General features: G+C 41.1%; 4 protein-coding genes across 8 annotated transcripts; 2 read left to right on the top strand and 2 right to left on the bottom strand.

The window, feature by feature from the left end:
• Positions 1–12497: 12497 nt before the first annotated feature.
• cdk13 (cyclin dependent kinase 13) lies at positions 12498–22392 on the bottom strand. The gene is made up of 14 exons (XM_028569382.1): positions 20241–22392; positions 19229–19795; positions 18963–19121; positions 18727–18866; positions 18337–18507; positions 18002–18191; positions 17854–17910; positions 17450–17551; positions 17251–17328; positions 16485–16601; positions 16263–16394; positions 15984–16180; positions 14827–15327; positions 12498–14012 (listed from the first exon to the last, which is right to left on the bottom strand). The coding sequence occupies exons 1-14, from the start codon at positions 21386–21388 to the stop codon at positions 13312–13314; spliced, it is 4260 nt and encodes a 1419-aa protein (XP_028425183.1). The 5' UTR covers positions 21389–22392; the 3' UTR covers positions 12498–13311.
• A 1686-nt stretch (positions 22393–24078) lies between these two features.
• ralaa (v-ral simian leukemia viral oncogene homolog Aa (ras related)) lies at positions 24079–30834 on the bottom strand. Of its 4 annotated transcripts, none has more exons than XM_028568977.1 (5): positions 30572–30834; positions 28529–28762; positions 27748–27956; positions 27322–27496; positions 24079–27238 (listed from the first exon to the last, which is right to left on the bottom strand). In XM_028568977.1, exons 2-5 carry the CDS (start codon positions 28640–28642, stop codon positions 27116–27118), a joined length of 621 nt encoding a protein of 206 aa, XP_028424778.1. In that variant the 5' UTR covers positions 28643–28762; positions 30572–30834; the 3' UTR covers positions 24079–27115. The 4 variants fall into 4 exon arrangements, with proteins under 4 accessions (XP_028424778.1, XP_028424779.1, XP_028424781.1 ...); XM_028568978.1 differs by having other exon boundaries at positions 30594–30834; XM_028568980.1 differs by lacking the exon at positions 30572–30834 and adding an exon at positions 30381–30514.
• Positions 30042–37910, top strand: med1l (mediator complex subunit 1-like). Of its 2 annotated transcripts, none has more exons than XM_028568976.1 (17): positions 30042–30331; positions 31224–31309; positions 32341–32416; positions 32509–32563; positions 32712–32838; positions 32910–32938; positions 33068–33139; positions 33229–33303; positions 34257–34333; positions 34410–34472; positions 34564–34684; positions 35235–35359; positions 35480–35598; positions 36556–36754; positions 36883–36978; positions 37139–37241; positions 37469–37910. In XM_028568976.1, the coding sequence occupies exons 2-17, from the start codon at positions 31226–31228 to the stop codon at positions 37818–37820; spliced, it is 1773 nt and encodes a 590-aa protein (XP_028424777.1). In that variant the 5' UTR covers positions 30042–30331; positions 31224–31225; the 3' UTR covers positions 37821–37910. The 2 variants fall into 2 exon arrangements, with proteins under 2 accessions (XP_028424777.1, XP_028424775.1); XM_028568974.1 differs by lacking the exon at positions 30042–30331 and adding an exon at positions 30357–31028.
• Positions 37911–40170: 2260 nt separating this feature from the next.
• On the top strand, positions 40171–70147 carry LOC114549257 (F-box/LRR-repeat protein 7). Its single transcript, XM_028569500.1, has 4 exons — positions 40171–40624; positions 45479–45568; positions 66305–66922; positions 68743–70147. Exons 1-4 carry the CDS (start codon positions 40588–40590, stop codon positions 69477–69479), a joined length of 1482 nt encoding a protein of 493 aa, XP_028425301.1. The 5' UTR covers positions 40171–40587; the 3' UTR covers positions 69480–70147.
• Positions 70148–71046: the final 899 nt, after the last annotated feature.

Genomic DNA, 71046 nt, shown 5'->3' with positions numbered 1-71046 from the left:
AGAGGCTTTCAAACTCATCTCAGGGTCTTCATTGGTGGTTTGTGACAACAACATCTGCCAATGCGGTTTAAAGCACTAGAAAAAATCTAGTGGACAATTTAGGTTCTTTTTTTGGGTCACACTACTATTTCCAAGCTCAACACTGTATGAAGAGGTGCCACCACTGTAAGTTACTGGAATGTAGGAAATTAAATAACCTTACAATCATGTTAGAATTGCCCTGTAAGAGAACAGTTTAGCACATTATGGCTTATTCTTCTAAACTAGATTGGAATGTTGTTTTTATGAGGGTCATGGTGGGGGTTCTCCTTTACAGAAACCGTTAAATTCCCTGTAGATTGCAGGCTGTTGGAGCCATTAGTAAGGAGGCTGTCTTCACACCCTATGTCTTGCTCCCTCTATCACTCCTTGTCCTTGTGGGTGATTAGAATGCACCCTGGTTGTCTGTCTGCTTGCTCATTAATCACACAGCCAGAGACTGGGCCGAACGCTAAATATACAGTTTGTCCTCATCTCAGCACTCCACATAAAGTGCTATAACAGCAGAAAACAACACGGTCATACATGACTCAGAAGCAGTGCTACAGGTAACCTAGCTCTCATTATAGTAACCCTACCAATACTTACGGCATAGAGAGACTTCCCAGGAATTATGTAAAATCTTACTCCCATTAAAAACTAAACATTGGATAGCATTTATAGCTGCTCCTGCATATGTATTCTGTGTACATTACCGTTACATTACAAACTTTTAATGAACTTACTGCATGTTCCTTGTTTTCAATAAATATGTACTGTATCTGGATGCTATCAATCTTCATCTCTGCCTAAAGCCAGTGTATCTTGCAGCAACAGGCAGCAACTCTCCTGACAGTGTTGTAAATAAGAATCAAGAGAGTGCTTGAGCTGATGCCCAAGACCCACCACAAAAGTCTCACCATCAATACACGACAACTTATCCGTATATTTAAAGTATTTCCAAAAGCTATAAGCTTTAATTGATGCTACTGATATTGTTGTGTAGCCCCACTCACTTCAGTTAGCCTACTGCTGCTGCACCTGTCAAGCTTTCCATTCTAGTGGTGCCCATGCAATTTACAATGCTAACGGAAATATTCTTCCCCTGGCTCGATTTGCGCGGCTGGTGTGATCCCATCGCAAGATGGTCTCTAGTTATTGCTTAATTGTGTATGTATGCATTTATTTTTATTACATTTGGTTGTGGTTTTTATGCAAGCCATTGCAGGTATCCTTAGAAAAGACTGAATCAAAGTATTAACCCAATGTTAAACCTTGAGTACCATAAATGAACCCACAGGAGACAAGGTAACGTTCATCCCTCTAGGCTCACTGGTACCAACATTGTTCAAAGGTTTTGAAGACAGAGGAGGATATTTGGGATTCAGACGAGAACATTCATCAGTCAACAGACGCAGATGCCAACATGCACCACAACTTCAAATAAATTGCCAATATGCCTGAGGTAGTTAAACACTCAAAAAGCAAGTCAAATCAGGTCAGAAGTTGCACAAAAAAGAAACTTCACCAAGTGAAACGGAACATCCTGTGACTTCTAGGATATGATTACGAAGAACAAGGACACTGGGGACTTCATTTTCTTCTTTCTCTAATTATTCTGCCTCCACAATTAAAGACCTACCTAAGGGCACTCATTTACCTGCATCTAAACTCATAAGCCATTATTGCTGCATGATTCAAAGGCTAACATAATGAGGTTGGAGCTCCCCTAATGGAATCCAAACACTTTTTAGATATATTTTTTGTCTAAGGAATAATCAGCTGTGTGGATTGGATGCATTTTTAACTCAAATGTCTGCTCTTTGACAGATCTGAAGAAAATGCAATCTGTCCACCCAACACCAATTATCTAAATAAATATATCAACTACAAAAACGGCAGGTGTGAGCCCTAATTGGATAAGTCTTTATTCATCCTTGTCTCTCAGGAAAAGGGATGAGACTCATTTCCATTGGGATGTCTGGGAATTGTGTCACTCAAAGGAGCGCTTCACTGATTTTACATGTCAAACTCAATGCACGAGTCATGAGGAATACTACACAGTGTGTTCAAACAGTTGTACAATATCTTCTGTCCATATTTATTTTTTTATTCTTTTTAAAAATCTGTCTCTTGTGTGTCACCCAAGTGCAATACTAAATCATTGGAGTACCAACCTCAAACATGTTGTATAAAAACACATATTTGTGTAGGGAATTTATACCCCTAAAAATAGCTCAACTGTACATGCAGTTCAGAGAAGGAAATCTCTAAGGTAGCCATCCACAGATGCAGTTTATCCTGAGGATTTACTGTGCTATATTTTTAACATTAAAACATGATTTATGAAATCATGCCAACAATTATTGTTTTAATAGCTTAGTATTCTATGTACTAAAAAGGAATGTGTAAAGGCTTTAGGTTGCCCTACACGATATTGTAGGCCCAGTTTTATATGCAACATAACATGTAGTAGGGGTTCCCTGCTCCGTCTCTCTCTCTCAGTTAAGGGGGCTTTGGCTTAAAAAACATTGAAGACCCCTGGTTTAAAGAAAAGCCAATAAACCAGAGCACATTTTTCTCCCATCCCGAAATGCTGTGTGGACTTAGCCAGACCCTCTTCCGCAGCGCTGTGGAGGAAGGTGTGGTAATGCAAAACTATTGCAGTACCAACCTTTTTCAAAGAAATGCTTCTAAAATTAAAAAAAAATTAAAAAATACTTTTTGGCTGAAACTGGGACGTGAGTTTCAGTGTGGCACAAGTGCAGAAAAGGGGCCGGCAAACAGGATTTCCTGGTTAGGTGATGTCATCAAATATATGAAAGTTCAAAATACCCATTTACACAATTAAACAGAAAACAATGCATTTATTGTTTATTGTGGGAAAAAATTAGTTTGTTGCCATATGGCAACACCATGCAATAGAGGGTTAACACACATATTTAGTTGTGAAGTTACAGTTGTATTTTCTACCAGTTGTATTTTTTTTTTCTGTTGAATGTATAAAAAGTATATTATTATCAAAAAACATCAGTCAGTATTTAGATTCCTCTTTACAGCATGATGTAATATTCCCCAAATAGTATCAATCGTCATCATTGTTGTATTTCATTATTTCCTAAACAACCAGCTGTAAACTGTTTTATTTCTTCATCGTGATGAGTTCAAGAGTCTGTGGGGGTGAGTTTTCCCTCCAGGTAAATATGCCTCCTGAGTGTGAGGTGGTATGATTTCCTCTGACAGGATGTTTGCTCGGAAAAATGTCAGCGGTTCATGTGCAGCATATTCACTTTGAAATAACACTTAAAACATAGAAACGGTATGTTTCTGCAGAAGCCTGTGGAGAAACAAGCTGCAGAACAAGATGTACTGTACACTTACTGAACTGCATAAGTATCTGCTACGCCTTCCAGTGCAGTGTCAAGGTTTTGACAGTACTGCAAACAGAACTGCTGAGCACAGTGTGCAGTATTTGGGCGAGACTTAATCTACAGAGCGAGCAATGAATCATAAACAAGATGTCTTATTGGCTTATCGACCTTTACACACGTCAAAGTGGTTGCCTGTTTTGTATCCTTCCCCCCCCACACGCCATTTCAATTTGAGCCACAATAGTTCTCTGGATTGCAACTCTCACATTTCACGCTTGATTTCATGTTTCTCTCCACATTTATGGAAAAGCAGTTGTGTTTGCTTACGCAATTTACCTTAATGGATCTGGAGATTGTTTTTGCTTCGGCTTGGGCAGCCATAATGTGTGGGAAGTTGCTTTATAAAAACAGTTGTACCCTTTGTCACAGATCATCTAGCTTTGTTTCACCTTGAAGATGTGAGATTAAAGCAAGGGTTTTACCGACAAAACAGCACTACACTGTCCACTCTGCAAACATTACTGTATTTACCACAATCCTTTTTAAAAACACGTCGTTACACAGTGATTAATGAATACACATACTTTCCAGCCACTGCTGCTGCCAATGCTTCTTTCCATTCTAAGCAGAATAGTATTGATCCGTAGCACCATACAGTAAATACAGTAGCAGATCACCGATACTACAACCAATCGCTGCTGCAGTCAGAGCCACAGCTCCGTGACAACTACTATAACAAACATAATTCAATATTTTGTTAGGAAGAGGATGAGGCGATGATAGATAGATAGATAGATAGATAGATAGATAGATGTATATGTGTAAAAGAGAAATAAATTCCACACAGAAAAGGTAAAAGTATAAACTGCAACATTGTTAAACTTGTCAAGGAAGACCGTCTCGGAATTGTGTAAACATTAATCAAATAAAAGAAATAGCGGCTCTTTCCTTGAGCTAATAACTTGCAGCAGGGCTGTTACTTTATTCAAAATTTGAACTACTGTTCAAACACAGAAATAATTAAAGCTGGAATATGTAACTTGTGAAGGGGAGTAAACAGCACAATTTTCTCTTTCAAATGAGAAGTTACATTCATAAGCAACTAGAATGGCACTCGGAGAGCAGACCAAGGCCACATACTGTGAGGTTTAAGGCTTCCTTGATCTGGTATGACCAATACTGTGGCTAATGTTAACGAATGCTAGCTTACTTTAAATATTACTGTTGTGTAAATGACCATGGTCAAGTGTCCTCACTGTGCCACTGTTACATAGCCTAGAAATCTAGACACACCATAGTGGCAGCAAATTTATTTTGCAGCCAGGGGGGTCTAGGCACTCTCCGTTGGCTTGCGAGCTTGAAAAACCAAACTCTAGTCAGGCCAATCACATCGTGTATAGAGTCGGTGGGCGGGGCTTATGGCTGCTGCTGCTGGGAACAGCGGTCTTCTGGAAGACTTGGAGTTAAGCTTTTCTTTGAGAAAAGAACAAAGAACGGCACTGAAATCATTCTTAAAAAAGGAAGATGTGTTCAGAGTTTTGCTGACCGGATACGGCAAAAGTTTAATCTATCAACTAGCTCTGCTACCTTCTTCGTTGCTATGCCTGTTTGTAGCGCGATCCTATTGCGTGAATTTGAAAGACAACTGTTTATCCCGCCCCTTGGATTGAGCCCTGTCAATGGTGAGTTCCCAGACCTAACATCTTGATGCGGGTCTGGCTTGTCAGGCTAACTGTTACACTATGTTTTATTTAATTCAGATAACCTACTGATGATGGCTTTAAAGGAACAGACACAAGAGAATCTTGGGAAAATTCAATGTGCTATTATCCTGTAATTGGGACCGCTGTTCAGTAAAAGTTACATATTACATACACTCGCTTTAAATATTTGGTCTGGCAAATAAAACTCAACACAGCATACGTGAACAGAACGTTAATTCTACAACAAAGATTAGGATTCAGGGATTCAGTATTTTTTAATAGCTAATTTTCATAGCTCAACAAGACCATCCTCCGTGTCCATTAATATTCTTTACAGTTGTCAGTGCAAACAAACAACTGTGTCCAAGCTGCATAAATGTTTGTCTGTTTAAGCTTCACACAGCCAAAGTTTTAGAATGAATGCTCTCTAACAACTTCCGCCCTGATGTGCCCTTCTAAAACAAGTCTGGGGGTGAAGACTGTTGGTGCAGATTGGCAGGGCCAGATTCACTTTTTATGTCTTCCTCCAGCCTGACCTTACATGTCAAAGGTAAGGTGTGAAGTGAAGCTGAGCATGACATTTATGGGTCATATCTGCTGTAAATGATTGGAGTGCCCTTTGTCTACATGGTTGAAGTAAATGGGGATGTCAGGGAGAAGGGGAGGCCACGTCTCACAGTGGAGGAGAGGAAACAGAGATGTGCATATGGCAAGTAAAACATATGCGTGTGAAATTTAGATAGGAAATCAGCAGCACACGTGGATTTTGACAGCCATTTTGAAAGTCGTGGAGATCAAATACTTTTTTCCCCTTTCCTTTATTGTGTTCTATATCTTTTTTGTGCATGTTACAGGTTTCCAAAGTGAAAAATCCCAAAGTCCACCCCAAAGGGACTTACCATCTCCAACAGAAAACACTGTTCACAAACTGCTCTATTGTATTCCAGCCTTAGCGTGGCACTCCCTCATACTCCGCTTCTGACTGGCTAGTAGTCCTTACCTAGGCACTGCACATTAGAGGGTGACAATTTTTCAGGACTCCTGCGGGTCACGTGATACAGGAGTCAATTTCACTGTCGGTAACATGTTCGGGACGGATAAAGCATAGAAATGGGCGGGAGAGGGACAGAACTTAAATAAAGAAATTATGCTGAGTGCGCCAAAAGATTGCGAGGCATCTCGTTTTAGAAAAGAGAACCACTTACAACTCACAAAACGTTTGTTGATTAGGAATACCGTGCCCCACAGGATTCTCGAACAATTGTCACTACCTAACCGTAACCCACCCAGCAGTGAGAGACAAGCGGCTCTGCAGCGCTGCATTCACACAACATCAGCGCAGCAGAGCAGAGGAGCTGCTCTCGCTCCCTCGGGCCATCGCTGCAGCTGTGCAAAAAACCAAACACACACACACACACACACACACACACACACACACACACACACACACACACACAAACAGAGTCTGATAACTTTAGACAACATAGGGAATGAAACGGGAGCGGGATGGGATTTGGGAGTCTTTCTCTCTGGATTTTGCAGGACAGGATTGTTTTGGGGGAGCAGTCATCAGCAGTGATCGGGATGTGACGGGAGTATTTTCGTGGGATCAGGATGGGATGGGAGCGACAATTGATTCCCGTGTCACCCTCTACTGCACATGTGCAACTCCCAAGAAAGATGGAACAGAAGTGCGATGCCTCACTCGGTAGCTAAAACAGAGAGCTCGACACACAGGGTGAAAAGAGGAGCTGCAGCAATGTGCAGTACAACAAAAATATGGTGTTTTCTTGAAAATGAAACCATGTAAACCTATTCTGATATAACCTCTAAATACAATTATGAACCTGAAAATGAGCATAATATGAGCACTTTAAGTAAAAGTACGAACACCACACTGTCAAAATACTGTTACAAGTAAAAGTACTGCATTGAAAATGTGAGTAAGAATTTTCATTAGGAAAATGCACTTAAAGTTTTAAAAGTAAAAGTACTCAATGCAGAAAAATCCTCACGTTTTAGAAACTTGAAACAATCAAAACCGTTCTGTCAATCAACTGTTCAAAGTGTTTAACCGGTTAATCATTTCAGCTGGATATGTAGGCATATTGTTAGGTAGTTTAATTTCTAATTAAACCTAGTTTTTTTATAAACTACATGTTTTTTTTTTTTGTGCAAAAATCTGAATTTGTAAAGTAACTAGTAACAAAAGCTGTCAGATTAATGTAGTGGAATAAAAAGTACAATATTTCTCTCTGAAATGTAACGGAATAAAAATAGAAAGGAACAGACTAAAGTACCAATATGTACTTAAGTACTGTGTGCTTGAGTTAATTTACTTGCATTCCACCACTGAATACTTGACATTTCTGTAATGCGATTGGTCATCTCTGTCACCATGTGTGAGAATAGCACAATAAATGTTAGCGCAGCGTAACTTTTGGACAGAGTGTCTCCTTGCTGCTGAACACTAAGAACCGACACAGAGCAGCAGGATGTAAAAGCTGCCCTTTAACACTCCATCGTGATTGATCGGGTCTGAAGGCTTTACTCTCCTCATTCAGAGAATATTAGGTAAATCCCTATCTTTGAAATTACACAGTGCAGAGTCTTTAAAAAAGAAACCGCTCATTATGACAGATTAACACCCTGTAATGTAGTCACACTGGTATGGTTTAAGCTTAAATAATAATAATAATAATGCAGGCGTAATTACTGACACGGTGGAAGTTTTTGCTGTGCATGCGTGTGGAAGACTGCACAACTGTTGTTTCACTGCCACTACTTTTAGATTTCACATTTTAATTAAAAACTACTTTGAACGCAGCCCCAGGAGGAAATCACTCAGATAGAAAAAAAAAAGGCAAAAATTGTAAACCAAACATTATCTAAAAATGTCAGCTGCGTGCAATTTCTCTCTCTTCCTGTTTCACTCTCTTTAAACACCACACAAAGAAAACAAGTTTTGACCAGTGGCCGTTAAACAGCCATTAGTTCAGCTGACTCACCTCTTCAAGGACAGTGATGCACTGTGGGTCACATTATGGTTCAGTGACCGCAAAATCTCAAAGGTTAATTCAAAGTCAGCACATTAGTTCTTCAATAAATCAACCTCATTAGTTTTCCTTCCCCGATTCCACTGTCAACAGCTAGCACAGGTAGCGCCTCTTCCTGTCCTCAAGCCACCTTGGAACAGTAATGAGTTAATAAGCTTGAGTCCAGGTTAGTCTCTGATTAGCCAAATATGATAAGCTTGTGGATCTTGATGGCTGGAGTCTGTTTTCAACAAAAAAGCTAAAGGAGTTAAAGAAAGTCTTCAGCCCTCTTTCGGCTCCCTCTTGCATTGAAGGCATTGAATTCACTTTGTCAGCGCTACTTGTCAGACATTATTTTTCATTTTTCCATATTTATTATGGGCTAAGGATCAAGGATGAAAAGTGTATCTTGGTCATAACTTTGAAGTTTTTGCAAGTTTTATGAAATCTAGTTGATAAATTGAGATGCTTTTCATTTTCTTTTTAGTCTTTTAGCACCACACTGTGCCTCAACTGGGCAGTACAGTTGTTATAGTGTGTGTGTGTGTGTGTGTGTGTGTGTGTGTGTGTGTGTGTGTGTGTGTGTGTGTGTGTGTGTGTGTGTGTGTGTGTGTGTGTTTTATTCATGGGGTCCAAAAACCGGGAGTCCAGTATACTTGTGGGGTCCCGACAGCTTTGTGGGGCCAAAATACTGGACCCCACAACTTTAAAGGGCTGTTTGAGAGTTAAGACGCAGGGTTAAGCCAACCTGATCACAGAGGATCCCTCTCACCCCCTCCATCACTCCTTCCAGCTATTACCATCAGGCAGGCGTGTTAAGGTACCACTGGCCCTAAAAAAAACATCTACAAGAAATCCTTCATCCCCTCTGCAATAGCCATATTGAACAGCACAAAATGAACACCACAGTCAGCTGATACCTTAACACCCCCATGTCTTGTTTTTATATGTCTGTGTGAATGTCTCTTTGTGACTGGAGCTTTGTCAAAGACAATTTTCTGTAACCCATGTGTAACAGACAATAAAGTATTAGCTTATCTTTTAGGATTAGGGGTAGAATTAGGTTATGGTTAGGGTTACAATTGAGAGCACCCTGACATACTGCTGCACCGTGTGGCACTCCAGCTGCACAGCAGCAGAAAGAAAGGACCTGCAGCGGGTTGTCAAGACGGCTGAGAGAATAGTTGGCTCCCCCCTCTACCAAACCTGAGTGAACTATACTCAAGCCGTCTTTTCATACGGGCCACAAACACCAGGCAGGACACCTCACGTCCCGGACAATCCCTGTTCACCACCCTCCCAAAAATCATACACACATCCACGCATACAAACATAAAAAATAAAACAAATAAATAAAAATACACACATCTCTTACCCCCTCAGTGCAATCGGACTCTGTGCAATAACTGCTGTGTTCACTGTTTTAGCTGTTTTATCTATTTATTGAGAATGTGTTAGTGTATGTGCATATGTGTATGCGTGTGTATGTATGTATCTATGTATGTATATATATATATATATATATATATATATATATATGTATATGTGTGTATGTGTATATATTTTTATATTACTCTATATATGTATGTACGTGCGTACGTATGTATGTATGTATGTATGTATATGGATGTGTATATCTTTATCTTTTTACTCTATCCTGCTATTTGGAGAGGATTGCTCCAACAGAATTTTGTTTTATCGCATACAATGACAATAAAGATAGATAGATCTATCTATCTATCTATCTATATATCTATCTATCTATCTATCTATCTATCTATCTATCTAGGATAAGGGTTAAGGTTAGGCATTTAGTTGTGATGGTTAAGTTTAGGGTAAGGGGGAATGCATTATGTCAATGACGGGTCCCCACAAAGATAGTGCCACAAATCTTTATATGTGTGTGTGTGTGTGTGTGTGTGTGTGTGTGTGTGTGTGTGTGTGTGTGTGGGTTTCTTGTCAGCGTGTTGCCCCACATTTACCATCCACCTCAAACATATATTCATCGTATCTGCCTTTCTTATTTTAATCCTGTCTGTCATTTCTTAAGTAACCTATTTTTCAGAAGCAAAAAAAACCAAGAACAGAGCAGAAACATTCCTACCAACTTTATTCCCATACCAGTTAGTTTCCTTCCATCTAAAGGCGAGTTAACCTATTAAGCCCTGGCGGGTACAGCCAAGCATTACTCAAACCAACAGACGTTTGTTTTAAACATTCCCATGCTGAGCAGTATTTGGGTAAAAATGTGCCTCTCTTAGAAAATGCAAAAACAGCATAGTATCATTGTTGAATGCAGCCATAAAACAACATCAAATGGCTTCAGTTATAGGAATTGTTTTGGGAAATACGCTGATTTGCTTTCTTGCTGAGAGTTAGAGATAGCCTGGTTGACACCAGACCCTTCTCAGTTGTAACAGAGCAAATCTCAGATTTGCCGGAAGTCCGTCAGGGTTTTCCCAGGCTAAGTTAGAGAAGAAGGTTGATATTTTTTTTTTTACTTAAAAGCTACTTAAGAAGGGTTTAAGAGTTAAAACTGTTTAAGTCCTTGGATTTTGAAGGAAAAATCTCACCTGACAGGAAGTCATTTGACTGGGTACTTGACGGACACCTGATGGAATTGAGCCATGGTTAAGGTTATCAATTTCAGCTGATCTTTTCCTACTATGACAAGTCAAAATGTCTGCTGTGAAAAAGGTCCATGTCTATGGGCAGGTGAAACATTGTAGTAACATAGATGCACTGAGATAGGAGGCCCAGTGTCACATGTGTGACACTGGGCTGAATTATGTTGACATAATTAAAAAGTAGATTTTTGTCATTAAAAAATATGGATTATAACCAAATTTAGGAGTGGTGCTGTGGTCAAAAGCTATTATCTGACATACCTTTCCCACCCCTTCATCTCATCTTCTCTCTAAAATGTACACTGTTTTTTTCTATCACTCACACAAAAAACATGGTGCTGCTAGTCTCTACTGTTTTGAAATGTTCAGCAATCCATCATCCACGCCGTATTAATCACAGACTAGCTGCCATCCACGTTCCGAATTAGCTTTGCAGCACGGAACCCCTCTGAGATAATCACTTTCTCATCACCAGCAATGTGACGTGTGGCAAATTCAGATGTGGATATAATGGGTAAAACAAAGTAGATGTATGAATGCATGTAGAATATCATGCGTCTGCCATTTGTCCCTCCAGTGTGGTTTGTGAATCAAATTTGTTTTTATAAAGCTACTGCCCTATGTAGTGTGTTATAGCATTTAAGGTCAGTCAGGCAGCCTTTAATGTCTATTTAAATGACAATATTGCCATTATGTGAATATGTTCTAGGAGAAGTCCTTACACTTGGATCCACCTGAGTGTAACGTAATGGAGTGGCTTAATGTTGTGGAGCTTTTAAATAGTGATTTAACTGAACCTTAAAGGAAATGACTTCAATTTTCATTTTTAAATATTTTTAGTTTATTCTTAAATTTACTCTTAATTTGGTGCATCATAAACACGAGTTGTATCTCTAATATTCTTTATAGCGAGACATTGGAAAAATCATTTCATTTGAACGTGATGTGCAAGGAAACTGTTTTTTTTTTTTTAAAAAGCTGATTTTATTTGAAAGAAACACCTTATTTGATAAAGGTGAAAATGGCAATAAAAGGTCTACTGAAATCCAGAAAAAAAAATCATATCAAAGTTAAGAGGGAGCATTCAGAACTGGTTTGTGATCTGAGGAATTGATTTCCATTAAGTTCAAAGAATGAGTTTACGTGCTTGAAGATGAAGTCCCCTGGGAGCTGTCAGCTATTGGAACATTTTCTTTATTCCTGACAGAGGCACTTCTCTGTATCTGTATTCGAGGTTGTGTATTAGCTGTCTGAAACGTGATGTGTGATGCGTGCTGCTATCTCCTCAGCCATGTCTCCCTTGATAAAAGTCTCAGCAGTGCTAACCTGGCAGTTTCTTTATGAAAAGGTTAATGCTACAAATACAGACAAAATGTGTCTATTTGCATTATACTAACTTACTCAAGGAGCTTGTCATTTTATAAATGGTTTATGACATGTTAAGATTTGACTGCAGTGAAATCATGGCTGCCAGCTAAGGTCTATTGGTTTTGAGTGAGACTTACAAGTAAGTACATTGGCCTATTATCGCAGCACTGGATGTCTATCAGCAACACAGAAACCATGTTCATTTGTTGCAATGAGTGCACACTGCAGGTGCAGTGTGCGTGTAGTGTTATTTGACAGGACACTGCCATCCAGTGGTGTGAACTATGAAGTCCCCATATCTACCAGTTGTCATTTATAATATATGTTACTGAGAATTTCAATAACAATCCTTGTAGTAATTAAACAGACAATACATTCTTGGCATTTCTTTAATAAACATTTGCCAAAGGAGCAGGGAGGGGGACAAAATCATTTTAGTAAAAAAAACAAAAAAAAAATACGTTCAAACTTGGGTTATGTGTTTTTGTTTTGCTCATGATTATGAACACCTATTGGCAAAAAGGCATGTGGAATTTAAAGTCAAAACTGCCTTTTCTCCATGAAATCGGATCTGATTTGTCATCCAAGTGCTATCAGTCTGTCTGGAACTGAACGGTCCTTTTTCCTCAAATAGCTCCCTGTGCTGATACCTACACCATCAACCCAATCAACTGAACCATTTACATAATCATGGCCATAATAAAAAGAGGACACTACATTACTGGTCATATTCCTAATTGTGCAGATAAAGCACACCATCCATTTCCTTTCATCACTAAAAATAGTTACCGCCTACTTCAGTCAGTAGTGCAAAACATTAATACTAGTCTGCCCTGGAGCAATTACAGAAAGGCTAAGGTAGAGATTTAAAATTTACCCAGCCTGATAAATGTACACTCAATAAAAGGTAAAAGTTTAATTTAAAAGACAGCAGAATAGATTACAAAAAAATAGGAAAATGGTATGAGCAAGAAAAGCTCCTCCAAGTGTTATCGGGGCTGTCCTTATGCAACGTACTCCACATTCCAGACTGAGGAGGAATACAACGCCTTCCACAGATTTAAGTTATTACAAACTGAGTGTGCATCTCCAGATCTCTCTGATCTGGCCTGAGAGGCTTCAGGCTCAAAACCGAGTCCTCTCGCATTTCGTCCATTGTCACAAACCGCCATTTCCTATTTCCAGTCGTTCAGAAAGGCAGGCCTCGTCCTCTGAGTGTTGCTGTTGAGTTCACATGTGGGACAAAGCCGAGGGGTAGTGGTGGAGCCCCGACTTGGGAAGGGGAACCCCAGGGTTGTCCTGGCGCTGGGATGGGTGGGGGAGGAGGTCCACCGTCCTTTCTAGCCATAGCGTGGTTGTACAGGTGGATAGCACTGGGGTTGGGCTGGCCCTCCACGGGTAAGGGGCTGTGATTGTACTTAAAACGGTGGTCCTTGTCCCCAGTGAACACCATGCTGCTGGGTCCAGTGGCTCCAGCGCCTGGAGGATAGGGGTCTGAGTGGGCCGGGGCCAAAGCGCCCGCAGCAGACGACGAGCTGGCAGCCTGGCCAGGTCCGCCAAACACTTCTCTCAGAGCGTGAGGTGGCAGGCCTCCGCCTAACATGTGACCCATGTAACCGTCCCCAAACCCTGCAGGAGTGAAGGGTGGAGGAGGTGGGTGGATGTAGTCACCGCCGTATCCAGGCCCCTCTGCGGTAGGGAGAGGTGGGTAGTCTGGCTCTGGCGGTCTCCCTCCATCACTGCCACCTGCAGACGCAAGAGGTGGAGCGTGGCCAGTCTTGGGTTCAAGTGGAGGCTGCCGGTAGTCCAGGTCGGCATGTGGGGGTGGCTCTGGAGGCTCAGGCGGCCTCTGGTCTGGGGGCAGGATGGACACGCCACCGACTTCAGACACTGAAAGACAGACATTACAACATTATATACTACTATATTACTGTAAGTAAGGCTGGGCGATTGGGAGAAAATCAGATATCACGATTTTATATGTATGTATGTATGTAATGTATGTAATGTATGTATGTATGTACACCTCGATAACGATATTGCTGCTTTAACAAAATATCTTCACACTTGGATTTTAGATAAATAATCACCAGTAATGTGGACATAATGTCTACGTGGGGAAAAGGCAAATAATAGAACAGCTAGTACAGTCTGGTAAGTTCAGAAAAGTACATCACTTTACTGAAATGCAGCCTTTAAAACCAGGAAAAGACAACACTTATGTCATATCACAATACTACAATATCCGAAATCTATGAAGATATCTAGTCTCATAGCATGATATCGATATAATATGGATATATTGTCCACCACTAACTACAAGTACTATGTATTTCTTATCGTTTCATTTATTAATTAAGACTTTATCTTGTGCTGCTGTAATGTGAATTTCCTTACTTCTTATCCAAGTCTTAATATAAGGTTTGGGGAAAGGTGTTAATTTCTTATTTGGCACAGGACTTTGATCCTAATGTACCTCACTGGTACTCCACCTGTTGAGCACTTTCCCCAGGGATGCTCTCTTGGCCTAATCTGTATTCTTTGTACATTATTCCATCTGATAAACCAGTGTTCTTTACGGTCATTAACAATTCTATTATCAACACGTGGTTAAAAACAAAAATGACTTGCAGGGTCGCAAGTAGAAATATTCCACTCCATGTCCAGCTGTTTCACTGAAAAGATTAACCAGAAGAAGGGTTACCTGGAGAGACTGGGCTGGGCGCTGGAGGCTGTTTGACCTCGGGAGGTAGAGGCTGCCCCCCTGGTGCCCCTCCTGCAGGGTTGGTGCTCTCCGGCCCTTCCCCACCATCACTCGGCTCCTGCCTCTGGGCCTGCTGAGCCTGGAGGAGCTGGGCCAGCAGCATCGTCATGGCTGTCTGCGTGGCAGCTGCGGCCTCCCCTTCTGGAATACCCGACGCTGCAGACATGGGGGGTGAAGGAGGCTTGGGCATCGGGGGCGTACGGGGCACTCCTGCAGGAGCAGCAGGCTGGGGAGGCTTGGCAGGCGTGGGCTGAGGAGGAGGCTCAGCTGGGTCAGTGGGAGCCAGGGCTTTGGAGAGCTGCTGTAAGGTTTCCTGATTGACCTTCGTGCCCATGGACTGGACCAACTGGGCCGTGCTGACCGAACTCTTGGGCTGGCCGAGGAAGTTCAGGAGGACCGCTAGCTGCTCCTGGGTTAACTGGGAGTTTGGACCCTTTGGGTCTGTAAGGAGACAGAAGATACATTCAGGAGATGCATTCCCGGGATGAAATCTTCTGAAGTCAAGGTTTATTTTACTAACTTTTTGTTCTGGAGCATTCGACTGAAAGCCGTGCTGCATATCACAATGACTCGCAATAGCTTTAAAGAGCTTTTAATGCCAATTAAAATGACGCACTCTTAAAAATCGCACAATAACTCTCCCAATGGGACGTGAATGTATACATGAAAACAAGTTAGACCAGTCAGACTACTGGTCCAGCTGACCAAGCCGGGTCATCACTAGAACAAGGACCAACAGAGTCATAGGTCTGGAGAATACTACACAGTTCAGTATTGTAGAAAGCGGGTACTGCCTTAATGAGCTTGGTTCAGTGTGTCATCTGTGCACATATTCCCCAAAGACGCATGTCCTTCAGAAGATATGGGAAAGACAGATTAACTAAGTGAGTAAAGGAATTAATGAGTATTATGGACTAATTATTACTGTCAAGCTTGTATGACCTTTACGACTGACCTATTCGGTATTAAGAAGTGTCGTACTTGTTTTGGATGCATTGCATGATGCATCATACTAATACCAGTAAGTGCAATTCAAAATTGACCAGTGACTGACAAGCTAACAATAAGACACAAATACAAACCGAAGTGAAACTCACCCAGCAGCGCGGAAGCAGCCACACTCTGAGCTTTAATGCCTCCAGGAGCAGGGAAGCCCTGGGGAGTGTTACTGCGGCTGTCGTCAAGGCCCAGCTCTTTACGCGGCGCCTTCGGGGCTGCCACTTCCTCCGGCATCTGCTTCTGTCGCCGGCGTTTCTTACTCCACAGCTCGTGACAGTCCTGCCACAGTGGAAGACTGGGGAGACGGAAACAGTTGACATTTTAAATGCCGGCAAACCAGACCAAACACTGTTGATGCGACAGGACGCAAAACGTACTCTGGCGGGGGCATCTTGTCTGGGTCCACGTCCTTGAGGAACTCGCTGCCCAGCGCTTGTTCAGCTGTGCAGCGTTTGCTGGGGTCCAAGTTTAACATGTGGTCAAACAAGTCCAGGGCGGACGGAGGGATGCTGGACAACAACAGAAGCGCGAGATTTCAGTACAATGCACTGTCCCCAATCTTCACATATTCAATTTGACACCATTATACTTGAACTTACAAAGCATACTCCTCTCGTAGCCGTCTCCTGTACTGTTTCTTTGGCTTCATGGTGTTGAAGAAGGGAAGTTTTATTACATCTGGCCAGACAGCAGGGCAGGGGCTGCCACATATTCGGCTAAAAAAAACAAAACAAATGATGTGTTTAAGCAGAACTCAGCAACGTGTGGACATAATAGGCAATGGTGACTTCCTACATATCTCCAAATGACTTCATGGCAACACCCAGAGAACTGGCCTGACTTGTTGCTTTAAATCACATTTGCCTTCAATGGAGTGAGTCTCACTGGAGACTAATTTTCACTTCTCCCTCACTAACACCAATGCGGTACCTTGCAAAGTGATAAACAAAGTGATTAAAGTAAATGACATGAAAAAATGTTTCTTCCACGTTATGCCGCGCAGATCTCAGAAAAAAAAATAAAAAAAAGATCTTTGCAAACTTTCAGGATTTCCCCCAGTAGAGGCGGGCTGCCTCCACTAGATTAATCACTACCTTCACCTTTCCTCCAACAAGGGCAGTCATAACAAAACCAGTGAGGCCCTTTAATCAAAACATCATGTGGTTGCACAGCTTTATGGTCGATTGAGACGATCAGTGGAAAAAATGAGTACAGCTTTCTCTTCCTGTTTTAGATAGCTGAAACCCACTCCCAGTTTGCGTCAGGCTCAAGTGGGTGCAGCACTATGTGGGAACCAACTTTAGAGCTCACAACTAAATCTAAATGTCAGACATTAACATGTAACAGGATATAGCCTAAACCTACCTGATAAGCTCTAACTGGGCAAGCTCCTGATTAGCTTGAAAAATTGGTTTCTTTGTGAACAGTTCTCCAAGAATGCATCTGTGAGAGACAAAACAAAATACAATTCATCATTATAAGTAACAGAAAACAATACCGACAGGGCAGATAGTCAAGTGACATACAGTAATTACACTTGAGTCAATATACGTCCTGCTCTTACCCGCAGCTCCACACATCTATAGCCGGCGTGTACCTCTCCTCTCCCAGAAGTAACTCTGGAGGACGGTACCATAGTGTAATCACTTTATTGGTGTATGGACGACTGAAAATAAGAAAAGACAAGAGATGTTAGTATTATCACACACACGAGTGAAAATACTAGTAGTGGTTTATTCAGCCTCCATAAAAACAATAATTATATACATAGCACAGTGTAAACTCAAACAGTAAATAGCGACGGATAGGATTAGGATGAGTCAAAAGCTTATATATGCTTATCCTACGTTCTTATCGATTAAATCTAACCACCTCAAAAAGGAAATCAAAATTTAAAAAAGAATAATCGCAAGGGCGAGACAGTTTAACAGGCGTGGTGTATATTTACCAAAAACATAAGAGACTCACCTCTCTTCAGAGTTATACAGCCGCGCAAGACCAAAGTCTGCCAGCTTTATTTGACCTCTGAATAGGAGGGGGAAAATCTTAATTAAAATGTAGTCGGGAAAACATGTGCGACCACGTAATGAAACATAAGATGTAGAGGAGGACTCACTTGTTATTGAGCAGAATATTGGAGCACTTGATGTCTCTGTGCAGAAAGTTCTTCTTGTGGCAGTAATCAAGGCCCTCCAGCAACTGTCGCATGAAAGACTTGATGTGGCTCTCGTTGAAATGGACCAGGCCAGACTCGAGCAAACCCATCAGGTCGTGGTCCATATATTCAAATACGAGATAGAAAGCACCTGATATGAGAGAAGAAGAAGAAGAAAAAAAAAAGTAGTCATAAAAAGTACTAAAAAAGTAGTCATAAAAAAAGACTATGTATTAAACAGATCAGTGTTGTGTGGCAGGATCATAGCGCCACTGCAGAGTGAAAACATAACGTACCTTTATCATTCTTGAAGTCTAGAGCATCTTCCTTGTCTGTGACGATCTCCTTCATGTTTATGATGCTCTTGTGGTTGAGTTGTCGCAAAATCTTAATCTCTCGGATGGCTGTGATTGGGAAACCCTCCTTTTCATTGTCCAGCCGAACTTTCTTCAAAGCCACCATTTCAGCTATGACACAGCAAGAAGAACTGTGTCAAGACAACATCACAAGCTGGTCTCACCCTAAACAGATTCCTATCTACGACCACTTAATTTCACACAGAACATTCAAAATAAAAGATTATCATCATCAACCTTTACTTCACCTCAACAGAACACTGAGAATGGATCTATGTTCACAATGTTGATGAAGGGTTACAAATTAACCTATATCTTCAAAACACTCACCGGTGTCTTTGTCTTTAGCTTTGTACACCTGACCGTAGGTGCCTTCTCCTGTGATTCCAATGATTTCAAACTTGTCCACACAGCGTTTGCCCCAATCTATCTCCGTTTCCTTAATCTCGCCATATCTTGGGCCACAAATTCTGGAAATTTAAAAGAAAATATTTCAGTGGAAGCAAAGTGAATATGCAGCAAACAATAGCAAGAGCTGATATAGCACTAAATGACAGTTAACATACTTAGGTCTTCTGCGAACTGTTTGGGACTTTTTGTCATCGGGTGGGCTGTGCGGGGAAGATGTGCCACCAGGAAGTTCCGGGGGAAGAGGCAAGTCGGTAAGAAGCTGACGGGCCTTTCTCTCTGATTTTTTCTTCCCTGAGAGCAAGCTGTCCTTCAAGCTGATAGTAGAAAAAGGCAGGAGAAACAGAGTGAGTAAGTCTTAACAATCAAGAATAAAAAAGTGGATGAGAATTCTAGGTCAATTGGCACAACAACGCACCCATACCTTTCTCCTTTGTTCATGTGCTCAAGAACTGTTTGGGGCAACGGTAAGGATGGCAGAGTAGAAATGAGTGGACCAGTGGCTCGTTCCTTGTCTTTGCTCGGTCCAGATGCTGGTGCTTTCCTTTTGTCCCGGTGTAAAGAGTCATCTTTCCTTTTTCCATCTCTGTCCTTGCTGGTCTGTTGCTCAGTGGGCCTCTTGGACAACCTGTCAGAGGGGGACTGGGGTTGGCTCGATGTGGGAGTTCTGGGACCTTTCTCTGGTTGTGGTGGAGAGGGAGGGCGGCCCTTTCGGGATGTCTGATTGGACTTCGGGCTGGGCTGATGAGCGGATAAGGAACCCTTGGTTGGAGTAGATGGGTTGCTGGAGTTCTTGGCCTTGGCAGCTGCTTCTGCAGCTTTAACCTTTTTCTGCTTACTGAGTTCAGCAGCAAGACTGGTTTTGAAGGTGAGCGTGCTTGGTGAGAAGCTAGAAGGGCGACTGCGGGAGCGAGAGTGGCGGTGACGGCTGCGAGAACGTGAATGCCTTGTGGATGAATATGGACTTCTGCTGCGTGACCGAGCAGATCGCCTGAAAAACAAACAAGAACAACTTTTTAGATTTTTTTTCCAACATTACAAACTTCATGGGACCGTTATTTTACTTGCATGAGATAGAAACGTAGTAGATATCTAAATTTGGAGACATATAAAATTAGTTATAACACTACTGTTACATGCAGGACTTGCAAGGTTTTTGGAAATGCATAGGTAATCCAGCAAATATTGACAGAAAACAATGCCTCAATAATAAAAGTTACAACTTTGTCCTTGCTTGGGTTGCACTATTATTGGTCTGTCAAAATCTACAACCCCTTTTATGGAGAGCCAATGTCCAACAAATCAAACAAACAAAATTTCACATAAGCCTAATCAATCAAGTCTGAAGAAAACACATCATAAAAATACACCACAAAATTACACTACAGCCAACAAATGAAATACAATATACTATTAACTGCTTTATAAAAGCTCACCTGACATCTGGACTTGGGCTCAAGGACTTTCTGTATGGACTTCGTGATCTCTTGCGGTTTCCATAAGGACTTGAACTGACCTCTCCTTGTTCATACGGACTGTGTCGGCCATAACTTGGGGACCTGCGCCAGGTTGCTGGGCTCACTGGGGATCGCTTCCTTTTGTTGCTGGAGTATGAACTGGGTGACTTTGGCATACCGTATGCCCCATACCCATCTACATCCCGGCTGTAATATGTGGAACTGGGGGAGAGTCTTTTGCTCCCATAAGTTGGACTTCTTCTAGATACTAAATGGTTATAACCACCAGGAGATTGGTAGTTATATGAATATGATGTCCCATAGGGACTTTCTGCTTTGAAACAAGGACTTCTCCTGTATGTCCTGAGGTCTTCACGGTCATCTCTGTAAGATTGTGGAGCATCTCTATAGGCAGATGGCGGCTCTTTATCAGATCTTGTTTTACTTGGCCTTTTTGAATCCCTTTTATCTGCCGATTGTAAGGACTGAGATGTAGATGTCCTTTTACCGTTTCGGTCATTGCTCCGTGTAGTGTCTCTGTGATTTTTAGAGCCACTAAGGCTGCTTCCACTCCTTGCTTTGGAGGAGTCTCTCTCACGGCTCTGGCGGTCCTTTTTCCTGCCTGGCTCCTTCTCTTGCTTGCTTCTCTCAGACGGCCCTGTTGTTTGTTCATCCTTGCTGATGCACACTGCCTCCCGGTCTCTCGGGTGACTTCTGTCTGGGGATGCTGGTCCATTATAGTCACCCAAGTCAACATCGCTTAGTCGGTCCACCGACAGCCTGTCACCATGGGGGTCAAGTTTAGGAGAGGGGCTCCCAGAAAATCGCTCTGACTGGGAGCTCACGTCATCATACTCCACCAATGTCCGAAGTTCTGCGTCTTTATCAAAAGTGCCTTTTCGGTCATTGTCAGGGTCTCCTGTTGTACCGGTATGCCACAAGTCTCTTCCCTTGGCCTGTCTGCGTTTCTTTCTCCTAGAAGCCGAAGAGCGCCTCTTCTCACGGTGTCTGTCTCGCTGAGTAGCGGCACCGCTCCCTGGTTTACTACGCCTGTCCTGTCGGTTAGCATTTCTCTGAGCAGAGGGGCTCCGTCCCCGACCCTCGCGAAGCACCTCTGAATTAGGCATCTATCTACTGGATAAACCCTATACCTACGTTGAGAATAATCCTTATATACTTTACTTATGTTCCTTGTTGTGTCGTGGAACAAAACATTGGGCTAGCTGTGTGACAGGCTAGTTAGCAACAGCAAATCCACAATTAAGACAGCCAGCGAAATAGCTAAATCACAAGCTTAACATTAGCATTACAAAGCTAGCTCGTTTCAGATTCAGCCAAGTTATCGCCGACAGTAGTTATTTTTAATGAGACGTTGTACCTGTAGATCCCGTCGCACAAAATCCACAATATTGTGTTTAGTTATAGAGTCAGTCGTTACTCAACCATTGTACTCCAGGACGGAAATCTCCCAGATGTGGTATCTAGCTAGCTAGCTAGCTAATGGTAGACAGTTTAGCCAGCTAACGTTAGCCTCTAATAGCTAGCTAGCTAACTGTTTCCAGCTACAGTCGCATTCATGGTCAAAGCACAGGCCCAAAGCCCCTATACATTTGAAATCCAGTTCTTCTGTAAGGTTGCCGTTCGTGCAATCATGTAAATCCATTAACAAGATTGTGTTAAAGTGGAAGTAAAAAAAGTCCGTCTTCTTCTCACAAACTTCTTCTCGCTTTCCATCACACTCCAGTATGCAACAAGGAAGTGAATCGCACGTTGGGTTGGATAGCCGCCGCCAGCTAGCCAGCTAGCCGCTATCACATTAGCCAGCTAGCTTTCTTTTCTCCTTTGCGTGGAGTTCAATGAAACTCAGTCAAGATGCAATATAACAATGCTGTTCAAAAACACGTCCACTTTCACGTATCCCTCCGGGTTGTTGCTCCCTCTTACCACCGCATGGTCCAAAGGTAGCAAACGTGTTTCCGGCTAAAATGGCTCCACAAGTCCTTGAATTTATTTCAAAATATTGTAACTTTGTTCGCAATGTGGCTAAAATGGTACAACTCGCCAGGGCCCAGACAGCTTTCAAACTACAGGCCTTGTGCGTTGGTGTCAACCAATGATACCCGTTTGCGTAATCAAGATCAGCAGTTACGTCACGCCAAGGGATACCCCTACATTTTCTTCTTCTTTGTCATTTGTTTTATCCACGTATAGATGTATACCAGAATATTTCGGAGTGATGTTCAACATTTGATAAGAAGGAAACTGGGCAAACAATTCAATTTCAGGATAAAGACATTCTTTGAAAAATATGCCATTTTTGTGTACAGTTAATTTTTTATTGTGAAAATTCTACATTCACAAGAAGAAATGGACGGACTCCAAATCAAACTTTGGACATTTTTATCAAGAACTGCATCAATATGGCAACATTATAAGATGTATTAAAAATAAAAAGGCAATTAAGACTATTCATTTTGTGTATATATATTTTTTTCTTTGTATATGCACTTCTGGTATGGACAGTTTTATTAAATACTATTTAAGTATTTGTGTTATATATATATATATATATATATATATATATATATAAACAATTAAATAAAAAATTATACTGTACAGTAAAAAAATACTTCTTTGGGTTTTAACGGCAGCTTGCATCCTTAATATTGCACTACTGCCATCTTCCACTCCTGTTATCCAAAATCGTTTCTCCCAACATGTCCTTTCTCTTTGATACATATTTCCTGCAACTAACATATTGTATGCTCTACAGTTTCCAGTACACACAAAAAAGTGCTGGGTTGTTTCTGTAAACACATTGTTGGGTTGATTATGTTGGGTCATAATTCTGGGTTGTTTGGGGTACTGTAAACACAATAATGCAATAATCACAAAAAACAGTTGGATCATTCCCTATAATGTAATTTGTGCTGTTAAAGTTACTGTGTCAGCCTGCTTATTGTTACTTGTCTTTCCATTTGGTTCCCCTATACTTCTTAACATACCTCTTCCTTTTTAGATTGAGTTTAAATGTCTCCCTTTTATTAAATTTACAATTTATATGAAAGGTAGCGTCTTATTGACCATGAACCACATATGCTAGATAAAATACTATTATACTGCAGGTAAAATACTAAAATTATACTAAAACTGTAATCGATTCCCACATTACCTGGAAAATGTTATAAATCTGTGTTCATGTTACCAGGTATTTTACGCTAATGAAAAAAAAAGTCATCAGTAGTCTGAATTGTGCACTAAATGCTATTTTTTTTAACACTCAAGTTCCACTGTTATAAAACAGCATACACCAACTGCAACATATCCATTTCTGTTCTATGGTAAATCAATATTCCCCTTGTCTTCCTCCATGACACTGGCATAACCGAGCATTAGGAGAGACATATTTGCAGCACAAAGAATCAGTGTGATTGTGCAAACACACAGATATATGGCCAGCTTGCGCATGTATTATAATGTGCAACAACAATTTGATGCGGTCAAATTTTGCCTTAAAACCTGCCTACAAACATGATAAGTTTGAGGTGAAGTCATAAGAAAATTACATAATAAAGTAAAAAGATATATCTGAGAATTCACTGCTTGGATAGTGTTAGCAGTGCTACGCACTTCTTTCTTTCTTCATCGGATCAATAAAAAAGGTCAGGGTCCGCAGGTGGTGGGATTCAGTGTGTTCACAGAAATATGAGCAGCAACGTGTCCAAAGTCCCAGAGGAACCTCCTGCCTGCTCATTGTAATAACTCAAACGCAAGACATACATCTCCACACGAAGAATATCTGAATACATTTGGAAAATGCTATTAGTAATATCCACTTTATTTGCCATTTCCAAATAACTCACACAAAAAAAAATTAATTGAAATGTAAGCGTCACCTCTGGCATTCACTAACAGATAGGCTACATTAGTGGCTATGTACATGTTCAAAGTAAGTAAACATGAAGGAAACATTTAATTGATGGCATACATACAACCATCCAATCAAAGACATAGATGTCTGTTCTTTATTCCAAGGGTATTTATATAAAAGGCAAAACAAGTTATTTGAGGACAGTTAGCTTTTCCACAAATAATCTGTTTTAGTATCTCCTCTTAAATCCCGCTGAACATATTTGGGTCATCAAGTCTATTAACATGAAGACAAAGAATAGAATTATGAATATTTTTTTCTTCTGAAAAAAAGCACTGAAACAATATTAGCCTGTTACAGCAAGGTTAAGAGTATAGCAAGCACTGTGGTGGTCACTTTAAGCATAGTGGCTTCGGCAATCCTCAACGATGAAGACACACAGCAGTTAATGTAATGGCCGTAAGCTGAGGAAGGTATGCCATAACAAGATTTAAGTGCCTGCCACTTTAACTTTCAGGTGTGTTTCATGGTACGGTGTACTGGAGGTTAGCCCTTAAAAAATATTCACCCAAAACTACTTTCTAAACATTCTGATGCCATGAGTTCCAAACATTTTGGGTCTGCCTCACGTATCTTTAAACTCTAACTCTCTCTACTGTGTGCTTTTCAGTTAGCAAGAAATACCAAACAGACATGTTTTGCATTACTGTGTTTTTTTGTTTTTTTTGTACAATTAACACACTGAAATATGTGACAAAACAAAGCCGGGGATTATTTAGTGTTCGTATATTCACTCGATGTTAAGTAAAACCGTTCACAATGTTTAAATGATGCTGGGTTTTCTGAGCTGGGTTCAGATCTCGGAACTCAAACGTTCAATGCACTCACTGACACTGTTTTGATTTGTTCCCAAGTTTCATATTCTCTTCCTCTTTGCGTTTACAACAATCATTTTATTTTGCATAGACTCCAGCGTCAGGCATCCTATGGGTTGAGGAAATCCTTTTATGTGATATTGAGCTGTTGCTGTACATTTACTCTTTAAACTGGAGCAGAGTGAACAACCTCTGGAAGGTGGTCTGACTTTAAAAAATAAAATAAGTTATTTAAAATAAGTTAAAAAAAAAAAAAAAAAAAAGTGGCTCAGTCATAAAGGGAACTAAGAGAATGGGGGAGGGGGGGGAGAGATGGGGTCAGATTTCACAGTGTGTTTTGGTCTATGCAAATTAGCTGTTAATCATTTATAGCTGGGTCATTTTGCCAATTTGTTTACAATGCTTCACTCCTCACCTGCCTGTAAAACGACTGCACGAGGAGCAAATGGAAATTCATTAATCAGGTAGTTCATTAAGATCTTACTTCAGCTTTATAACATCGGGTTTAGCCTTGCACAAAATGGAACAAAGATAAACAAAGTAGAATGTCAATGACCTCTAGTCTCTGCACATCATTTGCAGGCTAAGATTACAGGCAAATAGGATGGGTATGGCAGGAGGGTTCACATTCACAATGCAAAGAGAGGCAACAGTAACGCACTGCACATGAATTACTAAATACCTCGTAACTTAATATTTCCCCAGGCCATTCACAATTAAATTCTTTAAAGTTCCCCAACTTTTTCTTCCATTAGTTTTACAAAAGGTAGATTTGAAATGAACACTGCAGTGCTTCCTTTTGATGCTCACTATAACAAGTTACCATTTACTTCCATTAATGAATGGGCACTTGTTTGTACTAGCTGGCTATTTTCTTTGGTGACTGAGAGCAACTTCATTGGACAGGTACCACCGTACTTCTATGAAGTCTGCATTCATTTTAGATTTTTAAATGACTTAAAATTGATCTAGCGGTTATTTTATTTCCAGTTGAGTCACTTTTAAAATATACAATTGAGTAAAACAAAAAACTAGGGGACTACAAGGTTGGTGATTAAAAGGCTGAGTTAGGAAAAGTAAAATTGGCTAAATAAATCTTTACATGATTGGAAGCAATTTATTCTATCAACCATAAGAGGTGTTTAAAAACAGCATGGAAAGGATGTAGGGTCATGGAATCGCCTTTTATCGGAGCACCAGGGATTCCTTTATCGCAACAACAACAACAACAACAAAAAGGGCAATGAAAGTCATTGGCCGAGTGAGGTAAAACTTCTGAAATGTTATAATTGAAAAAGGTTCAAGTGTTGTAAAATCCCTCACAGATTTTAAGGGTAGTGATTAATGCTGTGCATGCATTTGAGAGGACTCAACAAAGTGACGCAAAGAGGAAAGAAAATGGAAACATTAGTGCTCTTAAATTACATTAAACGGATAGGATAGAGGACAAGGAAAGAAAGAAAAAGTTTGACTTCACAGATAAATACTAAGTGTTCATAACCTTACCAAGTGGCAAAATTGAGGTGTAAAATAACAAATAGAAATGGCATAAAATCCCGGCTCTTAATAACAATTCTTCAATTAAAATGCTTCATAGATTCACCAGTGCAACGTACATTTTCTTGGTGGCACTTGATGAATGGGTTGACACTACACTGCTGAGTCTGTTCACTTACATTTCCTACCCAAGCTCCCGTTACAATTTCCCCAATTTTAAAACCTTGGCTCTGACACTTAAGCTTTTCTTTTAAACTGCACAGTTGTCTGAATATATTATACACATCAAACTTTACAATGACAGGTTTTGTAACATTTCAGGGCTTAGCCTCTTGTCAAGCTTAGGCCTATATTTAACACCATCCATCTATTAAACTCTGTAATGTGGTCAGAGTAAGAGAGAGAGAGTACATAAATTATTTGGAGTGTCAGCACATAAAAAGTTAGAGCTATAAATGGTGTATGGAGTGCCACCTTACTACTCCTTGACACACGGTCAGATGTCCTGTTAGCCAGGAACAGAAAGTCATGGTCAGGTATGGGCACAAAATAAATGCAAAAGTCTGAGAAATGTATATGTACATAAGCAGCCATCCTGCCTGCTGTTTCCACTATAAAATACAGCATCTCTCTCTAATTCTCTTGGCCAAACTTTTGCTTTTCTTCTTGCCATTCTTCTCTTTGCTGTCCTCCATTTTCCTCGCCCGGATCTCTCTCATCAGGTCAAAGAACACCTGTTGAAACAAACAGTTAAGGGGTTCACGTTTTTTTCGGTTTGCTCAATGTCGACGATGTAAAGTTAGCCAGTGCGGCGTACCTTGTCAACATTGGCACGGGTTTTGGCAGAGGTCTCCACATAGCACACGCCCCACTGCTCAGCACGTGCCTTCGCCTCGTCTGCGCTGACCTGCCGTCGGTCGTCCAAATCAGACTTGTTACCAACCAAGAGAAAGGGCACGTTCTCATCCTCCTTTACTCGCAGAATCTGCTCTCTGAAAGAAAAGAAAAAAAGTTCAGCCATGAATCATGTAAATAAACGGACTACTTGCTAAAGTAAATGAGGTAAACTTGTAGTAAAATACAGTTGTCTTTAATGGTGTTCCAAAATGTCAAAACAGCATACATGTCTATGTCTGTCTATGTATTTTAGCAGGGGAAAGATACCTAATAGCCACTGTCATTAAATTCTAATGGATGAAAAACTGTCCCGATAAAACGATAAAATATCGTTATGCCGCCGGACCTGAAGTCTACTGTTGCTGCAAAGGATTCCAGCTCAGTGATGGAGAACACACAGAGAAAACCCTCGCCGCTGCGGAAGTAGTTATCCCGGATGGCTGCATAGTCCTCCTGTCCAGCTGTGTCGAGGATGTCAATCTGTACCTCCTCTCCGTCCAGCACCACTTTCTTCCTGTAGCTGTCTGCTTTGGTGGGCTCGTAGTCTTCAACAAACTATGGAGGGGGGGAAAAAAAACAAACACATTTTAACAACTGTGGTCAACTTAGTCATCCAATATGTAGTCTCGCTTTGCCAGACCTTCTTTCACAGCGCTGCGTAGGAGGGACTTGCGAGTCCACACAGCATTCGGGGATGGGAGAAAAACGTGCTCTGGTTTATTGCCATTTCTTTAAACCCATCACAATCGTCTTGGGTGGCGCTAAGCGCCCGACGGCGCCACGGTGCCGCTGCAAAATAGCATCGGGAAGGAACTTGGTGGAACGTGTGTACGTTCAGAGGATGGACAGATAGTCTAGCTAGCTGTCTGGATTTACCCTGCAGAGATCTGAGGAGCAGTTAACCATGGTCCTCACAGATCCACCGGAGTTTAAAATTCCACCACAAAGAAAGCGGAAGGTAACGGACATCGGGGAGAAAAGAGCGCAATCCGCCGGAATTTCCGGCAGCACCGGAGCAATGCCGGAAGTGGAACGCCATGGATATAAATGATCCATTATGCAAACAAGAGAAACTTTCCTCAACAACTTGGGAATTTGACTTGACTGTTGTGATGCAAGTTGCTCACCTCGTCATACATGAACTGGAGCGTCAGGGCTGATTTCCCCACTCCTCCACTGCCCACCATTATCACTTTGTGAAGGGCTAGAGAGTTCTGCCCTTTTGGCTTTGCAGCTGCCATGGCTCTGTTTACCAGGAGATCCGAGTGTCAAAGGTAGAAAGTTCAAGGTGGAGCTGGAGGGAAGGATTGTGAAATGAAGACGGTAAAATCCAGCTGCAACAGGGGGCCGAATGATAATTCCTGGGGAGAAAAAAAAAAAAAGAAAAAGAGAGAAGAAATCTTAAGATGTTTCATCATCATTTCCGAGGCTCTAGATTCCATTTCTGCAGTTAGACTGCAAAGCCATCCCTGTGTCTCCTAGCAATCAAATAAAACCAGGAGAAACTGCCTTTCCACTATAAATGTAGTGTGGAGGATTATTCTCTGTCCTGGTTAAGACTACAGCATGATAAAATGTGCTAATCACCCCTGGCACTAGATTGATACATTAGAAACTGCTTTATAATCAGTATTTTTCATTATCACTCCTCCCTGCAGCTATGTGTCTGCAGAAAGATTATACAGTATGTCCCTTAATGTAGCTAGTGAATACTTTCACTTTTTCTTTGCAAGGACAAAAAAGCATAATAGAAATAGATTTCATTACTGGAAAAATAATATTTATGGCAGTATTTCCCTGTACAATATGAAGAAATTATTTGGGTGATCCAAACAAAAACAGACATCTGCACAAACAAGAAAGTTTATAAGAAAAAAAAAAGGTTGGCCCGAAAGGTGAATTTACAGTCAATTTTATAAATCAGCAACATGCCAAAAATCAAGAGCTTAATGCAATGCTATTTTGCAGACAAGTTTCACATGCTGGATATCAGACCACCACAAATAAATTTGCAAAAGACTGCTTGTGGCATGCTTTGAGAAAACACTAAAAGACATATGGATAAGCAAACAGTAGGCAAAGCCCAGTAGCTTAACAGGAACCTGTAAAAGCCATTTAGCAAAGAAATACAACTTTTTTTAGAGCCTCTGGGTAACATCAGGCAGTATTTTTATTTTATTTTGACAGGACTGGATAAAATCTGACATATGCGCAAGTCATTTAGTGGTCAGTTTCCTATAGTGGACAGTCCAAGAGGACTATGGGAATACCATGGCGTGTGTGTTAATGCCCTTTCCCTATCACAGCCCCACACAGCCCTCTGGGGATCAGGGATAAAGATGGGAGTGCAGCCAATAGGTCATTATACAAATTAACAAAAGGGGTGTATGTACTTAAAGTCAATATTACGATTTAGTACAGGAGGCAATGTTCTTTTACCTCAAACCCCCTTAAGTAAGGAAATAGTTATCTTCTTACCAAATAGTTTGTAGTCTGTTAATCCATGTCGATACATACAGTATGTAACATTTTAAGTAACGTTAGGGAAGTTAAGGTCTTAAAGACATGTTTACAATGACAACACCAAGTATAGGTTTCAATGCTGACCTCATAATTGAGTGTAGCTCTAATTAGGCGTGTCATCATAACCGTTTATTGGCACGTCAATACAAAAAGGTCTATGCTGTTAGTTCAGCAAGCGACACCTTTACCTTAATTATTACAACAACTGACTGAAATCACAAATAACAACGCAACATGCTCTCATGATCATATTAACTTATTAGCAAGTTAGCTGGTGACATGTCAACAGCAGGTAAACAAGGAGGTTGACTACAGTGGAGCGATGCGGCTAACAAGCTAACTAACCAACCCAAGCAAGCTCACGTCACCTGGACGTTAATTAACATTTGAGGAAGTTCAACATGAAGGTAAGGGCTCAGATAACGCATTAAAAGACAAATCTTTAAACTCGGATACCCAGCAACAGATGTTCGGTCGATCCTCGCTAGCCATAGCTAGGCTGGCCACACAGGCAAAAAGGCTAGCAAGCGATAACAAGCAGCTAATCACAACTAACGTTACATTATGCAGCGTAAAAAAGAAGAAGAGAGCAAACACGCAAGCGTTAACGTTACAACAGCAGCATTTGAATGAAAAGTATCAACTACCTGTAAATTAAATGGTGTTCACCTTGGCACGACGTCTGACAAAGGTTGAATTATGGTGGCAAGATGAGAAGACTCAGCTAGCTACTTGTTAGCTCATGGCTAGCTCCCTACAAGCTACCTCCAGAGACTTAGCAGCAGACTGACTGCACGTCCTGTGGGCTTGGCTCCGTCTGACAACGCCCGCCCGCATGGGAGAACCAGACACACTCAGTTTTACTTTTTGTGTGAACGTAACATTAATTTCTCACTTATAAAAACATCGTTTAAAGTATAAATAATAATAAATTTATTTATTTATAAATATGTTATTTCGCTACGTGGGTGAACATTAAATGCAGATTAAGGGCAGTGGATTAAACATGCAAGATAATTGATTGGATAATCCGCATAAATGTTGGCACGTTTGTTCAAGTGGAAACCCTTTGTCAAATCAGCAAGAGTGATTGTCAGGAGCCAGGTAACGTTAATGTTGGTTTAAAGTTGTTGTTTTTGTTGTTTTAAATAAATATATATATTTTTTTATCATTAACTCCAAACACAAATTTGTAACCCAAAAATATAGCCTATTGGAAGAAAGGACTATTTCAAAATTAAGCTTCTGGATATACTGACGTTTTAGTAATGTAACTGTTCTTCTTTCTGTATGCTTTAGTCATGAAATCCATAATCTCTGGGCTGCACTTGAAATTTGCAGAGAAGACCTGGAATGAAACCTTTCAGCTTGTCCGAAGATGCATGGTAAGACAAATTGCAGTGAATGCTACCTCTGTTGTATCAGCATGTTGGCTGTAACCCTTTTTATTTTTTTAAATACCACAGTGCAAATCATGGAGATCACACAAAATTCCCATTGGCAGGATTATTTGAATGTATGCCCCTTTTTATTAGTTCAATGCAAAAAAATAATGAAGATTGCTTAAATATAAGTTATTAAACTTGTTACTTGGTGGCTTTCTCTAATATGATGATGTGCTGCAAATCAGTAACTGGTGTGGTCAAGCACTGAGAATGAGATCATCTATCCTGGAACACACAAGTCTTTGTTGTTGGATCAGTTTGTGCATTGACAGTTAGGCCTAGTTGTTGGGGTTTTTTAAGGTTCTGTTGTTTCTATATGTTTAAACTGCCCTGCTTTGCAAGGCAATTACTTTATGTTCATTAGGAGATGCACTTTCAGATGTATATCATTTGGCTACAGGTTTAGGGCCAAACATGCAAAGCTTTATAGATTCCAATGTCTTTTACACTCAACAAAAAAAGGCTGCAAAATTGCTCTTAAAGTGTTTTAGCACTTCTATACTAACGTGTATGCTGAGGCAATGAGAGGGCGTGTTGGTTTTCTTTTAGATGTGCCATGGTTGGAGCAGCAGGATAGATAATACTTGTGGATTAATACAAAGTGGAGCTTGGCAGTGGTCAGTCTCTGGAGTCTGGTTGATTGCTTGGTGGTCTGAAGTGATGTGTGGTCCAAGGGGATAAGGCAGCTGGGGCTAATCATATGCTTTGCTGCCAGCAGTGATACTGAAGAAGATTTATTTTTAGATCCAGGCTTCTCAAGAACAAAGCACTGAGTGCAATGCACAATATTTTCACACACCCATGTGTGGCAGCCTCCCTGTCTTTTAAAAACCTACCCATCCCAAAGTGCAAAACGTCCACATGTCAACATTACCCTTTGCCATGGTGTCATGGGATGGACTGGGAGGACCAAACACTGTTTACACAACAGGTCCATTGTTTGTTTGTTTCTTCCCTTTGTCCCCCAATAGGACAAACCCAAAGATGAATCCAAACCCTGTCAGCTGCTGGCTAGATCTCTGGAAAGGCTCCAGGAAGTGGTAACTGGTAAACAAACCATATTCCAATGATTCTTTTATATACATTTGGTAGATTTGGGTCACTTTACCTGCAAGTAAGTCGGCCTCTGTATGTTTCAGTGTCCTCTATGAATACCATGAGGTCTCACCTGGAAATGATTGCCAAACAACAAGGGTAGATGGTTGACTTGTGATATTTGAATCCAAAGCCCTACAAGATCTCTTTTATTGGTCTAATGTTATTTTATTTAACCAAGCTTAATTTCTCTTTTAATACAATGTGGCACAAATTTCCTCCCACATTCACGTTCTGTCCTCCCTAGAATGGGCTTTCACGTTACTGAGGCCACATGCTACCTGACAGCCGATCTGTTCTACCTGGAGGTGGTGTTGCTGCCGTGTGGCGGGGCGAAGGAGGTGAAAGTGGCTCCACATGGAGGATTCCCTGTTGTAAGTGGATTACACTGCCATTCTCATTACTCCCCTTTACTCCTGATAATAAAAATGAAATTGTCTTGCAGCCCAGTGAGTCCCTTCTTCAGCCGCTGAGGTAAGCATTAGAGTGATGCTAAATTTTAAATGTTGACATTTCGCTTGCGAGATGAAGATGACTGTGGTATTTAAATGATTACTTAAAGATAAATTGCATTAGGTGCTGATTGTACCGTTTTCCCCACAGGTCAAAACATTTTGCCGAGTTCTCTGGGAAGTTGGCAGGCCTCTACACCCAGTACAACATCCCTGGAGACAAGTACCTACTCTTAAAATGTTATTAAACTGTTAAAATGATGGGCCTCTTGCAGTCATTTAGCTTTCATGTCTTTTTTGTTTTTGTTTTAGTGAAAGCAAATTAAAATTGTTTGCATCTCTGCAATACCTCGGGAAAGACTTGCAGCAAATATCACATTTACCAAGGTGAGTGACGTATGATATAACTTTATTCATCCGAGTGCAAATAAACTGAATGTAAAGTTAAAAGATCATCAAGGAGCTCCAAAAAACAAAGGTACACAATGCCAGAAATCTTAACAGGTTAACGGTAAGATGCAAAAGAATTGCCAAAAACTTGTGCAATAAGACCTGCGATGATTAATTGATTTGTCAATTGTAACAATTTATCGGCATCTATTCTAGATCATTGATTAATTGCTTCAAGCAATATGCCAAATATTTACTGGCTCCAGCTTCTCAAATTTGAGGACTTGCTGCATTTTTGTTTTCCATCATATGATAGTCAATTCAAAAGCGCTTTTGCACACCTCTCTTCCGGGACAGATGCATCGGAAAAGGCAAAGGTTACCAGTAAAACGTTTTAAGTTTTTTTTATTTTTATTTTTTTATTTTTTTCTCTCTTTGTATTTAAACTTTTTTAACATTTGAAGGCAGGGGACTACAGATGAAAAATAGCCTTTTGTGCTAATTCTGGCATTCTTAACCCATGGGGAAATCATGTGTTTTATTAATTTGCGCTGTCACCTTTCATAAATAAACTAAACTTAAACTCAAGTCCCGCACACTGTCCATTACACATGCAAATACTCTATTTCACAACATTTTGTTTTAAATTCACCTGAGGAAGGACTGTGTGACCAAAACGTTGTGAAATAAAGTATTTGCATGCGTAATGGACAGTGTGCAGGGCTTCTTCAACACATCATATGATAGTAAATTAGATATATTAGATTTTGGCTGATATTCGGATAAAATGGCAATGACATCACTTAGTCTGGGAAGTTGTGATGGGCTTTTTATACTACTTTTGTTTGGGTTTTTTCGTTTTTTTACATGTCAAACAAAACAATTGAGAAATTACTCGTTTGTTACAGCAATAATACAAATTGGAATCAGTGCAGTTGTTCTGCTTTCAGGTTGCCAAAGGACTCTGACTCCCAAGTCGACATGATTAACAATGGCAGGATTGGGTGTCTGATAGCTGGAAAAGAAGGTACATAACGCCAAGAAGTAAAAACATGTTATGCATACATCTTTCTCTTCCATTAATATTTAATTCATCACTTTAGATAGCCCAATGAAGATCCAGTTCTTTATCCCCCCGACTGATGGAATGAAGACCTCAGATTTACGTAAGACATGTCAAGTCTTTAAAGGGCCTTCAACAATTGTAGTATTTCCTCAAAAGATGCCTATTTTTTTTTTTTTTTGTTGCTGTTGAAGAAATGACAGATACAGAGACGGTCGTCCAGGCAGCCCAGGTGACGGTTGGTGCCACTGATGTGACCCACATGCTTCAGATGGCATCTGTGATCCCACAGCCTCCACAGCTGGATGCCCACGGGTGACATGTTTCTGTTTAATCTCTCTCTCAACAGGATGCTTTCATTTGACATCCCACAGTGAATGTGAATGACACTGCTGGCGGTGTTTTTAGGGATCGACCGATACTGGTTTTTCAAGGCCGACGCAGATTATTATTATCATTTAATGTAACCGATATTTGGAACCGATACGCATTTACAGTGAAAATAAATATCTGTAAATCAAAATTAAGATTTTGGAATGTTACAAACTCCAACACAAAACTTTGTTTAAATGATTTAAGCACTTATTTAATAAATTAGAAACTTTGAACATAATACCCAGTAAAAGAGAGTTGGATAGTGTTGTGGTCGGGACATTAAGTCAGACTGGGTGGTGAGTAAAACCGAAGCAGATGGACACAGAGCTGTAGCGGAGCCAAAGTAGCGCACTTTTTAATTAATTAACTTAATCGGTTATCGGGGAAAATAAAACGCAGACGCAGATCATCGGAAAATTGCCAAAAAACGGCCAGGGTCAATAATCTGTCAATCCTTAGTCATTTATAGTAAAATTGTGTCCTGTGGCAGTTATCCTGTGTTCCTGCCGTTGAGTGAGGCGCCTCATGAGGCGCTGCCTGCCTGCTTTCTCCTCAAACTGCAACCCGCAATACCAATGATGTTGTCTTTTGTGAAAAAGCTCAGCCATATTGCAGGTCAGTGTAAAAAAATTATACTATATATATATTTATTTTTTAATTCTCTATTTGAACGTAAAGCCCACAAGCATCACTCCATCACATGCTCTCTTTTTCCCCCTCTGTGATATGTCATAGATGTGGCCATAGCAGATGTTGACCTGCAGTGGGCGCCCTTACCCAAGCTTCTCATGAGACGTTCACGTGCAAACAGCCATGGGGAGACATTAGATGAGCAGGATATTATTTTTACAGTGGTATGTGGGATCAACACACTTGTGTTAAGCTCAGTGTGAAAGGTAACTGGGTTCATTTCAAGCTAAACTGCTATGCAAGCTTTAGATGTACTTTATGACTGGGATCTTCAACGATGGGTCCAGGACCCCTAAGGGGTCCTCGGAGTCAATGCAGGGTGGCCTCCAAATTATAAATTTCTTTTTACGTTTTTTTTAAAATTTTTTAAAAACTCTTAAAATTAATCCAACATATTATCAGCAAATATAAATCGAGACTGATGAGCGTTTTTACTGGCCTATACTGTAGGTAAGGTGTGTGTGTGTGTGTGTGTGTGTGTCCGTGTGTCCCTACAAGTTATTGCAGGCCCAGTTTAATATGCAACTTCACTTTATACAATATGTATAGGAAGGGGGTCCCTGCTCCATCTCTCTTTCAGTTAAGGGGTCCTTAGTCTTGCATTGCCAGATCTTCCTCCACAGAGCTGCGGAGGAGGGTCTGGCAGGTCTACACAGCATTCTGGGATGGGAGAGAAACGTGCTCTGGTTTATGGACATTTCTTTAAACCAATCACAATCGTCTTGAGCAGCGCTAGGCCCCGCACAGAGCAACAGGCCTCTGCAAAATAGCCTCGGGAAGGAGCTTGTTTTGGTGGAACGTGTGTACGTTCAAAGTTGTTTTAGTCGTGCAACATAAAGCTCAGATTGGACAGAGTCTAGCTAGCTGTCTGGATTTACCCTGCATAGATCTGAGGAGCAGTTAACCATGGTCCTCAGAAATCCACCGGAGTTTAAAATGCCAACACAAAGGAAGCGGAAGGTAACAGACGTCCGGCCGACATGAAAGACATCCGGCGGAATTTCCGGAAAATCACGGAAGTGGCATGTCGTTGATATACGTAGACTAAGGGGTCCTTGGCTTAAAAACGTTGAAGACTCCTGTTTTATGACATAAAAATAATTGATACATTTTCTGTCCAGCCTCTTCCTGGTGGTGTGATGCACAGTTACATCCTCCCTGGAGATGCATGGGAGGTGCCTGCCCAGAGAGGGACTGTAGTGGACAGTGTTCCCTTCACTCACCCAGCCCGAGTCCCGGCCCTGCTGGACCTGCTTCGACATCAGTGTGCCATCAACACCCTGCTGAGGAGCTGCATCGCTTCTCAGTGTGCCGGAACAGGTATGAGGCGTTTAACGTCACAAAACCGGTTAAATTGGACAAGGTCGCCCATGCAAAGTTGGCAGAAATAATCAAAAGGAAATCATTAATGAATTATGTGATGGTTTATTGATGAATTCTGCTATCAGATTCGGCGTGTGACCTACACTTTGAAGTCCTTCCGGAGTCTGAGACAAGCTTTTCTGTTACCTTCCACCGACCTGACGCCGACTCCCTCGCTGTCTGTGAGCATTTGGCACAGAATGTTACTTTTATGTTTTATCTGATTAGTTTTGGATTATGATTTTTTTTTTTTTTGTTAACCCATAGGGTGTATACTTTTAAGGTAATGGCAAATAGTCACATAGAAATCTGACTTATATGACTATTGTTTTTTGGCCACAGTGCTGGTGAACGTATCTGGTTTGCATCAGATTACCTGCACTTTGTTCGGGGCAGGAATAGGGGAGGCTTCTTTGGATGAATACCTTTCCACTGTCATGAAGAGGTATGGCTTTATGACTTCCATTTACCCTTATTTCTCTACAGTTGAGAGAATGATGGCTCCGGGCCTCCCTCCTTAGTAGGTTTGACATTTTGCGTCATGAGGAAAATCTGATACGGTTTTGATTTGCATTTATTGATTTCAACATAAGATCAGCAGATTAAAAATGGACCAAACTTTTTCCTTGCATTCTGGTCTTAGCTTGATCTCTTTTTCTAACACTGTCTCAGGTTCATGTCCATTCCTGTTACATTGAGGACATTATACAGCAAGCTAGAGAAGATCACCCCTGCTCCGCTTTCTCCCAGCCGCCCTGCCACCACAGAGGCCGAAAATGACCACTCGGCTCCCTCAAGCACCGCTGTGACCGACACCAACGGCGCCTTGACCACGTTGTCCCAGAGTGCAGCTGTGCCAGAGTGCAGCTTCAGTGTTTCTGGTTCGTCTGTAGACAAGTCTGAGCTCTCTGAGCTCCTTCCTGAAATAAACACAAGTCCTACTATCAACCCTTACCCGTTCGATCCTGTGGGTGTGTATTCACACTGGATGACCAATAGTGGCCAACTGTCAGAGCTGATCTAAAACTGTATGTGTGTTTACATGTGATGACCTTAAGTTTAAGCCTTTTTATAATGTGTCATTTTTAGATTTGAATAAATATTTTTGGGTAAAGCAAGTTTTATTCACACTTGACATCTGGCTTACCATAGTCTATATCCACGACGTTCCACTTCCGGGATTGCTCCAGTGCTGCTGGAAATTCCGCCGGTTTTCACTCTTTTTGGCCGTACCGTCTGTTACCTTCTGCTTTGTTTGTGTTGTAATTTTAAACTCAACTCAATATGTGAGGACTATGGTTAACTGCTCCTCAGATCTCTGCAGGGTAAATCCAGACAGCTAGCTAGACTATCTGTCCAATCTGAGTTTACTGTTGCACGACTACAACAACTTTTGAACGTACACGTTCCACCAAAACAAGTTACTTCCCGAAGCTATTTTGCAGCGGCACCGTGGCTCCGTCCGGTGCTTAGCGCCGCCCATGACAATTGTGATCGGTTTAAAGAAATTCCAATAAACCACAGCACGTTTTTCCTCCATCCCGGAATGCTGCGTGGACTCGCCAAACCCTCCTATGCGGCGCTGTGGAGGAAGGTCTGGCAAAACGAGACTAGGGTTATCATGAAACATACTGTATGTGTAACTGTCAGCTAGAGATGCATCTCCTGCAGAAAGCTGAAGTGTTTCTTACTATGCCTTCCAGTGTGGCAGAGATTGCTACTTGTGAAAGGCTTGAGGTTTGGCATTTGACCTCTCTCAGACAGTTTATTGGTACCACGTGAGCCAATCAAACATCGTTAACGTGCATTATTTATGGCTCGTAAAAAGTAAGTAAGAGATCAACACACTACACATTAAAATAATAAATGGCTCTGCTGGATGCATAAATAGTAACGATAGAGCTCGATTGTGATCCATAAAATATTACACACCATTTTTTTTTCCCCTTTTATAAAACACATTATTGTACAACAAATATTTATGTTAAAGAAATGGCAGTTGAAAGTTGGTGTGAAAAGTTTATGGGTTCAGTACCTTTTGTGGAGTTTCCATTCCACAAGTCTTATAACTTAATTTTTCTGGATGCCAGCCAGGACAGCTACCAATATAGCACACATACTGTATATCAGACTTATTTTGCTGTAATGTGGAAAAGCTAAATATGCCTCTATAATAAACAGTTTTTTGGGTCTCTTGCTTCCTTGAGTTTGCCCATTGACTTTAGCGAGCTAGTTTAAAACTAGCATTCCCTCTACAGTATATCTTCAATCTTCTTACAGTAAGGTTTTTTTTTCTTTGTTTGTGTAGAGTTTAACTTGTTCCATACTCCATTCAAAAATCTTCAAATTGTGAGCATACGTATGGATATGAAGCGCATAGTAACGTTTGACTTTAATGTCCTACTTTTTAAAGATGTAAACAGAGTGACATCTGGTGATCATAAGATTTAGATTTTTTTTTTTTAACCCACATTTTCTCCAGAAAATTAACTTTATTGTATTTATCTTAAGTTAAAAGCATTTCGCATTGTACCATAATAAAAGCGAGGTTTCTTTTGACTCTTATGATTTTGATTAGAGGATAAGATTTCAGATATAAAAAAAAAGTAGAGCTATATTAACCTGTGTATCTAATTAGAGAATGTAAGTCATAGACCGAAATATCATGTTATCCTCGGTAGATCTGTGGGCTGTGTGCATTTAGAAAGGAATTTCAACATGTATGTAGAATATTAAGTCACCTGTCAACAGCAGACAACTGGTTCCGTCCAGCGACTTTACTTCTACATATCCAATGACCTGTGTTGCTGCTATTCATAGACACATTCCCACATGTGTGGTTAAAGCATTCTCTTCTTTCAGCAGGGCTATATCCTCAGAATATTTAGGAGAGTATGTGTCCTCAATTCTGATTGGTTGAATCTCTTAAAGTCATACCTGTGATGACATAAATACATGATGACGATGTGTTATAGGTTAAGATAAAACTATATGGGGAGTTCACAAGGTACCTGGCAGTATACATAGTAATTAGAATTACCAGTTGCAACATTGAAGTAATGTACATATCAATGCATCAAAAATCATAATCTTATAATATACATTATTCTAAAATGAGCCACAGATCTGCATAATGAGTAGGCCTACTTTTACTTGTGGTGCTTTAAAGCATAATTTGTACTCTTAAAAGTAGGACAAATTGAATTCAGGATTTTAACTTGTACTGCTACTTTTACTTAGCTAGCTACAGATCTGAGTACTTCTTCCACCACTGTTTGTGAGTCACAGTCTGTCTTTGGCTTATCTTTCTTTAAATATCCACATCTCCCTCCCTGGTCTGCGGTCTCTTTAAATCCAGTGGAGGAGAGCTGCGAGTCCTCACAAAGTTGTCTGCCCGCTATGATTGCCCGCACTCAGCCTGATAAACAGCTGCTTACCATTTAGGGCACTTCACAAAAGTTTTCTCCGAACTCCTCGAATCGAGATTTTTTTCTCTGTGTGTGTGTGTGTGTGTGTGTGTGTGTGTGTGTGTGTACATCGGTCTTTGTCTGTGGATGTTCAGATATAGAAAGTCTGCACCGCTGGAAGCTCGAATCTGGACTCTAGGTTTGCGTAATGCTGAGGCGTCTTCTGCTCAACATCTGGATTAACTATTTGGAGTCAGAGCTAGCGGCCATACACACAACTTTGACTGTCTAGCCTGTCTTTTGTAAAAACGACTGCCCTTTTTCTCTGGAATTTAACTCCTTTTGATACACCGAGTTTTGCGCATAGATTATGTATTCTTTAAAATGGGTGCGAACAATGGAAAACAGTATGGAAGCGAGGGTAAGTGCTCTAATTACGACTTTAAAACACGTTTTATTTGAATTCCACATAGAAGAAAGTATTTTAATTAAAGTATAGATTCAACAACGGCTGCATGTTACCGCTCCCTTTCTCTCATGAACTAACAGAAAACAATTGTGCGGTTACTGGGTTCTTTAGCTTCATTGAGTTTGTCCCTGGACATTAGAGAGCTAGCTTAAAACTAGCACTATTCCCTCTTTATCTTTCATTTCCCCACAGTTTAAGGGTTTTCTCTGTATGTGTAGAGATAAAGGTATGCCATACTCCATTCAAAAATCTTCAAATTGTGAGGATATGTGCTGATATGGAGCTAAAAGCAGCGTTTAACTTTAAATTCCCTACTTTAAAAACTATATGTTTTTAAAGATGTGCAACGTTAATGTTCGTCATAGCCTATAAGATACAGAGTGACATCTGGTGGTCATATTTTAAACATTTGAGACAAAAAAAAACACTCCCAGACACTTTTTATTTTTTTCAAGATTTTTTTTACTCACATTTTATACAGATCATTAACTTTTATTTTCTGTTTAGCTTTAGTTAAATGCATTTTACATAGTGCTACATGTCTTAAACTTGCATAGGTATTATTTGACATGCAAGTATTTAGTTATAACAAAAAAAAGATATTTTAGACCATTCATATAGTCAGTTTAAATCAAATATCACTTACATAATCAGTCAAAAACAGGTGACTTGTCAGGAGAGCCAGTTCATCAGAAATCTCCAATAGCCTAATTTATTTTTATTTGTATTTTTTTAAAGTGTATTCCTGCAGATTTAGTGGACTTGGGTCAAAGAGTGTTTTGGCATGTTGGCTCGTATTAGTCACTCTTATCTTGATAAGTCTAAGGCTAATTCCAGAGATTTTTGTCCATTTCTTGTTTGATTTGGCAGCCATTTTGTGCATATTGGTCAATGCCATTAGCCTGGATGCCAGCCAAACTTAGCCCCGCCCACAAAATTCGAGGTCGGGAACTTCGGTCTGGAGTCGCTCCGTTGAGAAGTAATTATTGCCCGAACAGGATCTGTTCGGACCAATCAGATTGTCGGACAGATGATCAACAGTAACAGAATCAATCACGTCCCCAAAGAACGCTTGGGTTGAATTGGTTGAGATGTGTAGATTCCACCATCGCGTCTGTTACAGAAGATATCGACAGCGCATTCATTTTAAAATCCTCAGCGGAGGAGCCTCAACAACTGCCCGAAAGCAAGAGAGACTGAAGAGAGAGAGCATTATATGGTGGAGAGACATAGAGAGAGACTGAAGAGAGGGACCGCCGGCGCTAGAACAAAGCCGTGAATCAGAGAAATAAAACGTGTTTTCGCCGATCCATCTCTAGAAATGCAACTGTAGCGAGCATGTCACTATCATTAACGTTATCCACATTTATATTTACAAGAAACAAATTATATATCCAGCTTCAAAAAAGTCTAAAAGTCGGAAATTAGAACAAATGCACGCGAATGCATTGTGCAAAGAGTGGTTGCTATGGAGACGATACACAGTGTTGAGTTCCGTTGCTCTTATTGGTTGGAGGTCTATCCAATGAATGCAGAGGCATTTTTTTTCCTGGTTCGGTTGGAACACGCCCCATAATCACAGCCCAATGGAGCGGTTTCAGACTCACATTGTGACTAGAATCTGAGTATGACCATGTCAGGCTACAATGCCATATGATCCTTATGTAAACAAAACTATATAGAAGGCACCCAGGAAAGACACAAAATAGCAATGTTAACAAGAAATGTGTTAGAGCTTCTTTTGAAACAGCTCCTCCTAGATGTTTTTTTTTATAGCGGATACATGTAAAAGCATATCCACATACAACCGTATTATTTAATTCAATAAGTACATCAAATAAAGACCAACACAAGGCATATGTAATATAGAGCTGATGGTCAAGACATTCGCCGCCCATCTCACTGTGCTATCACATATAGGCCTATTCAGAAAAATGGTTTCACCCAACTGGGATGCAGATTTAAAAACAGGGAAAACAAAACAAATGTGATATTATAATAGGCCTAACCAAAATCAATATGTTCCGACTCTCATAACACTGATTCAAATCTTCAAACATGGCATTAATGAGCTCAGCAGGAGAGTCAAACTCGCATTTACTGCTATAAATTGACTTCATTCAGTCAGACACACACACACGGTCTTTTTCATCTAATCTTCAACATTACTTATTCAGAAAAAGAACTGCGCTCCAACTCCACCGAACACATTATGACTCTCTCCAGAGCAGAAATTTTTGTATAAATAACATTCCAGTGTTTTCTCTTCCTAAGTCAATAACTGCAGAGTAAAGATTGGGAGTCATGATAATAAAAATAACAAATGGACCAGCTCCACCCAGGAATCCAGCCTGTTCAGGTACATCAACAGATCCTACCACAGATTTGAATCTTCGATGAGCTGAATTTGCAATTTACCAACACTTTTCTTTAAAACTCTCATTAGGTTAAAGTCAGGTGGGGAAAATGTGATGTAGGTTATGCAGATTGTATTCTCTTCTAGTGATTCACAACATCCTAATTCTCCCTTTCATTGCAACATGAAACGGGGCATTACCCTCCAAACTCAGCATAACTGGTTGATTTCAGTTGATTTGGTGACGCCAGTGAGTCCTGGTGGCTAATTTAAGCTCTGATCAGAAACGCAACGGAGAGCAACGGTCTGTTTGGCTGCACTGTAAACACCCCAAATTGGAGAAGCTGGAACAAGAGAACATTCACAATTCATCGTTATCAAAATAGTTGACAATTCATTTTCTGTTGGCTAATTGATAAAGAAGTCAGTCAATAATTCACTTTTTTCTAACCGAGCCATATTTCATGCTTTTCAGCTGAAAATATGAATATGTCGATAATGGCGGACTCCGCCACTTACAATTAAAACTACCATATAGAAAGGTAATCAGAGAATGTAAACACGTTGAATTGCTATTGCTTACAAAATGCTGACCATTAAATGTATGAAATATTTGATTGACTTCATGAAAATCTTAAGGATTGTAAGTTTAAAGGTGCAGTAGGTAAGACGTATAAAACTAACATTCTGTCATATTTGCTGAAACTGCCCCAATGTTCGAGTAGAACTACGAAGCAGGTAATTTAAAATAAATCTGGCTCCTCTGTACTACAGCCTGTAGTGTGATTTGCAAAAATCCACAGCTCCCTGTTCAGATGCACCAATCAGGGCCAGGGGGGTGTCTATCACTGCTGAGGAACACGCATTCACTCTCCCTTGTGGGGGGAGGGGCTTAGGAGAACGTTTTGGGCTCTAGCAGAAAGGGGGGAGGGACTGAGAAGTTGTTCAAATTTTTTGGCTAAGTCCTGGATCTTCCCAATCTTTAATATTCACATTATACATGTATTCAAAGTATAGTCATTTCACAAAAGAAAATATTGCATAGTGGTATCAGCATCTTTATAGTTTATAAGACCAGCATCTTAGTTGCAAGTGCAGAATTCTGCGTCTGTCCACATCTGTTTTCAAGTGTGATACCACAATTAATTACACACTGGTCACAACTATGCAGAAACCCTCCACCAACACATTATATAAGCATAAAACAGGAAGCAGGAGTTTTTCTGAAAGTTGTTTTTCCATGAAAGACAGAAAACAATCGGTCTTGCACAGGTCCACATATGCAATGGAAAAGAATCCTGTAACCAGACAAATATTATATTTACTTGTACTTATACTTACTTTACCAGCCTTATGCTTTTTGCTCTTCTTACATATTAGAAAAGTGGACATCTGCAAGCGACTCGTGAATTTCTGAGTCATTTCTGGGGACTGAAGGAGCCATAGCAGATGTGCCGGCTCAGTGATGTCACCACAAAATGTCATACCATATGAGCGGCATTGGTTTAAAATCGTTTTATATGTATCGGTGTGATTGTGTGTCTTCCATATGGAGTCACAGGTTGCTTCTTTTCCTCCCTACACAAGCTTATATACAGTATTTACCGTATGTCTTATTTCAGGAACTGTCTTGTCTGTTTAGGTGGCTGCGCTTGATGCATGTGGGTGTGACCGTTTGGGAATACCTCTTCGTGCTGGGTGAAAGGCGCATACTTAGTCTCAGGAAAGCCACAAAGCTGCATTTATGATCTGACAGAGGAATGAAATGCCATAAACAACTACTCCACAGGCAGCCTGCAGTCACCATGGCAGTCGAGGCTGTTGCACAAGGAATATCTCTTTGAAATTTAGCACTGTTGTGTGACTGTATAGAAATCTAAATCCAACAACACAAGGACAGCTCCCAAAGTAAGAGTTGTAAATTTGTGTAAACTTGATAGAAAGCACTTATATGTGGCAGTTGTACAGACTGTATGACCTAAGAAGTACGCGGCTGATGATACATTTTATTGTAATCATTCATTAAAGAGAGTGGTTGCTTGTATCTTGAGTGTTTCCTCACTCGTCCTCCATGGAAGTGAAGGCTGAGGGGGATTTCAGGAGACTTTATTCTTCTTCCAAATATATAAAAAAAAAACAGACACTTACTTAAACAAACCAGCAGAGACTTTGTGCATGTGCCAAGCCTAGCCATTCATCCAAAAGTGAGGAGCATAAAAGTCATAAAAGCAGAGAGTGATTGACTTTATATTTCCTTACACTTCATACCTCCTTACCGATTTAAATACATCATGAAATACCTTATCTCTGACACTCTTTAGGAATTAAGCATAAAACGTGTTTTCTCTCAACTGAAAAGATTTTCTAATAGATCATAACTGCAGTTTGTCATCTTAAAGTTGCTATACTGTGTCCCAGCAGATTTGTTTTTCTTCCCATTTCCCCTGCAGGTAAAGGGAGCTCAAGCATCTCTTCTGACATAAGTTCAAGCACGGATCACACACCAACCAAAGCTCCAAAGAATGTTGCTACCACCGAAGGTAGGGCATCTGGTGCTCATTAACCAAACTCCCCTCCCTTCTTCTTCTTCTTCTTCTCCTCCTCCTCCTCCCACCCTTCTCTTTCCTCCTCATCCACTCTCTGTACTGCCTATTTTTGGAGAGAAACCTGCGTGTTCCTGGGATAACCTTTAACTGAAAACAAACTCACAGCTCTCATCAGAAACCAAAGGCATTTCTTGGGCTTTGTTTGAGAAGAAGAAGAAGAAGAAGAAGAAGAAGGAGAAGGAAAAAAAAAACACTTCTGGCTCCTCATTGTGAAAGAATGCTTATCTAAACTATGGTCGTATCAGGCTCAAAGCTTAGCCACGGAGGGAGGTACGTGTGCTCGAGAGAGAGAGAGAGAGAGAGAGGGATTTTAGAGAAGGTGTGGGGAGTGAAAATGGGAAAAGAGAGCTTCAACTTCTGTTGTTACTCCTCTCCATGCAGCTCTCTGGCTTCCTCTCGCCTCCTGGCTGCCCAGGCAATCTTCCAAACCCTGGCACACCGACTGTAGAAAACCGCTCCTCTTTGTCAGGAGTGTATGTGTTACGAATGTAAACTATTTGCTCACTGTAATGGTTCAAAAATACTTTGCAGCTGACAGATGCCTTTTGAAGCCTCCTGTCAGCAGGTCTGAGACACTTTTAACAATCTGTCAATCATTTTTAATGAAAAAAAGAACAGAACAAAATATCTCTAAAGTCATAGCTTAAAAGTACCACAATTCCAGGCAGTGGCGCCGGCAGCTGTAATCCTGTACGCACTGTGCGTAAATTTCTTTTCAGATTAATATGATACTGTTCTGGATTAAGGAAGTTCTAGAATAGCAGAGCCGGTCTATCATCTCCCATCTCTCTGCCAATCACGTGAAAGTTTAGTTCATGCATGGTCAGTGTGCGTGCTGCTGGGTGGTGGGCCTGCCACGCTTGTGACGTAATCTCTGTTGTTGTTGTTGTTGTTGTTACCGGGGCTGTTGAGTGAGAGCGCTGTTTTCTGCAAGACTTGTGACACGTGTAATTTTAATAAAAGCTATAGTGCATAGTTTCTGTCTCCCCTGTGAGGAATTCTAAGTAATGACAACAACATTGCATTCACATGACACAAGCCTTCGGTGATCGCGCACCACCCCAACCCCTGTTAACGGCCGTCGATTAATAGCTGGATCACACCGGGCGCTTTAGTGTCGCGTAACGTAGATATGTGCCTGATCGTGTGCCTGGCCATTCATACCGGATGCATATTTTTACCCACCGGTCACAAAGCCATTCCTCTCCTCTCCTCTCGGCTCTCTCTCTCTCTCTCTCTCTCTCTCTCTCCGATAGAAAGAGACATGATGAGTGAGGAAGAGAGTTTTATGGTGGTGTTGTACCATAAAGTACAAAAAAAACAAAGCATGAATCAATCTCTACCTCACTTAGTAGACTGTGTATGTGCATGTGTGGGAACTTACTGGCGGGCGGGCGGTTTGTGTGTGTGCGTACTTTGAAATAGAATCCTGCCGGTGCTTCTGATGCTATATTCTGTATACAGCATAGGGTCTTGTAAATCCTTGCATTTGAGCTTGGGCTCTTCTGAATGTAATCCAGTATTCACTCTCCTTTTAGCTCCGTTTTGGTCTCCACCAGATCCTGAGGTAAACATGTGGCTAAATGCTCCACTGTGTTCATCAGATAGTTGCTAACTTTTTCTGTCTGCTGTTTGGTGCTTTGCAGGTAGCGTACAGTGGGTTTATCAGCAATCTTTCACTGAAAACAACTATCTGCTGTTGCTGCAAGCAAGGTTGATGAGAGCCTCGAGAGTGAATCAAAATGATAAAGTTGTAAAATCAAAACAATTAGCTGAAGGAGGCTCAAATGTTCTGTAGAGCTGAGGGAAACTGCTGGTGATAATTCTTTGTGGTGACTCCTTTCACATTACACATCGTCATTTGATCTATCGTTAAAGGTCCCATGGCATGAAAATGTCACTTTATGAGTTTTTTTAACATTAATATGAGTTCTCCCAGCCTGCCTATGGTCCCCCAGTGGCTAGAAATGGCGATAGGTGTAAACCGAGCCCTGGGTATCCTGCTCTGCCTTTGAGAAAATGAAAGCTCAGATGGGCCAATCTGGAATCTTCTCCTTATGAGGTCATAAGGAGCAAGGTTACCTCCCCTTTCTCTGCTTTTACCGCCCAGAGAATTTGGCCCACCCATGAGAGAGAGACATAATGGCTTTCAAATGAGCAAAGTGGCAGTTGATCAAGGCCACACACCCACCCTCCGCCTTGCCACCCCCCTCTCTCCTCCTCAATAGCTACAGACACAGAAATGGCACATACTAAGGAAAGCTCATTGTGGGACTGGCTCTATTGGCTGTAATTCTGCACCAAGGCTGAATTTCGGGAAAGAGACTTCAGATACAGTATTAGGGGACCACTAAGGCCTATATAAAAGCATTCAAAAAGCAGCATGTCATGGGACCTTTAATGTAAAATTATTGATTAGCACAGCTTTAAGCATTTCAGTATAGCAGGCTAATATTGATTAGCTTAATATCACTAAAATGGCAATATATGTCAAAGTGCTTTACAGATTTTGGGAGTGTGTTAAACCTCCACTGGGCAGGGATCTTCAAAAGACTATGAGTCAGACAGTTAAAATTAAATCTCAGAACCCAGTGAAGTAATCACTGAGTCATTGATTTTGTCAAAAAAACCCTGATCAAAACCCCCCATAGATACATTATGGTCTCTCTCCCTTTGTGCTGTGGTCTCTTTGTCTGAGTTGACCAGTGACTCATCAACTCTTTTGCACGCTCACACACACATGCACGCACCCAGTTCCTCTCATGCATTGTCATCACCAATCTTGAATTTGCTCTGGCATGATGAATGTAGTATTCTTGTGGTTTCGGAGCTGCCCACAAGAAAACAAATTGCAGCTACAGCCTTTGTTTATAACTGTCACTCAGCTGAAGATTTCAAGGTGTTTCTCAGAGAGAACAAAGCAACGAGACAGCAGATGTGCTTTTGGTTTCACGCAAGATGTGTGTCAATTAGTCTGTTTAAGTGAGGTTAATTCACTGATTAACATCACTAAATATAAAGATGTACCATCCTCCGGTGGGTGTGCATTAAGAGGCAGATTACTCATTTGACTTTGCTGGAAATGCTGACTCATTTGGGGAACTGCTGGAAGTGTACCCGGAGTATTTTGGGGGAAATTGATAATTGTCCTGACTGTATCTACTTGGAGAACAACCTGTGCAGATAGAAATATATAGACAGATTATAGACCATGACCAGTGGCTTCCCCACCATAATTTACCTCCTGTGTTATGACTGAAATTGTTATTTTTTTTCTCCATGCTAAGTGGGAGTAATTACATGGTCTGGAACCACCACAGCCACAGTCAAATCCCCCCTCCTTAAGAAGACACACACATGATGCGCGCACACACACACACACACACACACACACACACACACACACACACACAAACACGTGTGCATACTCATGTTCACACACTCACACAGTGGCAGATTGCAGTCCTTGCCCACCTTGTCCTGTGGTCCACTAAACTAATCAGGAAGCAGTCTGGTCAGTTTCCCCACCACACACACTGGGAGTATTCATATTATGGTCCAGTATCCTCATGCTGCAGTAATGTAGTTATTTAGTTAGTTAGTTAGTTATTTAGTTAGGACACACCACTTTCTGGGAACATTATAGACTGATTTAAACATGTTTTATGCAAATTGAAAAATAAAAATACTACAAGCCAAAGGTTTAGTCCCATGAAGGACTTTTTTCCTTGTCTCCCAGGCTTTGTCCAAGTAACAGGCTAACGTAACTGTTTTGTACATGAAAGAGTCAACTTTGTTTCTGTTTGGTTACACTTTACTTGAAGTTTTCTACATAAGAGTGACATGATACTGTCAGGAATGTGCCATAAAACATTATAAACAAGTCATAAACGTTTATGACACAACGCTTTTTTAGTAAGTGAAATTCGGTTTTGTCATGACAAGTTATGGTTATGGTTAGGGTTAGGGTTAGGGTTAGAGTTAAGGTTAGGGTTCATGTGTCATGACTGTGTCATGACAGTGTCATGTGAGTGTCATGTCACTCTTATGTAGAAAACTTCAAGTAAAGTGTTACCTTCTGTTTTCATCTGATGGAAGACAACATATTGTTTGGTTTCCAGTAAAAGGGACAAAAGGAAGCAAAGTTGTTTTTTATGTCATTGAGATGGCACATTGAACCAATCCACCCTTCTTCATCCAGACTGACATTATTAATCCAAAGTGGATTCAGTTTTGAGTAATTCAACCTAAATAAAAGGAAGAGTTTTTTTTTCTGTCTGATAGGGCGGGGCAATATAGTTGAAACTAATATCACAACATTTTTGTTTAGTTTCTTCAGGGTATGAAACATGTAAAGTAGCCAAACCCGGTGACCAATCGCTGTTATGTATTATTAGATAAAACGTTTCCCTCTTGTAAACAATCCTTTAATAACAAATTGTAGTTGTTTTTAATTACAGCTTGCTTGAAATTTTATTTTGGTACAACTGAACCATACTATTATGCACCATATAAGCTGCTGGTCATACCAGACCAAGTAAGGTTGTATCTGCAAAACCCCACAATGTATTAAATTGAGAAAGAGTGGGCTTTAATGCTCATGGATTCAACTTTTTGTTTGTAAGAGAACAATTGTTATTTCCGCTTTTAAAAGACACATAATCTCCCCATAAAGCCCTGCATGTAAGATCCAAACCAGAGCCACTGAGACTGAAGGACTGGAGACTGCACCATGTCTCTCTACAAACAAAAAATGTATGTCACCAGAAGAAACTGGAATATTTGATAATCATCTCAAAACTCTTTAAATTCAATGAACCATAATATTGAAGCCTAATATCAGCATACAGATGGAAAGTAGGCCATTGCGTATAGCATGTATTCCCACAAAATCAACATCAGTATGTTACACTCATTCTGCTCCTGAAAATATGCAGAGTTGAGCAGTCGTCTGGCAGGTTTTTGCAACGTGTCTCTGTTTTTATTTATTATCTAGACGGGCTTGTGGTGGGGCTGACCCAGATGCTTATTAGATGCAGACTGAAAGCCACAGTTCTGGACAGTAAATCCTTCCTGTGGGATGAAAACTGAGTATCTCCCAGCAGGGGTTACACTGTGACCCTGTCTGGGCCTCAAGGGTTTGCTTTGGCACAGCCCAACTCAGGGTACCTTAGGAATGTGGCTCAGACATGACGGGAGCTTAACTGACAACACCCGGAGATGTTCGGCCTGTGTGTCGTAACTCTCGAACACCGTTTTCATCCTCCTATATCAGCGGTGCCAAGTTTTGGATGTAACACAGACTCACAGGGGCGTTGATCATGTCAAAGCAGCCATGCTTTGGGGTCAGCTCCTTCCCCCATTTATAATGGCACCAGGAAGGTAGCTGAGGAACAGGGAATGGTGGGAACAATGAACAAGCCGACTTCCTCTCTGTCTGCCAAGGACCACAGAAACAGTGATAACAGTGACGGGGGAAAAGCTGACTCTGTCCTTCCAAAGATTACACTGTGAACATGCAATGATTTATATGCAATTCTCCAAAAGCAGTTTAACATGTAGATTCTTCTTCTTTACGGGTCCAGTTATGGCCCTAATCAGAGTTTTTGACATCAATTTCTCATTATGCAGTATATGTATGTACATCATAGTGGAAGAATTGTGCATTTAGGATGTTTCACAAGTCACTGACAGAAAGATTAGCACATTAGAAATGTTTCACCTCCTTAAGTTTTAAATGTCTACAAAGTATAAGATGTCCTCAGTGCACAAATGTGAACATGGTGAAGAAATCCTGCCCATTGTAACCTTTATTTAATCAAGTAAGTCTCATTTTCAAGGGAGGCCTAAGTATATATACTGAAAAACAATAAAAAAGACATTCATAAATAAATAATGAGAATATATGTAAAAAAAAAAAAATTTGATTTAAAACGTCCATTTAAAAAAACAACAACTGAGATTTTTCTTTTGCGTGTTAAGCAGGTCTTGAGAGACCGCAAGCAATGATTGGTCAGTTCAGTGTACCTTAGACGTCTATGAGCCAAGTCATAGAAGGAATTAAAGGAACCATGATCACCTAACCTGACACGTTATGTTTCCGTTAAAATGTAAAGCTTTCTTGAGTTTTGGCAACAAAAAATTAAAAATAAAATCAGGGCGTCACATTCATGCCTCTTCAGCCACATACCCACTTCCTCAAACCCATTCATTGCTGCTGCTCACCACATGCCCTCTGATTTTTCCCTCCAGTCCCAATCACCTGACCTTCCCTGCTCACCTGTTCCCACTTTCTCTCATCAGCCGTGCACATATTTAACCAGCCCTTTCCAGCTGCTCGGCTTCTTGCCTTTGCTTCTGAAACCTGGAATCTAAAACTTGTTACTTGCCTGTTTTGAACCTCTGCCCATATCTTTTGGAGTTTGTATTTCCTGCGTGCCCCTCTGGATTGGTTTATTTGTGTGGGTAGCCTCATGATCCCATTAGCTTGTGTGCCTTAATTTGGTCAATAAGCCCCTGAACTGTATCAGTCTGCCCTAGCTGTCTGCATTTGGGTCCTATCCCCGTTTTCCCTCTCGTATTACAAGCTACCAATGAATCTAGCAACATGGCGTGCCAGTTGCTGCTTTGCACTGCATATTTAGTTTTTTAATGAAAACACGTATCGCTTCTGATCTTTTATTTATTTACTTATTTATTTATTTATTTATTTATTTATTCGGGACAGTGCACATTAATGAACAATCTAACATTTCTGTACAGACTGTAAATGAGCCAGGTTATAGCATAAATGCTATATATTTTCACCTGTAGTCCCGAGGATCGATGTGAGCATGTAGCCACGTGGTCTCTGTGAAAACCATGCTAACCCTGTCTCCAATACATCACATTTTCATAAGCTGAGAAAAACTTTTAAGCTTTGTGATGAGTGTCCCCATGTCTCCCATTAAAAGAGCGACAGCACGTTCCCTAACTGTAATCATGGGTTTTGTATCAATGACCATGAAGATCCTCTAACCTTGGCGAAAATAGTCATTTTAATTTACTTGCATTTACTTTGCACACCCACGCAGGTGATGTAATGTTTATTTGGCTGGATGATGATGAAATCACAAATTCTAATATAATGCTATTACAGCAATACACAGTCCTAATATTGATCAGTGTTAGTTCGCAGTATTCCCACTTGAGGGTCAGCTGTGCAGTCTAAACAGTCCCTCCACAAAGCTCCTGTCTCCACCATGTTCATATTTTTGCCCTCCCAAAGGCAACAAATCCCTCACACTTCATCTGCAAACTAACCTCACCGCTGACGACCCATTTACTGATGTTTACTTTAGCAGATGTATAGTGTTTCACTGTTGATTTTTGCTGTGCCAAGTATGAAAGAGGCTGCAGCGAGGTGTTTGTGTGTGTCATCGCTGTTGGGACATTTTCACCGCCGAGAGGAGTTTGAAGTTGTTATCCTCGATTTATGTTTAAACTGTAACTTTCTATCGTTCATCAGTAGTCATTACTGCAGTATATCTTTCAAGCCAAAGAATTCTGGGCAAACTTTGAACTGGTGTGACGAATTTATCGACTGGTGAAACTTAATGCTACGTTTGTTCTGCCGTTCTATACGGCTGTGTTACAAGTTCTCACACAGGGAAGAGAAGTATGTTTAGATGAAGAAGCATCTGTTTTTTGGAGGAAAATGTTTGGCAGGTGATTGGCTATTTCATGGAGGATTAGACGAAGTTGTCGATTGTTCTCATTTTGTGCAGAAGTTTGTACGATGCCGGCAGTATTGGTGGAAGAGAAGAAAAGTCCCTTTTCTCTATTCTTTCTTAGGACACAAAGCAGCAGCCTGCAGTTATTGTTAGACTTTTATTCAACAAGCCTGTAGCAATTGCATTGAGAAATATCAGTGCTTTACTTCAAATCCTCATTGGAGATTGTCTACCTAAAGAGAGAAAACAGAGAGGCAAAGAATGCCACTGCTATTTTCCCCAGATTTTCTCCATCAGCTGTCGTCGCTCCTCCCCCTTTCTTCTCTACCGCTTGTAGAGCCAGGAAATCTGAGCGAAAAAGCACAGAACAAGGCGGCGAAAGAAAAAAAATCAAACAAGTGAAAGCAGTTTAGCAAAGGAGATGGAGGAGGAGGGGAAGAAAAGGCAGTTCAGTGAGCAGATCTCATAACTCTTCTCTGATTACTGCTCGGCCTTCTTATTCTCTGTCTCAGGGAGGAAGCGCCGGCCCTGTTGTTTTTGAATGCCATTTTCTCCAACAGGGCCACATCTTTTAGTTCTACTACAGCAGCGTGTTTGACAGGAGTTGGGAAAGATGCCACTTTGCTTCGCTTGCTTCCTGTAAGATTTTTGGCTCAAAAATGATGTTTTTACTGTGATACACCTGGGTTTTTGGGCTTTTCATGTGGCAATGACCACAGTTGTGGACCAGCTGAAACGGACACATTGGACTTCCACTCCCCGCTATTTGATTCTGTGGTTTGTTTCATTACGTAAGCAGTAAAGTGTAAGTTGTGGCTGAAGCTGCAATGGTCCAAAAATGAAGGGGAAACTTCTCTCTAGACAGTGTTCTTGAAAAGGCTTTTGGTTGGATAAATTGAACCAGAACTAAATTACTTTTGCTTTTTTGCTTTTTAATACCAAATTGTGGTTGTATTTAACACCTCTTTAATATGAAGAATAGAAATTGGACATTTGCTTTGGTTGTCAAGGACCAGGACTACACATAAAATACATAATAGAAATACAACCTCACAGGGCCAGTTGGTGAACAACCTATTTGTTTTCTTGGGCATTACAAAAGAGGTTTGATACCATATGCATTTCTGTATGGTAAAAATGAAGGTGCAGTCAACAACCGGTTAGTTAGCATAAGGACTGTTAGCAGAGAGAAACAGCTAGCCTTGTTAAACTTGCAAGGTTACAAAAAACGGCCTACCAGCACCTCTAAATTTCTCAAATTTATAAACTACCTTCTTTGCCTCTTACGTACACAACATAAATGACAAGTTTTTATTTTATGAAGCGCTTTTTAAACTTTGGACAGAGCCAGGCTAGCTTCCCGTCTTATGCTAACCTAAGATAGCATAAGACGGGAAGCAGCTGGCTCTAGCTTCATATTTAATGTACAGACATGAGAGTAGTATCAAACTTCTGTAAAATTAAAGATTTCTTTATTCAAATAAGTTTTGTTTCTGTTGTGTAACTTTGCCTGACGAGGCTTTTTTTTTCAGAAGTGTGTTCCATGTAGTAGCTGCCCAGTAGGCTACTGTGATATTTTGCAAGTATGATGATCCTGCACAATGGCGTCTTTATTCTGTATACAAAACCATTCTATATACAGTGAAAGACCAATCCCAACCATGCATGGTGCTTAAAAAAACACCTTTTTAGCTGTTAACTTGAGAATTTATAAGGATTTCTCTCTCTCTCTCTCTCTCTCTCTCTCTCTCTCTAAAGGCATTTCTATCATTTTGAGACAAAACAGCCTCTTTCTGGAGTTAAAGTGAACCATTTTTCTTCAAGAGTTTATAACCACAAAAGTTCCAGCACTTCCCTTGTTCTGCTGCTTCAACCACATGAGATCATTACATTTGCTCCTCATCACAACCAAATCAACCGTTTAGGCCAGCGCTCGCTTTTCCAGTCCTGTCTGAAGTGCAGTTCTTCTTGCTGTTTGCTGTGTGTAGTCAACGTTACCCTACTCAGTCATTTAACACGACTGTCACTCCACACTCTAACCCCCCCTCACACACCACTGCCAACAAATATAAACTGTACAGAAAGGCATTTCATGCACATGATTCCTTGCAAAAGAAATATCATCTTTGACATCCTGATTTAACAACCTGTGAACGAAAAAGTATGTCATCTTGAATTTCAGTGAGTTGCCAAAAGCCAGATCAGTTTAGCATGATGCCAAATTGCTTTTGGAGTCTGAACTGCCGTCTCTATCCTGGAAAAGTTGTGCTGTTATGAATGCACAGTCACAAATGCTCATTTGAGTAGGCCTAGATCAGGCTTTCAAATTTGGCTTTAAGATGTCCATGCGTCTGCTGTCCTCCTCAGCTGTGGATTTATAAAGCGACAAGGCCAGATTGTGGAGACGTATGTGTCTTTTAAACTGACAGAAGGGCTTTAAGAGGCGGAAAACTCCCTTGAGGAAATTAGTCGTGTTGGGGAAAGAGTGTAATAGTTCCTGGCGTGGCATGTGTAGCCCAATCTGTTGCTGCACTAGCTTCAAAAAATGAATCTTCGAGGCTGAGTGAGTGTGAGAATAGCTACAGTCCAGAAGTAGTGGAGTTCTGGGGGTTGTGGGGAGCTAAGGAGTCGGTTTCCTGCCCAAGTGTAAAGGAACCAGCAGGCCCTATTGTCTTTCAGGTTGTCCAATGACGTAAGACCTTCCTGTAGTGAAGGCTTTGCTGATAGCCTAGCCGCCACACTGTACAGTACGGTAATATCAACTTCCATCTATTCAATAAAACCCAAGACAGACCCAGATGTTTTTTATCCCAGTAGTTCTCTCTCAGTCGGATGTTTCCCTTTAAAAAAAACTGGAGCGAGTGTTTAGTGCTGATAAATCAATTCTCTTTCAGTCAAATCCCTGTGGCCTGGTTGTTTTTTATTAGCTGATACTTCTTCTTTTTACCCCTCGTGTTGATTTGAATTTGATTTCCTGACTTCTGAGTAGAAAATAAGCATCTCTGATTCCCTCTCGTGCACAACGCCAGCCTGTCACAGTTTTGGTATGGGAGGGAGGGAGCGAGAGGAGCACAGTGAAGCTTGCAGAGCAGGAACATGTCACAGGGCTAATGGCACTGAGGTAATGGATTGGTCTGTTCTGCCAGATGCAGCGGTAATAATCCTATGAGTTCCAGACAGGGTCTTAGCAGAGCTTCGCAACACTGCAAGATCCTGAAAAGAATCCCTATAGCTTTAGTTTATGACCAGACTGCGTCAAAGTCTGGATTGACCCTGCCTGTGCACTTGTTTCTGTCTCTGTTAAAGTCTTTTGCCAATTTATCTTCCCTCTCTCTTTTCCTCTTCCCCTTATTTACTTTAAGAGGCCCTGAAATGACGCCCTTAAATCTGTTTTTGTGCATTACTTTTTTTTCAATAAGTTCATCAGGTTTTTGCCATTAAGACGACATCACTCCGAACATGCAGCTGCGGCCTCTTCATCACGCGAGCATCATGTCTTTTTCGGCGATCACTTCCATTGATTTACATTAAACTTCTGGAATCAAAGCGCGATCCAGATGTGTCTCAGAAGTAAGTTGATGTTAATGGGATCCTGCTGCGGCACTGCTGTGGATCAGCTTAGATTTGGGTATTAGTGGCAAATGATTTCAGCCAAGGATGCCTCTCTGTGGCTACGTGCACATTCAAAATGCATGAGTTTCTCTTTCATTTCACCACTGTTCCGTTGTTCTTTGTCCAGGGTAAAGACCAGATGTTCCACTGTTTCTCCTCTGATTTCCTAAACCCAGCAGAATCTTCCACCATCTGCACTTACAGTCCCTTCAAGATCATTTTAACAGCTGCATGGTATTTGTTCTGTTAATGATAGGTTTGCAGTGATACCGAGATATAAAACATGACACCGCACTGGTTAACTTATACAGATTCCAGCAGTATCTGAGGGTTACAAGGAAGTGTATTCTTTCATGCTTAAAGGGAAACTTCACCGATTAGCATTAAGCTTTGTATCAGTAGAACCCCTGTACTATTTTTGAATGACCATGCTTCCCTCCCTCATGTCCCCCTGAGAGGGGAGATCTCTGTATTGAGGCAAAAGACTACAGCCTGTATTCATTGTGTATTAGGAGCCACTTCCGCATAGCCCAAAGGGGGTTGGACTGTCGGCTTTTTCCGGAGATTGCCGAGGAAAAAACGAGTGTCAGCCATCTTGAATCCTCGCTTAGCTTCTTCCGACAAAAATTTTGGGACGCAAGCTTTTATTTTGAAAAGTAGACGGGACAGCATGATATGGGACGCTCCAGGCTGCAGCCATACAGTCTTGGAAATTTTAGAACAACAATTATGTGCATTCAAACTACCACACACGTGTACCACCGGGATACATTGGAACACATCGAAGAATATGCAGGACACTTTATTACGGACGCAATACTCGACACACTACGCAAGCTTTGCCTGCACGGAGACCAGCGGTGGTGCTCGATTCCTGTGGCCGGTAAAGTGACCTCATCAGTGGGGAGCGTTGAACGAGTGTGCCGGTGGAAAGCTAACGCTAGCCAGCCATCTGTTCACCAATCATGCTTGCAAGTGTCTGCTCATTAAACAAACTGGACTACATCCAACTTCAACGAAACTCCCAACGCGAGTTCAGAGACAGCTGTGTTTTTGTTGTTGTGGAAATATTGCTGTGGACAATCCAGCCTGCTGTCACCGGGTAAGACTACTAGTTGAGGTGGGCTGGGTTACCCCGGACTGCCTGTTGCAGAAATGGGGTGATTTGTATCCAACTAACTGCTAACTGCTGGTGGAGTTTGTGACTGTAAAATGCCGACAATTCTAGCTACATCCCACGCAAATGTACGGCTGTGTTTATACTCGATATTTATACCACAGCCCACCAAGAGCTAATGCTAGTAGCTATGAGTTAGCCTTCTTTTATTACATGGCTTGGTTGAATTCTAATGTAGAATGCGGTCTGTTATTTCTTGATAACAGACCGCTGCTAAGGATAACACACCGTTGCCATGCATAGCAGAGCGTTGCCATGGACACAGTTCTGTTTACTGTGGAGCTATCAATCAATCCGCTGAAAGAAGTGCGGATAATGTATCAGCTGTGGCAAAAAAAAGCATGTTTTCAATGTGTAACACCACTTGAGCCACGGTGAAACGTTTTTTTGTGTATATGGTTGAAATGACAATAAAACACACTTGTTGAGTTGATCGTCTCACTGTCTGTCTGTAAAGGGCAGGCGTGGGTGGCTTGGGAATGGCCTCATACAGCAGCAAAGCAAGTGCATTCTGGGATTTGGTGTCTTTCATCCATATGAGCCATAAACACATTTTCTGTCTTATCTTGGCCTAGAAGGCACCAATTTAAATTTTTTTTCTTCACATTTCCACTACATAAGTGACCCAATTTAAAGATATATTCAGCTTTCCAGCAGTGAAATTTCCCTTTAAGAGTTTGGAGCAGCAGGTAGGCCTATATGAACCCACACAGGTCCACATACTAGCTTTATCTGGCTCTTTCAGTTGTCTCAGATGGTTCTTATTAGTGGATAAAGTTTGTTTCGTTGTCATGGAGATAGATCTGTTGATATGCAATGATTTCATCCTGAGCACTTCTAGGACTTCTTAAGCATGAAGCTCATTCTTCACCTTAAAAATGGTACTAGACTTAACAATACCAGCTCAAGGGGCACTTACATGTGATACAGTTGAAAGCTCTGGTAAAAGGGCAGGTCAAGAGTGACTTTCGAAAGCCGATAATTGAGAATATTGGGAGTTTTGTGAAAATGATTTTGGCTTTTTATTTTAAAGACAGTAAAACTATATTAGTAGACATAATATAAGTGGTGTTTCTGTTTTTAACGTAGAAGGTGTGTATGCAGGTGATTGATTTTATCCTAAAGATAATGAGAAAAATTGTATTCCAGATTTGAGTAAGATTTCTCAGAAATGATATATACTTTCTGCACCTGATGAAATGCCTTTGCGTCTTATTTGCATACAGTATGCTTCATCTGGATTTTTTTTGTCATAATGAATTGCATTCATACCTTCTATGTCTTAATTCCACAGCTCTTTATTTAGCCTTTATCTGCATGGCTGGCTTTAAAACAATGTGTTTGTCCTTGAAAATGTCTGTTGATTGCAAATGCATCATTAAAAAAAAGGCTCAGACAGCAAGTAGCAGCACACACTAGCAGAGGTTCTCCAGATGCAAAAAGGACTTCATATCCAGAAGTGACAGTGTTTTTTTCTGCACCTTTAACAGTGTTTATTGTGTGTGCAGCATCAATAATCAATGGTGATTGGAGAAACAGATGCCTTTCTCAACAAGAAAACATAGATAGATAACACCTGGGTGTCCTTAAAGAAACCCAGGTGCTATCTATCCCAAATCCAGTGCAACCAAGCAACTGCAGGGCTGTCTTCGTTTAACTTTTCCCACCAGCTGGGTGGAAGTGTAACTCTGAGAGAAGGGAAGGGGGTGGATGTAGTGTAATTAGCACTTTGTTTCTCTGGGCTTGGAGCTCTCTTCTGATCAATGACACATGTAATTACGTAATTTGAGAGTTGCTTCTTAGCCAGTGGCAGTCAGATGAGTTTGTCTCCTTTTGTGCAGAATCACATCGCATTAGCTCGGCCTTGGACAACAAAGAAATGCATCCATCAAAACTAATGACTCAAGCAATGCGTCTGTGTCACACCTGCCAGTGAAAAATCAGGACCACGTTCAGTGCCAACAAAACATAGCAAACCGTTTATTTAAACTGAAACGGGTGCGTTGAACACCCGGTTGTGTGCTGTGTACTGCCTTTTTATGACCACAAGTTTACATTATGTGGCTACTGATTGGGTATAATTGAGTGTAGTCTATATCCGTGACGTTCCACTTCCGGGGTTTGTTCAGGTGCCGCTGGAAATTCCGCCAGATATCTTTAATTTGGGCCGGACGTCCGTTACCTTCCGCTTTCTTTGTGTTAGCATTTTAAACTCTGGTGGATTTCTGAGGACTATGGTTAACTGCTCCTCAGATCTCTGCAGGGTAAATCCAGACAGCTAGCTAGACTATCTGTCTATTCTGAGCTTTCTGGTACACGACTAAAACAACCTTTGAATGTACACATGTTCCACCCAAACAAGTTCCTTCCTGACGCTATTTTGCAGCCCATGATGATTGTGAATGGTTTAAAGAAATGCCAATAAACCAGAGCACGGTTTTCTCCCATCCCGGAATGCTGTGTGGACTTGCAGACCCTCCTCCGCGGCACTCTGGAGGAAGTTCTGGCAATGCAAGACTACACTGGGTGTGACACAGCCACTAAACGAGAGCCACGCCCACCAAACGAGAGAAAAAGCTCGTTGCACAGTGTTGCATGTCGTTTAGTCTATATCCTTGACGTTCCAATTCCGGGATTGCTCCGGTGCTGCAGGACATTCCGGCAGATGCATGTATGTTCGTTTCCTTCCGCTTTCTTTGTGTTGGAATTTTAAACTCCGGTTGATTTATGAGGACTATGGTTACCTGCTCCTCAGATCTCTGCATGGTAAATTGAGAAAGCTAGCTAGACTATCTGTTCAATCTGAGTTTTCTCTCGCACAACTATTTTACAGCGGCTCCATGACAATTGTTATTGGTTTAAAGAAATGCCAATAAACCAGAGCACGTTTTTCTCCCATACCGGAATGCTGTGTAGTGTAGCCTGTAGTCATTATTTAATAATAATAAAAAAAAGATGAATTGCATGGAACCAAAATAGACTGATTTCCACTTGTTTGTACAGCTCTGTGTTGCATAGTGTGTGGTTTACAGCCCTGTTGGATAAATCCACTAGGTAACACTAGGTATTAACTCAGGAATCTTGCAATATTTGCAGTGTACTTGAATAAACACCACTATTGTCATGACATATTTGGACAGGTGTGTGAAATTTAAAATAGATGAGGTGTTTACAATGACCTCGGACCCTTAAATCCTTTGTATTAAACTACAAATACACCGGCCAAGATAAACTAGATGACCTCAAGGAAATAATCCCACACATTTAAAGTTGAGCTAATCATAGGTAGACCACCCAAGAATGTGATGCATGAACCCAAACTGTGGTCAACCGTAACCTATAAGAACCATTAAATCATCCTGTTAGCTGAATTAAATGAGGTTTGATGCAGATTTTTATCACGCGATGCTTTTCGGGCTGCGGCACTCGTTTAGCTCAAATCTGGATGCGAGTGAAAATTGTAAGGGCACACAAGAGAGGGGTTTTAAAGTAGCCGTGAATCGGTGGACATGTTCCCGGGAGGACGAGTCTGCGGATGTCATCAGAGGCGAGGCGGGAGGCGGACCGAGCCGAGGTCTGGAATATAGATCTGCAGGACAGTCATAAGGACGGTGTCACTGGCCAGCAGTCCGTCCCTGCACACAAATCCACATGACAGAGGCCAGATGCGCCCCGTTTGTCATGAAGATGCTGACATACGGAGAGTAAAATCAGCTGACTGTCCTGGTCCTCAAGCATCCATTAACCGTCACGGTGCAATCTACATATCATAGGGAAATGGTGGGTGGTAAAAGTACCACATCAAAAGTTACCATAGAGTTAATGCAACACTTTCTTACGGTTTCAACATAAACAAACATTATAAGCAAGAATATTGCAGTTTGGGCAAAAGGTAGAAACAACACCAGAGCAATCGTGGCCTCTGAAAAGTAGTAAGGATCGGCTGAGTTTTTTTTTTTCTGTTTTGTGCATGACCACATTGAAGCAATTAGCAAATTCAGTGTAGCTACATGTAGCTGCTCTCACTAGCCTTCTCGCTTTTTCTCTCTTCATCTTGCTCTTATTTAGACTTTAAACCTCAATAACATTACAAGAAATGTGCACCCAAAGTGCTAATATTGACCCCAGAGACAACGAGTGATTGCTTGCATTAGGGATTCATTCTATACAGCTGCAGCTTCTGTTTTAACAGTCAGAAATGATAGGCACTGGTACGGTAACTCAACCTCAATAGTTCCTGGGCAATCAGAAGGTACGAGGGTGGAGTTTTTTTTTTTGGGGGTATAGGAACCACAAAGCACTGGGACTACATTCCTGCAGTAAAAATTAGTTTTAGAAATGTTCCTAGAAAAATGATTGTGGTGAAAAAGGGCCATTTGGTGTTTTCACAAGATTAGTAATACTATGAATTTAAATTAAATCTTTTGACCAAAGTTGATTCTGTATATTGCCTTTTGAAACAACAGTCCTACCTTAATAACTGTTATCACTTTCTGTCCATATTTTAAGTCTCACTGAAGAGAGATCAAAAGATAGGCTAAGTCAAGGTTCCTCAAAAAGTTATTTTGATCAAAATGTATAGGCTATATTTCCCTATGGAACAATTGGCAAGTTCCCAAGTTCCTATAAAGGTTCCTGGGTTCTTGGGAAATTAAGTAAAAGGTTATAAATATACTAAATACATAAGCCTTTTGAGCAAAACTGATATATTGCCTTTTGGAATAATAGTCTTAACTCAACACTTTGTAAATGTTTTGTTAAGACAACTCACTGGAGAAAATAGAAAAATAGAGTTCTGGACTCGCCCTTATCATCACATAAGTATTGGTTTAAAACATTCAGAATATTATGATCTTTATTTTGAAACATGATAACACCAATTCTTTTGCCCATAAAGCCTGCAGAGCCGTAGTTGGACAGCTGTTAGTGACATCATACTCGTGACTACTTGAAATGCTTTTAGTAATGACTATCAATCCAACTGAGCTCCTCGAGATTGGACAAGACGAGTTGGAGGGGTGATGAGGAGACGCAGATACCATCAGAGAAGAGCACTCAGTGTCCCGGGGTGATGGGAGCCGGAGCCCCGGCTTACGGAGGCGGAGGGCTCCGCCGTCTCACGCCACGGTGATGGGATCCAGCCACCGCTTCTCACAGCTGCGTCTTCAGACGTGGCGGCAATCAGCGCACATCTGTCAGGAGGGCCTCAGTGTTTACACAGGCTCTAGCCTACAGTGTCAGCACCAGCACCAAGCTCCTGAGCTGGTGGCTTTAAAGCAACAGAGAGTTAATCTGATGAGAAGGCCCTGTGACTGCAGTCTGAATGCCAGGAAGATATATGAGACACATTTTTTCCCAAACATCCAAAAACATGATAACGAGATCCATGTAAACTCCTCTTCATTGATGATAAAAGCCGGTGTGGCTATGGCACTGTCATGATTAACCCTTTGACCCATTTAATAACTGACAAGTACAACCTGACACTGTGTCATTTCCAGCATAGATACAGTGAAGATTAATGGAATGCATGAATTTCCCTGCTCTAAGACAGCAGTGGTAAAGATGTGGTGTTTGTCCTTCAGAATGAAACACTAAAGAGTTATACAGCAGAAAATTCATCACAGAAGAAGGGAGACCAGTGTCTCCACAGGAAGTGGCCTCAAAGGTCCAGAATGCAATGCAGCCAAGGAGCATTCCACCAATCACCAACACATCAGTTTAGTTGTTTACTGGGGAACTCCACCGGTTTCACACATCAAAGTCTGTTTACAGTTTCTTGTGTGGAAAAAAAAAAGTTGAATAAAGCCTTTCTTGAAATCTGATTAATTGACTCAGGTGATGTCACTTGAGTCAGCTTTGGTCGGGACTGCAGACGTAAAATTTGAAAATTGAAACCATGTTAGAAAGAAGTGAGCTCACCATCCCTTTGCAGCCAACTCATCATCTCTGCTTGAAGCTACATCAGCAGCTACTAGCATAACACACACAAATCATGGTGGTCAAATTGCACTGTGGGTGATGTAGGCGCCAGGTTTTGACGTGGAATAAAAAAGATGGTTCTGCTACATTGATTTTAATCCTTTGTTAACTATCCATCGTGAGTCCGACAACGTTCTAGAGAAGCAATGCTAAATCTGTGGAGTATTCTTTCAAGGGGAGTACAACTCAGCCTGTGGAAACAGCTGTTTAATGTCTTCTGTGGCCCTGAAGGGAGCTTTGACGAGTCTTTAGAAAATAACCCAAGGGTTATCTCAGTCAGGGCTCGGAGTCTACACGCCTGCATTACTAACTGGGTGCAGGGAGTTCGAAAGATGTTGGTATTTATTTAGGAAGGGAGGGTCTAATGAAAGGATCCTGTAGGTTGCATTATGGGAAATTTAGAATCCTATGTTTTTGCAATGTGACCCTATATGGCCTAGATTATTTTACTAAAGTCTCATGTCACTTGTTGCTGTATGCACTTTAATGTAAAGCACATTGAGTTTCCCCGTGCGATATAGATAACATTCCCTCGCCTTGCCTAAAAGTCTGAATATTTCTGCCTCGACTGCTTCAATTTTGACCATTCTTTTTTCACTCTGTCTCATGTGAGTCCCCCAACTTTATGAAAGTGCAATACTTAAATCGCTGGAAAACCCCTTCAAGATGTTAAGCTAGTCTTTTTCTTGCATGGAAACTCTTTTTCTTCTGGGTCTTACTAACAGGATCACCATTAGCTGTCATTCTGTTTCTACTTGTCAAAAGTGCATGAGTCAGAGGAAAGAACAGCAAAAACTAAATGACTAAACTAAATTATTCCTGGAATGCGGTCAATATTAATGATATAAAAATATCTTGAGGTGGTTTTTTTCCTATTTAGAGAAGTTGGTACAGTCTACGGCACATTGAAGGATGGTTGATTCACAGCTTGTGATTCGGACATTAAACCTACATTGTGTAATTTTTTGAGTTGATTCTTAGCAAAAAAATCCCTTTGTTCTTTCACAAATATGTACGCATTCATGTGTAATTACTTCCAACTAATCAAAGTATTCTCGTAAGCGTAAGCGACTCGCTCGAATGACGGCAGCCATGTAACGCCTCCATCTTTAAAATACATTAGCCAAAGAGGGACATACCTCCGCATTTTGCCCTCTTGCAAGGGGGAGATTACTCGCCAGGGAAGCGAAAAAGAGAATTAAAACAACAACACGACAGACAAAGCATCAAGACCAAAGTTAATATTGGTGTGGCTAGAACAGCTGCGTGTAAACGATGGAGAGAGCTAATTTCGGGTTCGGCCACCGTAAGGAGGAAAGGCTAGAAAGTAACATTCAGTTGGTTGTCATATACAATTTCACCGCTAGATGGGAGAAATTCTTACACAATGTAGCTTTAAGCTAAAAGTTAAGGGCCCCTACTTATTGTTGTGAAAAAAGAGGTAAACTAGCCTGATATCGACATATTCAGATTCTAGTCAGAATATGAGTCTGATACTGCTCCACTGGACTATGATTATAGGGCATGTTTCAACCGAACCAGGAAAGAAAATGCCTCTACACTCAATTGGATAGACCAATCAGAGCAACGAAGAGAGACTGACTGTCCATCATCGTATAAACAATTTGATTGGTCCAAACAGCTCTGGTTTGAGCATAGTTGCTCCACAACTATCAAGTCCAGACCGAACTTCCCGACCTCAAATGTTGTTGGCGGGGCTAAGTTCGGCTGGCATCCAGGCTAAGACTTTACAGTAAAAGCCTTTAAAAATGCTGTTCAAAACCCACTGTCTGGTTGTGAAACCTTTATTTTATTCATGAGGGTGATTACAGTGCCTTTTTCCATCCAAATCACATTAGACCAGGTCTTGATCCAAAACCTAGTTACTGTAAACTTGTCAACAACTAAAAAAATGAATGTGTATTCTGTATGAGAAGAGGTTTGAGGAAGCGGTTTTAATCTGATGGGTTGATTAACAAGATTGGAAATAAGAAAACAAAACCTTTTTATCTACAAAGTTGTACCTCTCCAGAGAGACATATGGCACGTGGTAACATTCCTTAGCTCTACAGGTCAATTGAAAATTAAGAGTTCAAAAACAAAGGGTTTTTAAACAAAATGAATTTTGAACTAACTCCGTCCCTCCCTTTCCTCTCTTCCTATCGATCTTGTCCTCCTCTTGTTCAGGTTTAGACTCCAGCACTCGGACTCTGAGCACCCCCAGCCCCGGTCTTATCCTGCCATCCAAGTCCTCCTCCCTCTCCTCGCCCGCCCTCTCCAGTAACGGCCATGAGACCAACTCCTCTTCCTCCTCCTCTGCCCCCGCCGAGACCGTCGCCGTGGTCCACTCTCAACCTGGCACTCACGCTCGCTCCCGCCAGTCCAAAAGCCACCACCACGCTCCCATTGACCTCCTCCCCGACCACGCCCTTCTGCAGATCTTCTCCCATCTCCCCACCAATCAGCTGTGCCGCTGCGCGCGCGTATGCCGCCGCTGGTACAACCTGGCGTGGGACCCGAGGCTGTGGAGCACCGTCCGCCTAACAGGAGAGCTGCTTCACGCCGACCGCGCCATCCGGGTCCTGACCCACCGGCTGTGCCAGGACACCCCGAACGTGTGTCTGACCCTAGAGACGGTGGTGGTCAATGGCTGCAAAAGGCTCACCGACCGTGGGCTGCATGTGGTGGCTCAGTGCTGCCCGGAGCTACGTCACCTGGAGGTCGCCGGCTGTTATAACATCTCCAACGATGCTGTGTTTGAGGTGGTGTCCCGCTGCCCTGGCCTGGAGTACCTGAACCTCTCAGGTAAAAGATTTGATGAAATTAGGGCTGTGTAAGCTATGAGAAAAATATGCGATAAAGTTGTTCAATATTGTGATAGTCACGCATCCACAGCGCTGCGGAGGAGGATCTGGTTAGTCCACACATTCCCGGTATTGAGAGGAAAAAACATGCTCTGGTTTATTGGCATTTATTTAAACCAATCACAATCGTCATGGGCGGTGCTAAGCGCCGGATGGAGCCACGGTGCCGCTGCAAAATAGCCTCGGGAAGGAACTTGTTTTGGTGTACGTTCAAAAGTTGTTTAGTCGTGCAACAGAAAACTCAGATTGGACAGATAGTCTAGCTAGCTGTCTGGATTTACCCTGTAGAGGTCTGAGGAGTTTAGAATTCCAACACCAAGAAAGCGGAAGATAACGGACATCCAACCGAAAAAGAGGGACATCTGGCAGAATTTCCAGCGGCACCAAAGCAATCCCATATGTAGAATGTCGTGGATATAGACTAATATTGCGTTAACAATATTACTTAGATATTAAACAGATATTAAAGTGTACTCAGTTCTGCTGCTTTCAGTATTCTGCTGAAATAAAACAAATTGCTTGTTGAATTTATAGTAAATGAAAGGAAATCATTTCCAGCATCATTTTATTCAACAAATTGAACTTTAAAGTAAGACAGTTACATTTTAAAGTGCCGTTTTCTACTCTTTTCTTTCAACTAACACCAAAAATCTCTGAGTGTCTGTTGCGATATGTCACAGCCTTTTCGCGCTGTTTTTTTTTTTTTTTTTGCGCCACTTGATATCACGTTGACGATAAAACAAACGATATATTGTGCAGCCCTAAAAGAAATCGACTTCTGTGACAGCTTACTGTGATCGGTGGCTAATAGGCACTCTCAGTTTTATTACTGCTACCCTACATCACGCACATGTGTGGATTTACCTCAAAGAATTCCCTCTCCTCGATCCCTCTCAGTCATTTCTACTGAAGCTGGTAAAATCATTAGAGGAGCAGGAGAAGCTCTGCCAACCTTAAGTCCCATGTGAGAGAAGAAAGGCTTTCTTTAGCTGAAAGCAGAACTTACCTCAACGTGAGTAAGGAGAGCGGTCTGCTGCTTTCATTAAGGAAGTGACACAAATAACATTGACTTGGACAGGACTCTGGACGGTCCAGGTCTGCACCATTAGGACCAGGAAGTGTAAGCCCTTTGTTGTAAAAATAGCATTTAACAAAAGTGTCTTTTATTTGAAAGGCACAATATAATGAAAATCATTCTCTATTATATTCTCTCTGTTTTTTTGTTTCACTGGTAAGGACATCAGCCTTTGATTATTTTTTTTCCCCCAGAAAAGTGACCACAATTTTGGTTTTCTTGGAGTTGTTTGCACTCAAACATTTTTAATGCTTCTAGTTGCAGGCTGTAGCCAAATACAGCAGGTTTTACTCTGGCACCCTCAAGTGGCTATTCATAAAGGGGCATTTTTTTTTTCTTTAAAAAAAAAATACTCACATGCCCATATGTACATTAACAGTGTGAAGTTTTTTTTGCTTGATGTAATCATTCCTCCTGTTCACACTGGCAATAAGAGCTCACTAATGTGCTTTTAATGTAATATGGATGGACAAAATACAAATGTTTTTTTATCTGAAGCTCAGGATTTAGCAGTCTGAATTAGACAAATAAGTGGGTTAGGTTGTTTTTTTTTAGTTAGAATTGAAACTCTCATGAAACACACATGTTGTTTTAAGACCGACTTTAAGAATTGTAATCTTCCTATAGCAATCCCTGTAAACAACAACAACCATTTGTTTCTGAACCTCTGCTTCCTCTTCCTCCAGGCTGCTCCAAGGTGACATGCATCAGCCTCACCCAAGAGGCCTCCCTCCAGCTGTCCCCTATGCACGGCCAGCAGATTTCCATCCACTACCTGGACATGACCGATTGTTTTTCCCTCGAGGATGAGGGCTTGCGGACTATCGCCTCCCACTGCCCCCGCCTGACACATCTGTACTTGCGCCGCTGCACCAGACTGACAGATGAAGCCTTGCGCCACCTGGCTCTCCACTGCCCTTCAATAAAGGAGCTTAGTCTCAGTGACTGCCGCTTGGTGGGGGACTTCGGCCTGCGTGAAGTCGCCCGCCTCGAGGGCTGCCTGCGCTACCTGAGCGTGGCCCACTGCACCCGCATAACTGATGTAGGCATGCGCTACGTGGCGCGCTACTGCCCGAGACTGCGCTACTTAAACGCGAGAGGTTGCGAGGGGCTGACAGACCACGGCCTGAGCCACTTGGCCAGGAGCTGCCCGAAACTCAAGTCCCTGGACGTGGGTAAGTGCCCGCTTGTGTCGGACAGCGGGCTGGAGCAGCTGGCTATGTACTGCCAAGGCCTGAGGCGAGTGAGTCTCAGAGCATGCGAGAGCGTGACAGGCCGAGGACTCAAAGCTCTGGCAGCCAACTGCTGCGAGCTGCAGCTTCTCAACGTGCAGGACTGCGAGGTGTCGCCAGAGGCTCTGCGGTTTGTTAGACGCCACTGTCGGCGCTGTGTCATCGAGCACACAAACCCCGCTTTCTACTGAGACGGGGAGTTCTTGGACTGGTCTTCTGACAAATGGATGTTCTAATATTCCTGCTAGGGAGTTGGTAGAGTTCAGCGGCCGATGTGTCAGAACCGGTTGAAAACTGGTTCGCAATACTGGCCAGAATTTGTCTTTTTAAATCCGCTTAGTGGCTGTTAATGCTGAATATACTTCCGTAGACTGTATTTAACATATTTATCTGTAAAAAAAAGGCAGAGAAGTACAGTATTTCAGCTTATAACATCTTTCATCATCCCACTTTACTTGCTACAACAATGAGCACTGGGTACAGTTGTGTTGCCATTTAAAAGCATTGTAATATATTTTTATTTCAACACCTTTTACGGCCCTGAAACATAATTATTATCATACGTTACTGCATCTATTTAAAAAGAAACAGCAAGTATCTTCAGACTAAACCACTAAGAATGTAGCTATAAAACAGCAGCAACTACAGCAGATCTGATTCAAAATGTTCTCAGTTTCCCTTTCTTTATGTTGCATATGCACTTTATGCAATTGTGCTGAAAATCACTTCAACTGAGCTCAAAGCGTCATCCTTTTTCATTTTCTGTAAATTAAACTATTGAGCAAGGTTGTTTTTTTTTTTTTACAGCCAAATAGAAACTGTTGTTGAGAATAAATAAAGAACACATTGCTGCTATAACTGTGCCAATAAATTCTTCCAAATCCACCTCCACTGTGAGTGTTTTACTTAACTTCATTACAGCTTTAAAGGATTTAGGCTTGCACATGTTTGTGAGTCATTAAGGTAACTGAGAAATATCCAGGAATACCATATATGGATGTTTTAAGGACTGGAGCGTGTGGGCTCAAAGGGCATTTATTTCTGCTTCCAGGCCAGTGGCTGAATACAACTTGCTTGTATCCTAACACACTAGTGTTGCACCTGTGTGTGTGTGTGTGTGTGTGTGTGTGTGTGTGTGTGTGTGTGTGTGTGTGTGTGTGTGTGTGTGTGTGTATGTATGTATGTATGTAAAAAAATACAAAAAAAAATAAAAATCTGCCTGCCTCTATGGGGTATGTAAACTTATGAGCACGACTTTGTGTATATATATATATATATATATATATATATATATATATATATATATATATATATATATATATATATATATATATATGTGTGTATATGTATATATATATATATATATATATATATATACAAAGTTGTGCTCATAAGTTTACATACCCCATAGAGGCAGGCAGATTTTTATTTTTAAAGGCCAGTTATTTCATGGATCCAGGATACTATGCATCATGATAAAGTTCCCTTGGCCTTTGGAATTAAAATAGCCCCACACCATCACATACCCTTCACCATACCTAGAGATTGGCATGGGCTACTTTCCAGATCATATCTCAATGCAAATAAAACCAGCTATTAGGCTAACTGAAATAAAACCATGCCAATCTCTAGGTATGAGATTAAAAATAAAGATCTGCCTGCCTCTATGGGAATTTAACATAGGGGTATGTATACTTATGCCCCCTGTATTTTAAGGAAGAACATTTATTTATTTACAATACATTATTCATTCACAAA

Source organism: Perca flavescens, chromosome 22, assembly GCF_004354835.1.
Source record: "Perca flavescens isolate YP-PL-M2 chromosome 22, PFLA_1.0, whole genome shotgun sequence".
Lineage (NCBI taxonomy): Eukaryota > Metazoa > Chordata > Actinopteri > Perciformes > Percidae > Perca > Perca flavescens.
This window is presented reverse-complemented; position numbering and strand designations above follow the sequence as displayed.

Bases quoted from the DNA above. Each gene is read 5' to 3' on its own strand.
- LOC114549257 (XM_028569500.1), top strand. From the start codon at position 40,588: ATGGGTGCGAACAATGGAAAACAGTATGGAAGCGAGG. The intron at 45,569-66,304 runs GTAGGGCATCTG...CCTCTTGTTCAG, and splicing joins GAATGTTGCTACCACCGAAG to GTTTAGACTCCAGCACTCGG. The intron at 66,923-68,742 runs GTAAAAGATTTG...CTCTTCCTCCAG, and splicing joins GGAGTACCTGAACCTCTCAG to GCTGCTCCAAGGTGACATGC.
- ralaa (XM_028568977.1), bottom strand. From the start codon at position 28,642: ATGGCAGCTGCAAAGCCAAAAGGGCAGAACTCTCTAGCCCTTCACAAA. The intron at 27,957-28,528 runs GTGAGCAACTTG...CCCCCTCCATAG, and splicing joins TCCAGTTCATGTATGACGAG to TTTGTTGAAGACTACGAGCC. The intron at 27,497-27,747 runs GTCCGGCGGCAT...CTTTTCTTTCAG, and splicing joins GCAGCAACAGTAGACTTCAG to AGAGCAGATTCTGCGAGTAA.
- med1l (XM_028568976.1), top strand. From the start codon at position 31,226: ATGAAATCCATAATCTCTGGGCTGCACTTGAAATTTGCAGAGAAGACC. The intron at 34,685-35,234 runs GTGACATGTTTC...GTCCTGTGGCAG, and splicing joins CCACAGCTGGATGCCCACGG to TTATCCTGTGTTCCTGCCGT. The intron at 36,979-37,138 runs GTGAGCATTTGG...TTTTGGCCACAG, and splicing joins CGCCGACTCCCTCGCTGTCT to TGCTGGTGAACGTATCTGGT.
- cdk13 (XM_028569382.1), bottom strand. From the start codon at position 21,388: ATGCCTAATTCAGAGGTGCTTCGCGAGGGTCGGGGACGGAGCCCCTCT. The intron at 17,911-18,001 runs GTGAGTCCTCCT...CCTCCTATTCAG, and splicing joins AATATTCTGCTCAATAACAA to AGGTCAAATAAAGCTGGCAG. The intron at 16,395-16,484 runs GTAAGTTCAAGT...GTTGTTGTCCAG, and splicing joins CTACGAGAGGAGTATGCTTT to CATCCCTCCGTCCGCCCTGG.